The sequence below is a fragment of the Puma concolor genome, chromosome D1 (assembly GCF_028749965.1).
Source record: "Puma concolor isolate L17-30 chromosome D1, mPumCon1.1.hap2, whole genome shotgun sequence".
NCBI classification, from domain to species: Eukaryota; Metazoa; Chordata; class Mammalia; order Carnivora; family Felidae; genus Puma; species Puma concolor.
Window position 1 is genome coordinate 80,951,267 of NC_141676.1, and position 72,089 is coordinate 81,023,355.

The window sequence follows — 72,089 nt, forward strand, 5'->3', positions numbered from 1 at the left end:
GAGTATCCAATCAGCCAGTAGCAAAATCTAATGTTCAGTGTCCAATATGGCATTAGTTACTGGTGTCAGACAAATAAATAATTTATTTTCCCTAAAATATTTATTCTGAATATGATTTTTCCCTGCCTGCCAGGCTTCTGCTAGTAACACCATCCAAAGACTTATTGAGTACCCTATTTATTGTTTCTGAATCCTGTAAACTATTGCTTTTTATGAAATAACTCACTTTAAAACTAAAAAATAGCAAGACATCAGGGTGACATCCTTGATATTCACTGGTCATTCTTTATATCCTATCATCCAGAAAATGTTGACCTAAAAATGTGGAATGGCTCTTGAAGAATCAAATATTATAGTCAGCTGGGAGACAGCACAAGGTTACAGCGCCATCCCAAAGGATTTGGTATAAACTTTGAAGCTGTGACTTAAATATAGTGCTTTTTTCCTCCCACTACTGTATTTGGATCAAGGAACAGAGGTTACGAAGGGAAGATGCACTCTTCTCTATTATACACTGGCAAAAATTTTGCTTCCAGTTTCAGACGACTTAAAACCTCCAAGGAAATTCTTCCACCAGACAATATAACAGTTGTGTTTTCAATTTTTTGTTTTTAATTTTTAGAGAGAGAATGAGCATGCAAGCAGGGGAGAAAGAATCTTAAGCAGGCTCCATGCTCAGTGCAGAGCCTGATGTGGGGCTCAATTCCATGACCCTGGGATTGTGACCCTAGCTGAAATCAAAAGCCAGATGCTCAAATGACACAGGCACTCCAACATTTTTTTTTAAATTTAATGTTAACACTGCCACCATTTCAATATGCACTCCTCATGCCACTGAAATAGAAGAAGAAAAGGGTATAGAAGAAGAATGTGGATAAATAAGGATAAAGAAGAAGAAAATGAAATAAAAGAAGAAAAGAAAATGATCAATAGGAAATTGGATTTGATACTACACAATGAGGAATACATTGTATCTAGAGCAAACTGTCCAGCACTGTGATGCACCCTAATAAAAGTATTTGAAGTTTAAAGCAATAAATACAGGAATGACTCTCAAGGGCTCAGACTTTCTAAAGAATAAAATTTTGATCACTCAGTCTTATAAAGAACAATGGCAAGCTGGAAATTCTGGTTGAGATCACAGGTAATAGAAATGGGTAATAAAATGAAAAAGTGATAAACAAAAATTGCATTTTCATGGCCAGCTACAGAAACTAAGGCTATAGTAAAAGCCTATATTTTCCACATTTTTCTCTTTTCCCACTCCATTTCCTCTTTCATACTGTATTACGTACTGACTGTGGTTATTTTTAGAACTTATTTTATGGGGTACAGGTTATTCAGTTGGATTTTGATTGAACCAGAGAGGAATGCACATGATCCACATGGATTCCATGTCTAAAGATTTTAGTATCTCCCTTTGGAGTGACAATGAGCATATTTATGTTTGTGCCAGGGATATTTGTATTATGTAATATAGGAGCTTGTAGATGTTGGTAGTTTTAGAAAGTAAAGAATGAGAAGCTATGTGTATATATACTGATAAGGAATATCACAGAAGTGGACCATGGTGGATATGATGAATTGACAAACATAAAATTTGGAAGTCAGAAGTAAGGCACAGATTAGTATTTCTGGTGACAAAATAACAAAGAGGTTTGTATTTTTTGTTGTTGTTGTTATTGTTCTCTCTGTGACAGTATTCACAAATGTTCTAGAAACCAGTCTTTGGTTTTGTAGTATGAAGAGCCTAGAGGCTTCTGGTTGTGGCTATGGGAATATGGCTCCAGAGCCAACAGTTGTATTGATAGCTTTCCAAATGAGAAGGTAGAGTTCTCAGATTGCAAAAATAGCTCCCTTGATTACCTGGTTTGTGACTTGGTGTAATAGCTCATTTTATATGTCAACCTGACTCAGCAATGGAGTGCCCTGACATTTCGTTAAACAGAATTCTGGGTGTACCTGTGAAAGTATTTGTGGATGAGATTAATATTTGAAATGATACACTCGGTAAACCATATTGTCCTTTCTAATGTCAGTGGGCCTCATCCAATCAGTTGAAGGCCTGAATAGTACAAAAGACCAACCATCCCCTGAGGGAGAGAGGATTCCTCCTGCTTAAGAGCCTTTAAGCAGTGATAATTGGCTTTTTCCTGCCATCAGACTTGAACTGAAACATTGGCTCTTCCTGGGTCTTAAACCTGCCAGCTTTCAAACTGAAACTGTGCCATTGACTTTCTTGGGTCTCCAGCTTGCTGGCTCACCCTAAAGATCTTGTGACTTGCCAGCCTCCATAATTGTGTGAGCTAATTGTTTATTATAAACTTCTTTCTGTGTGTGTGCATACACACATACACATATCTACATCCTATTGATTCTGTTTTTTTTTTTTTTCCAAAAAACTCTGAGTAATACATTTGGAGTTAGAAATTATTAAAGGCGAAGTTTAATTTTTATCAGCACTTTCAATACTCTTTAGGCAGTTTATAACCTATCATTAATCCCCTTATGCATAACCTAGATAAAATAGATTCTCTTCTGTGAAACTAAACTCTGAATGATATAAATGCATGTCTAAAATTGTCTTCTTTCCACCTTTATGCTTGATTAAATGTTTAGTTAATTGATTTTATACTTTTTAGATTGGAAATAATTTTCTCTGAGAATTTTGAGGATCTGTCCCATTGTTCTCCCTTTCTTCTAGATTCCTATTATATATGTGTCTCCACTAAGATACTGATGTATTGATTTTTTTTTCAGACTTTTCTCTTTTTCTTGTTTTGGATGGTGTCTATTCCTGTGTTTCTAAATCAATTGTTTTCTCTCTGTAGAACATAATCTGTTATAAAACAATCCAATGGAATTTCATTTCTATATTTATTTATCTGAAAGTTCCATTGTTTCTTTAGCTAAATATATTAATTCTCTCATCCTTAAATTCAAAATTTTCTTTAAATTATCTTTATATTCATAATTTTCGTAAATCTTTGAACATATTTGTTAGTACTATTTGAAATTCTTTGTCTTCTAGTTCTATTGTTTTATTCATGTTAACATTATGTTGTAGAGTATCTGAATAATGTTATTTTCCCTTAAGAGTACTAAATATGTTAGGGATCATTTAATGTTATTGAAAATCAGCTTGGTATTGGCTCAGTTATGGAGTGAACTTTACTCTAGAAGGTGCAAAATGCTACGATCTCTGGCTATCCACTGAATGTCCCAAGTGTTCAGTGTGGGTATTCTAACTTGATGGGCTAGAACTTGAACATCTCCTGGTCTTGAGTGTATTCTGGTAATTGTTGTTGTTGTTCTCTGCCCAGTCTTGCTGAATTTCACAATTTACAGGCACTAATTTTTACTGAGTGAAAGAATCAAGAGAAAATGTGTGCCAATTTCTATTATGTTCTGTCTGTGTTATTCTCCCTACTAAATCACTACATACAATAAATTTAGTAGACTACTCCCCAAGTTCCAACCACTCCCACCTTATATTGGCTGTTTCCTGTAATAATAGCTTTAATTATTTTTTCCAACCTATGTTATTTGCCTTTTAAGATTGTATAATATTTTCCCCATAAAGATGTTTCTATTTTTAATTTTTGCTGAATTTATTAACCTTTTTATGACCCCTAGATTTTGAATTTTAGAAAATCTTCCTCCTTTCCAAAATAAAAAAAAATTGTCACAATTTTTAAATTATGTTTTGATTTATTTTTATGTTTGTATCTTTGCTTCTTTTAAAAATTTTTCCTAATGTTCTCTGTGAGACATGAACCCAATTTTCTTTCCCAAGATTACTAATAGCCTGCTCTAATACCATTTTATTAAATACTTTGTCATTTGTCCCTAAATGTGAAAAACATTTTTCTAACACTTAAATGCCATTTAACACCTGTGGTTGTGTGTTCTGCCTTTTTCATTCTAGATTTTAAGTTCCTAGTTAAATGGTAATTTATTCTATATAATTTACTTTATATATTTATCTAAATATATTGTATATAGAAATATCTCAATAATTATTAACTAAACAAATTTTTTAATTTATTTATATAAACAAAAAAGTAATTGATTCTTGCTCTAAGTATAATTCATTAATTCTAAGACATGACAGTAACATAATGTTATAAACTCTCAGAAAAGAAAATGTTAATTAAACAACTACCCAATGATACTTAATTACTTAGACTTCATTATGTGCTTACATTTTTATACATGGATTTTTGTCATTTCTGTGTAAATATAAAAGGAAAATATAAGCAAAATAAATTGTTTAATTGAGGCCAGCAAACGTTTTCTGTAAAAAGACAAAAAGCAGATAGTTTAGAGTTTGCCATAGGATCTAAGTACAACTGCTCAAATCTGGCCTTGTAGCAACAAGCAGTCATAGACAAATTGCAAACTAATAGAGATGCTGTGTTCTAGTAAACTTTTATTTTAAAAAAAACAAATGACACCTTGAATTAAATTACGGACTATATTTACACAACTCCTGGGTTAAATATAACTCCAAAAAATTTTAAAATTCAGATTCCAAATCTTCAGAATTATTTTGACTTGGGGTCATCAATATGTTTACTATACAGTATCATCCTCAAAATGGTCCATCAAAATGCTTTTAATGAGGCATTGTTTAAAAAAATGTGCTATATGATCTAAAGAAACACCATGCAATAGAAATATAATATGAGCCATATATGCAATTTTAAGTTTTTTTAATAATCCCATTTAAAAATGTAAAGCAAATTGAATTAATAGTATTGAATTTTGTTTAATTCAGTATATCTAAAATTGTATCATTCCATTATGTAATAAATGTAAACATTATTATATTTTATATTTTTACAGACAAATTTTTGAAATTTGGTGAATATTTTATACTTATATCGTGTCTTCATGTATACCTGCTGCATTATAAATGTTTGTCATCCACATACTGATGGTATTTACTCTCTCCTACAGTATAAGTGTAGAGGATATTCCTCCAAGTTTGTCATTCAAATTCTGCAAATTTTAAATGTTTTATTTTCCCCAAAAGTGTCCAATGGGAGATGTTTCACAAACAATCAGGACTTCTATTTATTACTCAAATGGCTTTTAAATGCTTTGATGACTGAATTCTTGAGGAGTACAATTGTCTGATAATAACATGAGGAATAAAATTTATGATATAACAGTCACCTAGCTGACAGCTATTTTAAGATGTTGTTTATTACAGAGATCTAAACTGTAAAACTGAAAAAAAAATTTTATTTTTTTTTCAATATATGAAATTTATTGTCAAATCGGTTTCCATACAACACCCAGTGCTCATCCCAAAAGGTGCCCTCCTCAATACCCATCACCCACCCACCCCTCCCTCCCACCCCCCATCAACCCTCAGTTTGTTCTCAGTTTTTAAGTGTCTCTTATGCTTTGGCTCTCTCCCACTAAACCTTTTTTTTTTTTTTTTTTCTTCCCCTCCCCCAAGGTCTTCTGTTAAGTTTCTCAGGATCCACATAAGAGTGAAAACATATGGGATCTGTCTTTCTCTGTATGGCTTATTTCACTTAGCATCACACTCTCCAGTTCCATCCATGTTGCTACAAAGGGCCATATTTCATTCTTTCTCATTGCCATGTAGTACTCCAATGTATATATAAACCACAATTTCTTTATCCATTCATCAGTTGATGGACATTTAGGTTCTTTCCATAATTTGGCTATTGTTGAGAGTGCTGCTATAAACATTGGGGTACAAGTGCCCCTATGCATCAGTACTCCTGTATCCCTTGGGTAAATTCCCAGCAGTGCTATTGCTGGGTCATAGGGTAAGTCTATTATTAATTTTTTGAGTAACCTCCACACTTTTTTCCAGAGTGGCTGACCAATTTGCATTCCCACCAACGGTGCAAGAGGTTTCCCATTTCTCCACATCCTCGCCAGCATCTATAGTCTCCTGATTTGTTCATTTTAGCCACTCTGACTGGCATGAGGTGATATCTGAGTGTGGTTTTGGTTTGTATTTCCCTGATGAGGAGCGACGTTGAGCATCTTTTCATGTGCCTGTTGGCCATCCGGATGTCTTCTTTAGAGAAGTGTCTATTCATGTTTTCTGCCCATTTCTTCACTGGGTATTTGCTTTCTGGGTGTGGAGTTTGGTGAGCTCTTTATACATTTTGGATACTAGGTCTTTGTCCGATATGTCATTTGCAAATATCTTTTCCCATTCCATTGGTTACCTTATAGTTTTGTTGGTTGTTTCCTTTGCTGTGCAGAAGCTTTTTATCTTCATAAGGTCCCAGTAATTCATTTTTGTTTTTAATTCCCTTGCCTTTGGGAATGTGTCAAGTAAGAGATTGCTACGGCTGAGGTCAGAGAGGTCTTTTCCTGCTTTCTCCTCTAGGGTTTTGATGGTTTCCTTTCTCACATTCAGGTCCTTTATCCATTTTGAGTTTATTTTTGTGAATGGTGTGAGAAAGTGGTCTAGTTTCAACCTTCTGCATGTTGCTGTCCAGTTCTCCCAGCACCATTTGTTAAAGAGACTGTCTTTTTTCATTGGATGTTCTTTCCTGCTTTGTCAAAGATGAGTTGGCCATACGTTTGTGGGTCTAGTTCTGGGGTTCTATTCTATTCCATTGGTCTACGTGTCTGTTTTTGTGTCAATACCATGCTGTCTTGATGATGACAGCTTTGTAGTAGAGGCTAACATCTGGGATTGTGATGCCTCCTGCTTTGGTCTTCTTCTTCAAAATTACTTTGGCTATTCGGGGCCTTTTGTTGTTCCATAGGAATTTTAGGATTGCTTGTTCTAGTTTCGAGAAGAATGCTGGTGCAATTTTGATTGGGATTGCATTGAATGTGTAGATAGCTTTCAGTAGTATTGACATTTTAACAATATTTAGTCTTCCAATACATGAGCACGGAATGTCTTTCCATTTCTTTCTATCTTCTTCAATTTCCTTCATAAGCTTTCTATAGTTTTCAGCATACAGATCTTTTAGATCTTTGGTTAGATTTATTCCTAGGTATTTTATGCTTCTTGGTGCAATTGTGAATGGGATCAGTTTCTTTATTTGTCTTTCTGTTGCTTCATTGTTAGTGTATAAGAATGCAACTGATTTCTGTACATTGATTTTGTATCCTGCAACTTTGCTGAATTCATGTATCAGTTCTAGCAGACTTTTGGTAGAGTCTATCAGATTTTCCATGTATAGTATCATGTCATCTGCAAAAAGCGAAAGCTTGACTTCATCTTTGCCAATTTGGATGCCTTTTATTTCCTTTTGTTGTCTGATTGCTGATGCTAGCACTTCCAACACTATGTTAAACAACAGCGATGAGAGTGGGCAATCCTGTCGTGTTCCTGATCTTAGGGAAAAAGCTCTCAGGTTTTCCCCACTGAGGATGATGTTAGCTGTGGGCTTTTCATAAATGGCTTTGATGATGTTTAAGTATGTTTCTTCTATCCCGACTTTCTCAAGGGTTTTTATTAAGAAAGGGTGCTGAAATTTGTCAAAGTCCTTTTCTGCATCGATTGACAGGATCATATGGTTCTTCTCTTTTCTTTTATTAATGTGATGTATCACGTTGATTGATTTGCGAATGTTGAACCAGCCCTGCAGCCCAGGAATGAATCCCACTTGATCATGGGGGATAATTATTTTTATATGCTGTTAAATTCGATTTGCTAGTATCTTCTTGAGAATTTTTGAATCCATATTCATCAGGGATATTGGGCTGTAGTTCTCTTTTTTTACTGAGTCTCTGTCTGGTTTAGGAATCAAAGTAATACTGGCTTCACAAATTGAGTCTGGAGGTTTTCCTTCCCTTTCTATTTCTTGGAATAGCTTGAGAAGGATAGGTATTATCTCTGCTTTAAACGTCTGGTAGAACTCCCCTGGGAAGCCATCTGTTCCTGGACTCTCATTTGTTGGGAGATTTTTGATAACCAATTCAATTTCTTTGCTGGTTATGGGTCTGTTCAAGCTTTCTATTTCCTCCTGATTGAGCTTTGGAAGAGTGTGGGTGTTTAGGAATTTGTCCATTTCTTCCAGGTTGTCCAATTTCATTGCATATAATTTTTCATAGGATTCCCTGATAATTGTTTGTATCTCTGAGGGATTGGTTGTCATAATTCCATTTTCATTCATGATTTTATCTATTTGGGTCATCTCCCTTTTCTTTTTGAGAAGCCTGGCTAGAGGTTTGTCAATTTTGTTTATTTTTTCAAAAAACCAACTCTTGGTTTCGTTGATCTGCTCTACAGTTTTTTTTAGACTCTATATTGTTTATTTCTGCTCTGATCTTTATTATTTCTCTTCTTCTGCTGGGTTTAGGCTGCCTTTGCTGTTCTGCTTCTATTTCCTTTAGGTGTGCTGTTAGATTTTGTATTTGGGATTTTTCTTGTTTCTGGAGATAGGCCTGGATTGCAATGTATTTTCCTCTCAGGACTGCCTTGCTGCATCCCAAAGCGTTTGGATTGTTGTATTTTCATTTTCATTTCTTTCCATGTATTTTTTAATTTCTTCTCTAATTGCCTGGTTGACTTATTCATTCTTTAGTAGGATGTTCTTTTACCTCATGCTTTTGGAGGTTTTCCAGACTCTTTCCCCTGGTTGATTTCAAGCTTCATAGCATTGTGGTCTGAAAGAATGCATGGTATAATTTCAATTCTTGCATAATTATGAAGGGCTGTTTTGTGACCCAGTAAGTGATCTATCTTGGAGAATGTTCCATGTGCACTCGAGAAGAAAGTATATTCTGTTGCTTTGGGATGCAGAGTTCTAAATATATCTGTCAAGTCCATCTGATCCAATGTCTCATTCAGGGCCCTTGTTTCTTTATTGACCGTGTGTCTAGATGATCTATCCATTTCTGTAAGTGGGGTGTTAAAGTCCCCTGCAATTACCACATTCTTATCAATAAGGTTGCTTATGTTTATGAGTAATTGTTTTATATATTTGTGGGCTCCGGTATTCGGTGCATAGACATTTATAATTGTTAGCTCTTCCTGATGGATAAACCCTGTAATTATTATATAATGCCCTTCTTCATCTCTTGTTACAGCCTTTAATTTAAAGTCTAGTTTGTCTGATATAAGTATGGCTACTCCAGCTTTCTTTTGGCTTCCAGTAGCATGATAAATAGTTCTCCATCCCCTCACTCTCAATCTAAAGGTCCCCTCAGGTCTAAAATGAGTCTCTTGTAGACAGCAAATAGATGGGTCTTGTTTTTTTATCCATTCTGATACCCTATGTCTTTTGGTTGGCACATTTAGTCCATGTACATTCAGTGTTATTATAGAAAGATACGGGTTTAGAGTCATTGTGATGTCTGTATGTTTTTTGCTTGTAGCGATGTCTCTGGTACTTTGTCTCACAGGATCTCCCTTAGGATCTCTTGAAGGGCTGGTTTAGTGGTGATGAATTCCTTCAGTTTTTGTTTGTTTGGGAAGACCTTTATCTCTCCTTCTATTCTAAATGACAGACTTGCTGGATAAAGGATTTTCGGCTGCATATTTTTTCTGTTCATCACATTGAAGATCTCCTGCCAATCCATTCTGGCCTGCCAAGTTTCAAAAGAGAGATCAGTCACGAGTCTTATAGGTCTACGTTTATATGATAGGGCACGTTTATCCCTTGCTGCTTTCAGAATGTTCTCTTTATCCTTGTATTTTGCCAGTTTCACTATGATATGTCATGCAGAAGATCGATTCAAGTTACGTCTGAAGGGAGTTCTCTGTGCCTCTTCTATTTCAATGCCATTTTCCTTCCCCAGTCAGGGAAGTTCTCACCTATTATTTCTTCAAGTACCCCTTCAGCACCTTTCCCTCTCTCTTCCTCCTCTGGGATACCAATTATGTGTATATTATTTCTTTTTAGTGTATCACTTAGTTCTCTAATTTTCCCCTCATACTCCCGGATTTTTTTATCTCTCTTTTCTCAGCTTCCTCTTTTTCCATAATTTTATCTTCTAGTTCACCTATTCTCTCCTCTGCCTCTTCAATCCGAGCCATGGTCATTTCCATTTTATTTTGCATGTTGTTCAAAGTGTTTTTCAGCTCCTCCTGACTGTTCCTTAGTCCCTTGATCTCTGTAGCAAGAGATTCTCTGCTGTCCTCTATTCTGTTTTCAAGCCCAGTGATTAATTTTATGACTATTATTCTAAATTCACTTTCTGTTATATTATTTAAATGCTTTTTCATTAGTTCATTAGCTTTTGTTATTTCCTGGAGATTCTTTTGAGGGGAATTCTTCCGTTTGGTCATTTTGGATAGTCCCTGGAGTGGTGAGGACCTGCAGGGCACTTTCCCTGTGCTGTGGTGTATAACTGGAGTTGGTGGACAGGGCCACTGTCAGACCTGATGTCTGCCCCCAGCCCACCACTGGGCCCACAGTCAGACTGGTGTGTGCCTTCTCTTCCCCACTCCTAGGGGTGGGATTCACTGTGGGGTGGTGTGGCCCGTCTGGGCTACTTGCGCACTGCCAGGCTTGTGGTGCTGGGGATCTGGCATATTAGCTGGGGTGGGTAGGCAAGGTGCACGGGGGCAGGAGGGGCAGGCTTAGCTCCCTTCTCCTTAGGTGATCCATTTCAGGAGGGGCCCTGTGGCAGCGGGAGAGAGTCAGACCCCCTGCTGGAGGGGTGGCTCCGCAGAAGCACAGCGTTGGGTGTTTGAGTGGAACAAGCAAGTTCCCTGGCAGGAACTGGTTCCCTTTGGGATTTTGGCTGGGGGATGGGCGAGGGAGATGGCGCCGGCTAGCGCCTTTGTTCCCCGCCAAACTGAGCTCTGTGTTCCGGGGCTCAGCAACTATCCCTCCCTTTGTCCTCCAGCCTTCCCGCTTTCCAAGCAGAGCTGTTAACTTATAACCTCCCAGATGCTAAGTCACGCTTGCTGTTGGAACACACTCCGTCTGGCCCCTCTGCTTTTGCAAGCCAGACCTGGGGGCTCTGCTTGGCCGGCAGGCTGCCCCTCCACCCCAGCTCCTTCCCGCCAGTCAGTGGAGTGCACACAGCCTCTCTGCCCTTCCTACCCTCTTCTCTGGGCCTCTTGTCTGTGCTTGGCTCTGGAGACTCCGTTCTGCTAGTCTTCTGGTGGTTTTCTGGGTTATTTAGGCAGGTGTATGTGGAATCTAAGTGATCAGCAGGACGCGCAGTGAGCCCAGTGTCCTCCTATGCCACCATCTTTCGCTTCCTCACCCTAGCAGCGGGCGGGTCACTTCTGGCGCAGCCAGCAGATCTCCAAAAATTCTACTTTTTAAATTGACAAAATACTGTAGCTAATTCCCAAAGAAACCAAAGATTGTTATTAAGGAATTATAGAGATTGGTTTTTAATCTCTCTTTTCTCTCAGTATGTGAAATGTATTCATATGTAGCATGTGTGCATGTATAAATGTGTGTGTGATATTTGTGTGCATACAACCAGACATGGGTAAGAGAAAGAGAGAGAAAGTAAAAAATATATAATTATTTTTGTATAGTTTAACTAGGAGGAAAGATTTGGGAAAAAACCCTAGCTTGCTCACAAGAGACAGTAGTAATATAACTGTGTCTTCTTAATCACCACATTATCATTGGTCATCTTTCTCTCTTGGATCTCACTTTTCCAACCTCAAGGAATTGTAAACTGTATTTTTCACTGTAATGATCATTTATTAACACATTAAGACTCTTTGATAAGTTAGCTGCGTGAAACACAACTGCAATAATAGAAGGCCCTCACACAAAATTAAAACTAAATGCTTTAATTCAGTATTAATGGGAATTCCTGGAATGACAGAATGTGGTATCAGCCAGAGGTAAATAGAACTCTTGCCAAACAGGAACTGTGAGCATTTTTTAATCAAACCAAGAATTTATGCTTCAACTGAGATTCACTGTTTAAAAGCTGGTATATACTAGAAATGTCTTCAAAAGAGCAGGCTTGAATGAGCATTGAGTTTTGAGCTGGTGAGTTTTTGTTTGTTATTGTATTTATTTTAAGGGAGCAAGGGATATGTTAATGAAATATTTTTCTTGATTCTTTTAGTTCAAACAGAACAATGGGCTTTTCAAATAATTTTTTCTGCCTTACATTTGAATTCTTTTCCTTGAAATCTGAGGCTTTTATTTTTGCTGGAGATTCAACAAAATCTATGTAGCATGCACTTAAGAGTCAAGAACAAATTGCTTGAAAAAATATGTATAATATATATTCATTTCCATCCAGATGTTAGGACTTGTATTCCAGTATATTTTTGTTGCTTATATATGAATGCGATTAATCAATATTCCACTTACCTCTGGGTGAACCATTCCTTTGTCTTTTGTTAGAAGCTTTTATAAAGGGGAAAGAGGAAAATGTCTCCTATGATAATTATTATAAAAAAATGAGTAAAATTATTTGAAAAGAAATCTTGGGTATTTTCTGCTTACTGAAGGGGTTGTATAAAGCTCAGATTTCCAGGCGAGTTATGGTTTCCATCATGCCAGTAGGAGAGAATGAATCTGACCTTTGGGCTCAATGTCTCTAAATATTTGGAAGTCGACATTTTTAGACAACTCTTATTAGTAGCTGTCATCCATATTTAAACTTCTTGGTACCAGAGTGTGAATTTTTCTCCTACTGAAAGTTTGTTTCTATGTTTACCTTATGACACAGAAAACCAGTGGGAGAATAGGAACACATAAAACAAAACCATTTGCTTTATCTAGCAATGGCTCAGGCCCTGACATGTCCATAGAATAATATAAGAATAAAAGATTTGTTTATATCTCTTCATATCTTATCATATCTCTTCTCTCGTGAATCTATTAATTGTAATATTATCTTTCCACATTAAAATGGCTCTCTAACTTAAGTTGTGTAACATTGTGAAATAATTTCTGAGTTCCAGTGGAGCACAATTGGTGTTTGCAGCATGAGTGATTTCACTAACGGTATGCATATATCTTTCCACAGCAAAACATATATGAAATAAATAAGAGCATTAAATATCTGAAATGTGAGAGTTTAAAGGATACTGATATACTGATATCTTTGTTTAGCATTTCTGATTCTTCAGGTGCCTTAAAAAAATAGAAAACAGTGGAACATATGTTGTATGGGCCCATTGATCAATTAAATTGTTTGCTGTTTTAATTTGAGCTTAATGTTATTCTGTTTATATAAATTGGAAATTATAGATTGTAAAAATTATGTTAGCCATCTGGAATATTTTGTACTTAATCCTTATGACATCTGTATGTTTCCTACACTTATATAGAAGAATATGAAAGAAGGAAGATGTTTATTAAAGCCCTTTAGGCTATGTTCAATTTATTTATGTCAGGAATCATTAGGCTATACATAGAGCATATATAAGTGTATACATACATAACACCTGGTGCTTCTTGAGTTAACTAAATGTGGTAAGAATATACTGGATTTTTCTTAGAAGTATACTATAATTTTTGAACTAGCCTTTACTTTCATCTTGTAAAGAAATAACATATGCAATAATATTTAAATCTTTAGAAAATTAATAATAACAAAATCAAATCCTGTGTTTTTTTCCCAAATATTTTATAATCAGGCACCACCACCTCTGCCAACAATATCAACAACAAATAGTAATGAATTCTTGCATTTCCAATCAACATTGCATAACTGATTTAAACTGCAATTGCATTAGAGAATATTCCTGGCACACATCCAGGAGATAACAGAAAGGTCTCATATAGTTGGAAAAGACCTTTTTTGCCAATAGGTGAGAGAAAGATTTGTAAGTTTAATTACCCTCATCTTTACATTTCTTGATCAAACATGGATTCCAAATCAAGGCTTTGCCATTAATTTCAAAGGCCTTAATGAAAAAATGCTAGTAAGTTTGACAATCTATATCTCATATTCTTTGCATGACCTCAGAAGAATCAATACTTGCAGCCATAGGAAGATTTTTAGGATATTCTGAAATGGAAACAAAGAAATAATGAAAGCCAAAATAAGACCTGGACTACACTAGAGGCATTTATTTAGTGATGATTTTCCTCTTGCAATAGTAATTATTATTGCATTTGCTCATCAAAATATTTAGGCTGGGGTTCAATTCCTTCTTTGAATACAATATCAGGGATGAAAAGAAATTTTATTGAATCAGGATTTGTGTCACTGGAATATCATTAAAAGAAAAAAAAAAAAACTGAGGGTCTACCAAATGCTCAAGTAAAGCTACATCCAGTGCTTTTGGATCAGTTAAACTGAATATGTTAACTCCCTTATAATATGGCTTTCTGAGATTACAAAATTAAGTCATTGAAGCAAGATAATTATCACTCAAGAATCACCCTATTTCTTCACTTGCTTTAAGTATCTAATCATTTTCACAAGTGTTTGGCCCCTGACTCCACAGCCTTATCCAGATCCATAACTCTGGTACTTTCAGGAATTTTTATTATTCTTAACTAACTGATGTTTAGTCTTCAAACTTCTGCACAGCTTCTCGTTTAGTCAATAACTTGGTCACTTATTTTCAATTTCTGGAGACAAGAACTCTTCACTTGAGGCCATATCTAAATCTTATCCTGCTAGAACCCTCATGCTGCTTTGCTTCTGCTTAATCAAAAAAGGTCTAGTTCCACCTGAAGCCCACATTAGGTGTAGGGAGATGAATTTCGTGTTTTATTTTTAGGTCTTCAAAGATGCATTGGAAAGAATGTAAAACACAATATGAAAAATAAATATTCCTTACCACCCACGAGTAAATAAGATTCAACATTAGTGTGAGGAAATGTTTATTATTTTTTGCGCAAATGTTGCTACAAGTTTTTTGTGATCAGCCATCTATGATTACAATGTAAAATACGTTTTCATGTAATTCTTCTTATTGGAAAACATTATTTTTTATCCAAAATTACCATACCAGCAATCTATGAAACAAGGTAAACTTCTGCCATGTAAGGGAGTTCTCTTTCTCTGGATTCTTTTTGTCCCTCTTTCATGACTTTCAATCATGATAACCAATGTGAAAGGTTGACTTTATCTTATTTTATGACACAAATTAGTTTGTATTTTTATAAGAGTTTTCAATACCTCTAGTTTTGAAAGTAGGATGATAGGATATTATTATACTATAATAAACTATATGAAAAGCTCTATTTCTCAAACTCATTATTTAGACCATTATATCATTCTCTTAGGCAGGCCATAAATGTGGGCACAAGGCTCTTTTATTGTGAATAAATTATTCTTAAATTTAGCTTGTCTAATTTATTAATTAGCATGTGATTTTAATTTTTTCTTTACCTTTATCTTTGGCATGCTTGCCTTGATAATTTCTAGATATAAAAGTATTTGTGTGTTATCATCATTTCCTGATTGTACTCTTTCACATTGGCTACTGAATTATATACAGGAAAAAAATACACAAAATGACCTAAAAGGATCAACAACAAATTTATTTTAAGCAACTTTGACTAAGCCTTGGGAAGCACTCTGGATTTTGAATTACTCTTTTGTTAGTTCCCTAAAACAATTATTATGAAAACTGGACAAACCTGCCACATTTCCTCAACTCCACTACTTTAAACCTCTACAGATTCCCTTCTTGCAGTTTATGGAGAAGATAGAAAACATCTACCAGAAGCTTCTAGAAGTTCAAACCTCCTCATATTATTTTATTCATGTTCTCTTCTTTTTCTCCTTCTGGCCTTCATTACAAAACTTTTTAAAAACTATTCTGCACTTACTATCTATCCATCTATCTGAGCCACAATGTATCATATCTAAGTTTTTGCTATCATTATATTTTTTAAATTTTTCCTGTTGAAATCCCTGAATCTAATTTTTGTTTGTTGTTTGTTTTTCCATGTCATCTTCTGCAGTGTTACAAGGTTGAATTTTAGAAAACATCACCTTAAAATTTTCAATGTCAAGGACTGCTGTTATGGTAATATTACAAATCAGATATTCTAAAATGTACCTGTTACAAAACATATAAAAATGTCAGAACAAATATTTTGACAATTCCCTTAAATGTGTGAATAAGCTGACAAGAAAATAACTCTTCTAAAGCCAGAAGACTAGAAAAGTCAGTGGGCACCAGAGTTAGTAATACTTAACCAAGAACATAGCTTCAGTTTTAATGATCTCCTGAACCTAAGGCTTACTAAAGAAAAGTCCTGGGTTTACACAAGACAAAACATCTGATCTTAGACTAAGGAGGTGGTCAAAGATCGGATGTTTACTCACCTAAACAAAAGAGAAACAAGCAAAAATGATAATAATAAATCACTAACCAGAAGAGAGATTAAAAAAAAATTGTGTCATATGTGACTCTGAATGGTTAGGAGAAGAATTATAAAAGTTTCTTTTAAGAATTTTAATAATAGGGGTTCCTGGGTGGCTACGTCGATTAAATATCAGACTCTGAATTTCAGCTCAGGTCATGATCTCATGGTCATGAGATCAAACCCTGAATGGCACTCTGCACTGACATTGTGGTGCCTGCTTGCGATTCTCTCTCTCCCTTTCTCTCTCATGCTCCTCTCTCCCTCTTATAATAAATAAGTAAACATTAAAAAAATGTACTTACATTAAAAATCTTTTAAAAAAGAATTTGAAAATAGTTTGAATCACTCATTAGTTTGAAGCTGTAATTCACTCTATTTTAAGATTCTGAGGGAAAAAAAACAAAACTCTTTAACTTAATGTAAATTAGATCTGTATTGATGGTGTTTCCAAAATGTAATCAGAAATTCACTGGTAAATTGAAATGGTAACCCAACAAACATACTGTCAAATATAAGGGGAAAACGATACAATTTTAGACACACTAGGGCAGAAAAAGAACTTAAAACACAGAAACTCATTTATATCACTTCTGAAACATATTCTTCAATAAGCATAAAAGTCAAAAACGTTTTCCCAAAAGGAAAGACTGAGAAGACAAAGAGCTGCACAGAATGATAAACGTGGATAAATCTACACAAATACTGACCATATAATATAATACTTAAACTTATCAATTATAATACTATATTATTTGTATTATATTACTATATTACTTATCTGTTGCTACCTTACTAACCACTGCAAAATTTAACAAGCTAAAACAACAGTAATGATTTATTACTTTTTACCATGTTCTGTGTCGTGGATTCAGGGGTGGTTCAGTTGGGCATATCTGACTCAGGTTCTCTCATGAGGTTGCAGTCAGATGTTTGCTGGGGCTACATCTTAAGAAAAATTTATTTCCAAGATGCTTTATTCACATTGATGACATGTTTACTCCCTTCCAGTGGGTGACTCTGCTGTGTTGCTTGAGCATCCTCATGCATGGCAGCTGGCTACTCCAACAGTAAACAATCCAGAGACCAAGGCAGGGGCTGCAATGACTTTTATAGCCTACCTCACCTTGGAAGTAAGGCACAGTCACATCCAGGGTTTCCTATGGGTCACAAGACTACAAACAAATGGAATTCCTAAAATTGGTGAAAAATTACACTGTTTTATGAACACTCAAGATTATGAAGATGCGTCTTTTTCAATTCACTCAAAACTTCACTCGGGTTTTGTATATATTTTGAATAGTTGATTTGAATGCAGCTGAGAGTAAATAATATCTGAGACATTCTTGGAGAAATCGAATATGTGTGGAAAATTATTCTAACTCATATCAACTACATTAAAAGAAACACTGTGGAATTGGTAAATCATCCAATGAAACTGATAGGAAACTGATAGACACTCATATACGAAAACATGAGCCACAACAGAATTGACATTGAAGACTAGTGGGGAGATGAGGGACGTTTCAGCAAACTGTGATTATCCATATGAAAGAATAAGAAATCAAATCCTTGCATCACACAAAAAATCAATCCAGCATAAATAAAGATTTACATGTGAAAGACAAGACACTAAATGTTTTTAAATGATAATACAGGAAAATATCTTTATTAATTTTGTATAGAGGAGTTCTTCAACTACAATGAATGAAAAATCTTAAAAAGAAATAGGTAAGTTGTAAGAGGTTAGCAACATTGAAAGTTATAATGGTTCCCCAGAGGCTACCATAAAGAAAGGAAAAGTACAAAACACAAAATGGAAGCTTCCCACTTACATAAGTGACAAGTTATTAGTACCCAGAATATATTTTAAAACCCTATAGCTAATTTTAAAAAATGATAAATCAATAGTAAAATATAAAATGTTTTTATGGCATAACAGAATAAGAATAGAAAATTGTCAGTAAACTTATGATGAAAAATTCTCAGCCTTGCTAATGAAATGAGAATGCTAAAGAGAACTAAAGTAAAACATGTTGAACATATATAATTGACTCATAAAAGAGTATATTGATACAACTTAGAAAGTTAATTAATTTTATCTGGTCAACTCCACCTGAAAACCCCATTTAAGAAAGAAACTTTTAGAAAAGAGAGTTTAGGGGTGCCTGGGTGGTTCAGATGATTAAGCGTCCCACTCTTGATCTCAGTTCAGGTGTTGATCTCAGGGTGATAAGTTCAAGCCTCGCATTGGGCTCCGCACTGGGTGTGCAGGTTACTTACGAAAAAAAAAAAAAAAGAGAGAGAGAGAGAGAGTTTGTCTATGTAAGACAAGATGTTCATAGAAGCATTTAGGTAATAAAAAATCCTGACATAACAAAAGTGAACATCTCAATATATTGAATATATAAAATATAATACATTCATGCAGTGTATATTATACTTCAATCTATGAATATAGCTATGTGCATCAACCCAGCTATCTCTGACAAAGATAATGCTTAATTACAAAATAAATAAATGTCAGAGAAACATAAGAGGAATAAGTGGATACATGCATTTATGGTAAAATTGCTAACAAAAAAGCAAGAAAAGTATAAACATAAAATTACACAAAGTAGCTACTTCAAGGAAAGTAGTCATAGGTATGAGACTAAGTCAGGGAAAATGAGAAATATTGGAACTATAATTTTCTACATTTTAAATTTCCAGTTTAGTGCATTGATTTTGTTTTATTATTTTGCTTCATTGCATACCTACACACACAGAGACACATGCAAACTGGCATACAGTAAACTTGATAAAAAATACATTTTAATGAAACAAAACATAAAAGAACAATGCTGTTACTCATTCTCTTATTTGAATACTTTGTCCTACAATCTCATTTATGGTGTTGTGATGGCAGAATCTGTATTGAGATAGTTGCGGATTAGATTCTACACTATGCCATTTATATGAACATAAACAAGTAGCTTGATCTCTCTGAGTTTCAAAATCTCTATCAAATGGTGCTAAATTAACCTACTTTGCACTTGATCCATATCTGAATTATGGCACTGAGTCTTTTTCTATCATGTATTGGAGATTTTCCCAGCTTAAATGTTAAACTCCTTAAAAGTAGTCCAAATTTAATAATCATCGTAGTTTCATACCAAATCGCAGTGTATTACACATAAATGATAGTTTGCTATTGTTGAGTGAATGAATGTGTACATTAATGAATGGATACATAAGTAAAGGGATACATGGAATTTAGGCTGTATACAGACAAGTAATAAGGTCCTCCAGAGGTTAGTGAGCAAGAAAAGATCAAGTTAACTTCATATATCAGATATATGATCAATAAAATTCAACAATTAAATTTCTTCATGTAGCTAACCTATCACAGAATAATGTTTTCAAAAGGACAGTCACACACACACACACACACACACACACACACACACACAAGATCCTGTAAAGACAACACAGTCTAGCTTGTTTAGAAGTTGTTTCTTGTTATTAAGCAGTAATTATTATATTTATCAGTTTGTTTGTTTTAAATCCGTTTCATAAGAGTAAGTCTCCTGTGCCCCTTTTTCTTTGGGCAACTTAAAAGTTCAACTACTGAATGTGATAAATTAGAAAATATCCCGAAGCTAGTGTTGCTCTAACATCTACATCAGAATCAAATGTGGTACTAGTTCAAATGCAAGTTCCTAAGCCATATGTGATAGACAATGAATTTGAATTTGCTGCTAGATTTCTAGCAACTATGTTTTCAACAAGTCCCACATTCTAAATATTTTTTTTTTTGGTGACCTCATTAAGAAGCAGTTACTTAAAAAAAGCAAAACAAAACAAAATTTTGAGGTTTTTTTTTTTTTACCTATTTCTCACCTTTTAACTGTAAAAATCTGTGGGGAAACTCACTAAAAACCACTAAAGAAATGATGTTCACATCTCCTTGGCCCAAGACTATCTGAGACTTTGGGGGCTTATACTTACCCTTGTATTTCCCATTGTTTTATTTATTTTTCACAAATTGGAGGAGTCAAAAGTTTAACTTACACTCATAGTTATGTGCACAATGAATGGACACATATATTAGACCTAAATAAATTATAGTATTATTTTATATTTAACAAATTACAAGAATAATTATTCTTTATTTCATTCATTCTTATCTGAATAGACTCATGGAGATGGGATGTTTCCTATTTCATTTTTATTATCAACTATTTTATTTATTTAATAAACAGGCTTCTTAATAGAGCAATTAATGTATCATGTGCTATTAGAATGTCACACAAAAAGCAGATTGGTAAGACTTTAGATTTCAGAAAAAAACAGATTTATTTTATGTCAGTCACACAAAGAGGAAAGATGACATTGGAGCAATGGTCAAAAATGATTATATAAGGAAATATTTATTAGTGATATTAATATTTTCTAGTACTGAAAATTAGTTACTAAAACAGATTAGTGAAAAATACAAATATATTAATATGCAACTTTGCAAAGAATTTTTGTGTAATGTTCTATTATTAGTTTGTGAAAATTATAATATTTGAAAAATTTCTAGTAGCATAGGCACATAAATGATACAAATAATAAAATTAATAATGTTAGGTTATTGGCTGGTCATATTAAACTATGTCACTATTAAAAACAAAACAAGAAAAATAGGCCAAAAAACAACAACAATAAAACTTTCCTGACCTACAGTTTACTTAAATGACTGAATCTGTATCCTAGAAAATGAAAATAAGAGTAAGAATCAATGAGAGGTTAGAGAAGCCAAAATCAATGAAGAAATAATTTGTTGTTTCAGAGCCCAAGATACCAATTATCATTATGGTAAGAACATTTCCCATTACTGAAAATTATTGGAACTAGGTTCTCTATTTAATGCCATTGACATGCATATTAGTAGACTTGAAAATCATAGTCAATTGAAGAAAAGTTTAATGACAAAGCTTCCATCACTGTGATGCATCCTAATCTCATAATCAGAACGGTACTAAAATCCCCCTTTGCTTAACCTCAGTTTGTCTACGTTCAAGGTGAAAGCCTCACTTGTCTTATGTTGAATTCAGAATAAATTGTCTTAGAAATATTGTCACCACTGTTACTGCTTCCTCGTGAAGAAATGAAAGGCATATAAAGCCATGTAGGGGCGCCTGGGTGTCTCAGTCTGTTAAGCGTCTGACTTTGGTTCAGGTAGTGATCTCACAGTTCGTGGGTTCGAGCCCCGAATCCGGCTCTGTGCTGACAGCCTGGAGCATACTTCGGATTCTGTGTCTTTCTCTCTGTCCCTCTCCTGCTCGAACTCTCTCTCTCTCTCTCTCTCTCTCAAAAATAAATAAATGTTAAACAATTTTCTTAAGACCCATGCAAAAATATACTCAGAGTAAAAAGTTGATATTTTCTCTATGCAGTTAAACCAATTTGGATTCTTCATGCTTAAAAACTCACTTTGGGCCTGAACCACCTAAATGGTTTCTGAACAGACACTATTTTGTCCATTCAATCTGAAGAATAATCCGTGTTAATTTCAATAGGTAATATTCAATTATTCACTGTATTTTAGTTTTAAATACCTCATTTGTTTGGTTACCATATCTGCTTCTTGATCTCATCAAAACCACAATTCTTCCTTAAATCATTCAAAAGGAAGTTCCAGTTTAAAAGTTTTGCATTAAATGAAATTCTACTGAAAACAAATCTACTTTGTTTTCAGTGTCTGTGTTCCATAATGAAACCAGAGTTTTGCCATGGGCTAAATATAGAAACAGAAGTAAGATATTAGATACCATGAAAGGCCATACTTATGCTAAAGTTTAGAGCAATGATCTACACACCTTATTTTGTAAATAGACTCAATATCAGTATTCTTAAATGTCTATGTTAAATTTAACACATTTAAAATTAACAAATTTGTAACTTTTTTAAATAAAATATTAGTTTATTGAGACTTTTGATTCAATGTCTTTCCAAATAAATGGTAGATAAGAGATGTAGCACTAATTTTAAACTATAGTAACCATAGTCAGAATAATCAAGAAAAAATCGACTCTAAAATAACAACTTAAAAAAATATGAGCCAGGGCATCTGGGTGGCTCAGTCAGTTAAGTGTCTGACTCATGATTTCAGCTCAAGAGTTCCAGCCCACATCAGGCTCTTCACTAATAATGTAGAGCTTGCTTGGGATTTTCTCTCTCCCTCGCTTTCTGCCCCTCCCATGCTCTGTCTCTTTCTTTTTCTTAAAATAAATAAAATAAACTTAAAAAAAAAAGTATGGCCCAAAGTGTGGTGTGAAATAGAATAAATATGGAGCAGGGAGTTTGTAGTATGACTGCCATAAAAATGTGATTTTTTTCATGTAAAACAAATATTAAAAGCCAAGTTATTTAAGGAATTTATTTTTAGGGATTTTTAAGCAATGCCTTTAAAAGGATAAATTATGTATAATTTGGCTAATAAAAATGAAAAACATATACATGATATACAATGAGAAGTAAACCTTCTTTGCATTCCATAATTTTGGTTACATCATCAAAAGCAAACAGGGCAAGCAGTGTTCTGTGCAGTGTGCAGATGTATGCGTATCACCCCCAAATTGTCCATGCACGTATAAATATATACCCATATCCACATATCTCCCTTACAGAAGTGGGAGCTTATTTTAAATATTCTTCTATATCTTGCTATTTTACTTATTATATGGATGATTTCATATCAGCACATAAAGACCTATCTCCTCTTATTTCATCATTGCAAAACTGAGTATGGCCCTTTATCCAGATGCTTCACAGTTAATTTATTCTCTTCTACCTGATGAACATTGATGATTGTCTTCTACTTCCATAGCTGCATCTGTCAGAAAAATATTAAATAATATTTTAATAGTCTCATCCTGACTTAATGGAAGTCCTAAAATTTCACCATTAAGGATGCTGATTGCTTTTTATTCATACATACACACACAGTGATCATAATAAGGCAGTTTATATCTATTCATCTGATTCTACTTTACTAATATTTTTCAGAGTGGCTTTTGTCTTTTGTTTGTTTTGCTTTGTTTGTAAGTGTGGGTTTTTAGCAATAATGGCTATCAAATTTTATTAAATGCCTTACTTGCAATTATGGAGATGATCTTTTTTTTACTTATTAATATTATGATTTATATTTATAGACTTCCTAATATTCACCTCTTCTTACAAATATAGAATGAACCACATAAATCATGATTTTGATATGCTGCAAGATTTTATTTTCTTATTTCTTTAGAACTCTGGCAAAATATATATAGGTGCTTTGGCTTGTAGTTGCTTTTTTTAATACTAGTTTTTGTGATTTTTTAAAAACACATACCTGCTCTTGTTAAAAAAAAGGAACTTTGAAGTATTTTCCTGTTCTCTTTACTGGAGAGTGGTATTGCACTTGTACTGATGGGGAAAAAAAACAAACCCTGACCTTGATAGGGAAAAATTATGTTATAAGATGGCCAACAGGACTGATAGGGAATTCCAGTCCCCTCCTGAAGACTGTCTTTCCAGGTTCTTCTTCCTGCCTTGCTTGCCAGGTGCACCAAATTGCCACTGATGTGGAAGTAGCAGACTATAAATTGTTCCCCATGTATACGCTCAGGACTCAGACTCTGGAGAGACTGTCTCCCTTGAGCCCATGGATGTAAATAAACCCCCGATCCTCCCAGATCTCTGAGTGCCTCTTGGTTCTTCCCTCAGTGATCCAACCTGGTTCTGTAGCATATTTGATTCCCTGACCTGGAAACCCAATCGTGCTGGCCCCTTGTTGCCACTAGTCTGGGACAATGATGGGGTGGTGATGGATTGGGAAATTGCAGAGGAAAAGGGTGCCTCTGCCTTCCAAACCCAGCAGCTTCTAAACCCGATTGATTCTGTCAGATCCCGCTCTGTCATTTCCACTGGACTCTAAGAGACTTGGCATGTGAGGGCCAGGATCCGATGTCAGATCTGGTAAGGTATGGGGCCCCAATTCAGTCAGGCCCATCCATAGGGGTGAAAGGGGGACCTCAGAGGTCTCACAGGTAGGAATTCTGTGGAAGGGAATGTAATAACCTTTGGTGTGTACGTGAGTGCAAGTGTGTGACTCCATCTGGCTTGCCTGTGGAGTTCGATTTTGTGGCTCCATGGGCGGGCACCCTTAAGGTCCCTAAAGTCTATGGAGTCTGGGCTCTCCTGTGTCATGGTGAAAGGTGAGGTGGCCCAGGGAGGTGTCAGATCATAAGTCACAAAACTGAGTCCACTATGGCTAAGCCTTCAAGAGGTGGCAAGTTGAGCATCTGAGTGGTCTCCTCATTTGAGGAGACAACCTCCTTTGTCTGTCTTTGCACCACCGGACAAAGAGAGACTCAGAAGTGGTATCAAAACAGAGTAAGCCCACAGTATCAAGACTATGCTCAAAAATTTCAAAAAGAGGTTCTCAGGTGATGACGGAATGAAGATGACACCAGGGAAGTTAAGGACCCTATGTGGATTAGAATGGCCCGTTTTAATGTAGCGGTGCCCTCAGAAGGGACGTTGGATGTCCAAATAACCCGAGGAGTCTGGCTGGTAGTCACGGGGTCCAGGGAACCCCAACCAATTCCCGTACATCAATTCGCGGCTGGAAATTGTCCCAACCCCCCACCCCTGACCTTGGGTGCGAATCATCCATAGCAAACAGGGCCAGACCAGGATCCTAGCCATCTCATCCAAAAATCAAAGAAAAAATGGAAGCCCAGCTTTCCTCCAATGTTTGCGGGTGACCCAGAAGATGACCCTGTCTTTCCCCCACCCTATAGCCTACCAAGGTCTACAACTCCTGCCACCCAGGGACTTGATACCCCTCTGCCTTCCATCTCTCCTCTGCCCCAGAGCCTTGGGGATTAACTCTTACCTGGGCCAGCAGCCAGACTATATCCCACCCCGGTCCTAGCACCCTCCAGATGCTGGTATGGGAGAGGTGGAACCCAAGAGGCAAAATGAAGATGGAACAGTCCAGCCAGGCTGTTCCATGATGTGTTATCAGCCTTTCTCCACCACTGACCTGCTCAACTAGAAACGCAACACCCTGTCCTACTCTGAGAAGCCACAGGCAATGGTGGATCTGATGGAGTCCCTCTTCCAGACTCACCAGCCAACTTGGGAAGACTGCCAACAGCTACTCTGTACCCTGTTTAATACAGAGGAGAGAAGGAGGGTAATGAAGAAGGTCTGGAAATACCTAGAGAAGCATGCCCCAGCAGGAATCGTTGACCCTGCTGCTTGGGCTAGAGCTGCCTTGCCTAAAGAATGCCCAGCATGGAAGGTCACCACACACAAAGGACAGGCCCACATCCACTGATACCAGGAATCCCTGCTCCGGAGAATTCGAGCAGGGGCTAATAAACCCATGAACATGACCCAGATATCATTGGCCACCCAGCAACCAGGGGAGTCCCCTGGGGACTACTATGAAAGACTTTGTGAAGCCTACCAGCTATACACTCTATTTGATCCTGAGGCACAGAAAAGCCAACAAATGGTAAATATCCCTTTTGTGGCTCAGGCCACCCCAGACCTCCAGAGAAAGCTTCAGAAAGGAGAGGGCTTTGCTGGAATGAATATCACTCAGCTAATAGAGGTTGCCAATAAGGTCTACATGAACAGGGAGGTCATAGCCGAGAGGGCAGCTGAAAAGAAATTAAAAGAAAAAGATCACCTTCCTCACCAGTGCCCTAAAAGAAAAGGATAATACAAAGATGGGAAAGCTTTGGCCACCAAAAGCAGGGGAAGCCCAGGGCCTCCTTGGCAAAAGATCAATGTGCCTATTATAAGGAAAAGGGACACTGGAAAAATGAATGCCTTAACTGAAAGGGGACCCAGAAGCCCAGCCAACATAAGGAAGAAATACTAAAACTCTTCGAAGCTGTCTTGCTTCCAAAGGAAATAGAAATCCTGCATTGTAAGGGACACCAAAGGGAGACGACCCTGCAGTGTGGGGAAACTGCCTCACAGTTGAAGCAGCTAAGGCTGAAGCCTGCAAGGACACAGATAGGGCTCCCTCCTACACCGTGACCCTGACACCGCCAATAAAAACACTTTTACCCAGTTATGCTGGAGAAGAAAGAGAAGGGGACATGGCAGAACAGGCCACCCTGACTGAGAAGGGATGGTGGGTTATGCCAGATGGACACATCTTCATTCCATCAGTAACAGGGGAGCACCTAGTCAAGGAGTATCACCAACTCACTCATCTAGGAAAGACTGCATTAGAGGCCCTCCTCAAAAAACACTACTACATTAGTCAGCTGCCAGCTTTATGCCTAGCTACCAGTGAACAATGCATAGTATGTGCTAAAAACAATGCTCAGTCTGTACCACGGCCCCCGCCAGGCATCCAAAGAATAAGATCTATCCCCTTTGAAGATCTGGAGATAGACTTCACAGATATGCAGTCAAACAACTGGTTCCAATACCTCCTGGTGATAGTGTGCACATAGTCTGGATGGGTCGAAGCCTTCCCGAACAGGACAGAACGAAGCTGAGAAGTGGCTAAATTCCTCCTTCAGGAAATTGTGCCCCCATTTGGCCAGCCTTTAACAACTCACAATGACAATGGGCCCTCATTTGTAGTGGACATAAGTAGATCTTTACTAAGTCTCTCAACATTACCTAGAGACTCCACACCGCTTACTGGCCCCAGAGCTCAGGAAAAGTAGAGCAGATGAATCACACCCTCAAAGAAACCTTAGCAAAGTTCTATGAAGAGACTAGCCTCCCATGGCCAGATACTACCCTTAGCTCTCCTGCTTGCTCGTTGCATGCCCAGGACATTAGTTTTCTCCCCTTCAAGTTAATATATGGACAGCTTCCCCCATGCCTGGGAAATCTTCCAGGAAACTTACATCAGGTTGGGGATAAAGGAATAAGAGAACAGCTTCATCTCTTGGGGACCACCCTAAATGAGTTACAAAGATACACCATAGAGAGGGCCCCAATTTCCCTAGGGTCCCCAGTATACCACTTCTTGCCAGAATACTCAGTCCGGGTCAAGAACTGACAAAAGGAACCTCTTAAACCACAGTCAGTGGACCTTGCCACACATTGTTATCTTAGACACCCCTACTGCCCTTAAGGTTTCAGACATTACCCCATGGGTTCACCATTTTTGAGTCAAGAGAGCCAGTCCTGAGGAGTCTCTGACCCAGAGACCCAGATCCATTAGACCCGCTCAAACTGACCCTCCAGAAGGCTCCAACTCCTTAGACCAGCTCTGCTCCAACCATGTCTTGGAAGCTGGCTGGTCTATGCATAGCTGAAACTTGAGGATTCAACAGATTAATTGGACCATCCTTAATACCCCTGTTCATGCAACTCTGTCAACCCCTGTCCCTTGCCAGTGTCATAATCCCTGTCTTGTTTCTTGCCATCAGACTAGTAGAGGTTGCCCCAACAGATTGGACATGAGACAAAATCTTATGTTGGGTCTCACCTACCTCCTCCGGATGGGAGGGCTATTAAGTATTGCTTTTATTTTATGCTAACCTGTCTCACCCTTACGATTATCACATACCCACAATGCCCTAAGGATTGTTATAAGATGGTAATGAGAGGAAAGTCAGAGAAAATGAGAGCATTCAACTCTCTCACCACCCTCAACAGATAATGTTACAAAGAGGCAAGGGCCTCTGTTAGCCAATCACAGGATGCTGGTCACATAAGTTTTGGGCTGTAGAGATTATCAAAATAGATGGCCTCTGCAAAAACTTTCCCTTACAAAAGGGAATAAAGCCTGCTTTACTTACCTTCCCCAGGTGGGAATGTCAGATGGGGGAGAGGTACAGGATGAGGCCCTTCAGAAGATTATAAAAGATACACAGGCCAAGCTGGTACAGGCCATAAAGGCAACCACTCCAACACCCTACAGGGTCTTAGACCTCCTTGCTCTTAAATGATTCCTGATTTCCCATTCAGGTGCTGGGCCAACATCACCTACCAGATCCTCCATGGCATAAAAAACTCCACCCAGATTTGCTGGAAGTGTTTGCCTCTCTGCTGGAGGGCTTACTTAGCCACTTCTGTCCCCTTTAACTGGGAAGCTCCTGAAAGTCTCACAACCAATGGCACTGTCTTAATTGGGCCCCTGGCTACTAGGATCCATCTCACAAATGCTGATAAACTAACTTGAATACCCTCTGAGGATACAGACAGGACCTCCCTATGCAGGAAAAACATAACCATAGATGAGAACCATAACCATAACAATAACCATTCATAAGAATGAAACCCTATGCTCCCCTCCCAGGATTTTCTACCTATACTCCAACTTAACCTATTGATGCTTAGAGGCCAACTGGATTCAGATGTGCTACTTAGTCTTCCTAACCCCCAAAATATTTGTATACACTGAAGACCAATTCCTAGCAGCATTTACCCTAAGCCCTGGGCTAATCAAGCAGTCCTGTTACCTGTCCTAATAGGAACAGGAATTGCTAGAGATAGGAACCTGGATAGGAGGTACAGGCTTTTCTGTAGGAATATGCCACAAGCTATCCCAGGAACTAAATGAGGATATGGAGTGGGTAGCCAACTCCCTGGTGACCTTACAAAATCAAATAAACCCCCTGGCAGGAGTATCCCTCCAAAATAGGCGAGCCCTCGATCTCCTTACTGCAAAAAAGGAAGGCACTTGCATTTTTCTAGCAGAAGAATGCCATTATTTTGTAAGCCAATCAGAAATAGTCACAACTAAAGTCAGGGAACTGAGAGAAAGAATTCAACACAAGCAACAAGAAGGTAACAGTCTCTGGAAGGGATGGGATTTTGTAAGTTGGACAGCTTGGCTCCCTGCTTTGGCGGGACCCCTCCTTTCCATAATCTTTCTTGTAACCGTAGGTCCATGCATCCTAAACCACCTGGTGCACTTCATTAAAAACACTGTTACATGTCAAACCACAGTGCTTGTCTTAGCCCTTCAGGGATATCAATCAATAAGACAAAAAGATGATGCCTACTAAAAGGAAGATTTTTAGAAACATCAAAGCGGGGAGTGATGGGGAAAAACAAATCTTGGCCTTGATAGGGAAAAATTATGTTAGAAGATGGCCAGCAGGACTGACAGAGAATTCCAGTCCCCTCCCAAAGATTCCTTCCAAGTTCTTCCTCCTGCCCTGCTTGCTGGGTACGCCAAATTGCCACGAATATGAAAGTAGCAGACTATAAATTGTCCCCCATGCTTATGCTCTGGACTCAGATCTTTGGAGAGACTGTCTCCCCTGAGCCCATCAGTGTCAATAAACCCCCGATCCTCCAAGATCTCTGAGTGCCTCTTGGTTCTTCCGTCAGTGATCCAGCCTGGTTCAGTAACAGTACAAATAGTATTGCAGTTGTACAATTTTGAAAGTTTGTTAGTATTCACTTACAAAATCATCTAGGTGGATGAATTTATCAAGATAGGAGATGGGGGCTCTTCAATAACTTTCTCAATTTCTTCTATGATAACTGGTCTGTTTAGAATTTATATAAATTCATGGTTTTGAACCCTCTTCTAAAATATATCCTTACATAAAAAGCTTCTGCACAGCAAAGGAAACAACCAACAAAACTAAAAGGCAACCAACGGAATGGGAAAAGATATTTGCAAATGACATATCAGACAAAGGGCTAGTATCCAAAATCTATAAAGAGCTCACCAAACTCCACACCCGAAAAACAAATAACCCAGTGAAGAAATGGGCAGAAAACATGAATAGACACTTCTCTAAAGAAGACATCCAGATGGCCAACAGGCACATGAAAAGATGCTCAACGTCGCTCCTCATCAGGGAAATACTAATCAAAACCACACTCAGATATCACGTCACGCCAGTCAGAGTGGCCAAAATGAACAAATCAGGAGACTATAGATGCTGGAGAGGATGTGGAGAAATGGGAACCCTCTTGCACTGTTGGTGGGAGTGCAAACTGATGCAGCCACTCTGGAAAACAGTGTGGAGGTTCCTCAAAAAAATCTGTATTCTTACTTAAATTTTGTTTGCTGTGGATGAACCGATGGCACAACAAAAATGAAACTGTGATTGTAAAACTAATGAATACAGGTCATTCCTTTCTTCCTAATACACCAACACAATTGTTGTTCATCACATAAAAAGCAGTTTTATGTGCACATTATAGAAAATGCTTAGCATATTGTTCATTTGTCATTATAAACATACTACAAAGCCTTGGATGACAGGCAATTCACAAATACAATATTCTATACTAATTGAACTAGGATGAAATAGAACAGTAATCAGAAGTGATTTCACATTCTGCTAACTTTCTGAATTGAAAATAGTATCTGCTCCCAGAGGGGATATATTGTGATAATCTTAAACCAACAAGACCTATATTACTCCATGTCTCATGAGAAAAGAAGGTCTACCTACCTCAACAGCATTCTATTGTCAAGTAAAAATACCTGAGAAGAAAGGAATAGTTGAAATGAAACAGGCCACAGTGGCAAAAATGGGACTTTGTGTCCTCTTTTGATTATAATTTCTGCCTTCCCCTTTAAAAGGATATATATATTTCTTTTGATAGTTGTCCTCTTCTCCGCTCACCTCAATTTTTTCCTCTGGATAACTTTTTCTTGATAAATGTCTCACATAAATTCAAAAGGTATTCCATGGTTTCAGTGGGTTATCATGTTGACATTGAATCCTTTTTACTTCATGTTGTGCACCATAATACAGGCCTTGTGAGTGCTAAAATGTATTAAAAAAATCTATATGTGATTTTTTTTTTCTAAAAACTTTACAAAATTAAAAGCAATCTTTTTTTTTTTTTAAGTCAGGAAATACTGATGAATAGAATTGCTAATTATATTCCCTCATCCTCAATCAAGACTTCTTTCTGATGAGATGACAAGTAACTTCTTTATCCTTTCATGTTTCTGAAAAATATTATAGACCTATTTTAATTTTCCAAATAACATTTTAAAGCAGTGAAATGTGGAAGTTTTGTCTCATTTAATAAAATGATATTATAAATTGCATTTTGTAAATATTTTAGTCTCTAAGCAACTTGTTCTTTTCCCCCATTGCCATGTAATACAATTAGCTATTTTTGATAATGAGCCTAGATTCAATAAAAGTGAAAAGTTGTGCCTGCTATTTCTAGTGTTTAATTATAATACTAAAATATCCCATTTTTTAGAGATACTGTGAATTTTAAACTTCCAATTGATTATTCCATGTTAACTTATTTCTGGGCATCTGTCATACCTGGATTTATTACCTCCTCAATTGCATACGGATGCAAAAGGATCAGTGTAACAAATCGAATCTTCTCATGACAAATGTAGGAAACAAAAGGGAGTATTTTCCCATAGTATAAGGGATCTATACATCAAGTATTCAAATATTACTTTCCATTAAAATATAATGTGTAATACTTCAAGTAAAGTTGATGCTTCTCAGGAGCTAAATAGGATCTTGTGGCTGGAACTAAATGAATAAGGTGGAATGTGGTAGAAAGTGAGGATGGAAAGAAGAACAGCAACCACATCCGAGAAGCTTTGTAGATCACTAAGGAAGAGTGTTGAGTTTGGTTTCCATGGGAATTTACCATTGTCTTCAAGATTAAGAAATTGTGTTCTTTTTTTTAGTTTCTTTATCTGTTAAACACAGCCACCTTGAGATCAATTAATCTAGTTTTGTATTAAAATCTTTGAAGTTTTAACTAGTTAATATGTAGAATAATAGACTTGTGTTATTTGTCTGATCTATTGATAAGAGAAAGACACAGAGTTATTCCTATCCTGATGTATTACTGACAGTATTAAGATTGTTTAAAGTGTTTAAGAAGAGGGGCACCTTGGTCACTCAGCCGGTTGAGCATCAAACACTTGGGTTTTGCTCAGATCATGATCCCAGGATCCTGGGATTGAGCCCCTTGATCGGTTCCACACTGAGGGTGGAGCCTGTTTGGGATTGTCTCTCCCTCTTCCTTTGCCCTTCTCCCATGCTCTATCCATCTATCTCTCTCAAAATGGAAAAAAACAAAAAACAAAAGTGCTTAAGAAGACGATTGTTTAAGAAGACTTCCTAGGACAAACTTCAAATTACCACAGTGACAGAGAGATTTCTCTGCAAACAAATAACACTCTTACTTGTTAAGTTATGGGAGAGAGCTACACATAGAAATGTGTAATGTTTACAATGGAACAAATGGTATGTGGAATGTACACTGTTAAAAATTCAACCTAGTTAAATTTAACCTAATTAAATGCAACATAGCATTTAACCTAGTTACATGCCACATAAGCTTCATGATTTCTAAGTCTGTACTACAGATCTTCTCAGATTTTATTTGCTTATCCCTAAAGCCAAAAAGATGCACCATATGTAAAATGGTAATACCAGGAAAGGAATTAAATAGTACTTTTGAAGGGGTGCAATATGAAGACGTTTGGAGAAAATTTTCAATCTAACAGATTAGTTTTAAGGCAGACACATAGAAAGATAGCATAAGTTGGGACACCTGGATGGCTCAGTCAGTTAAATGTCCAACTTCAGCTCAGGTCATGATCTCAAGGCTCATGGGTTTGAACCCTGCATCAGGCTCTTGCTGATAGCTAGGAGCCTGGAGCCTGCTCAGATTCTGTGTCTCCCTCTCTCTCTGCCCCTCCTCTGCTTGGACTATGTCTCTGTCTCTCTGTCTCTGTCTTTCTCTCTCTTGAAATAAAATAACATTAAAACAAAAAAGAAAGAAAGATAGCATAACCAAAAGGTAACTTAAAGTATGGCAAAGATCTTGGATTCTTACCTCATTTCAGCTAAACAACCAGCTTTGTAACCTGGGCAAATTATATGATTTCTCCTGGTTTGCTTACAGTATTAGAAAATTTAACTGTTAGATAAATCCAAAGATATTCTTATACCTACTTATACAATTTATTAAGATAGTTGTTATAAATATCAGAACCCCATTGTAATAGAAAGTATTGGCCCATTAAATCATTGAGAATATGAATTTAAATTCAAACTCATTTAATAATTTAATTGAATGCAGTGCTAATCAAATGTAGTGGATTTGAGTTTAATTATTATTTCAAATAAAACTGAACAGCCATACAGATTAAATTTTATCCACCAGGAACACACATTATCATAAAAATAAGCATGCTATTAAGTGAATAGAGTTTTAAAGAAAATTTTACAATATGGAACATAAAAAAATAATGTATATTTTATTCACTGATTGTTTCTACATTAGGAAATTATGTTACCTTATGTTTACAGTTTTTAAGACTCTGTAGGATTTATAAAACTTATTTTATCATCACATACAGTGATATTTCAAAGAGATCTAGACATATTTTTGATATTATTCATTAAGCATATTGAGTATAAATTGCCAAAAACAATTATTTTCTTTGCCAAACTTCATAAAATAAATAGAACCTGTATAAAAATCTCATCATGTATAACATCAAAATGTATCCTTTTGGGTAAAAATGAGCAATCAGTTTTAATTAAGAATATTGGACATTGAAAATAATCAATTTAATAACTTATTATATATTTTGTGTGCTTATTGGTAACAAATCATATTCTGAATTTACAAATAATATTTGAGTTGTATAAGGAATCCAATTAATTAATGCTTATAAAAATTTCAATTTGCAATGTGTGACTTAAACAATGACAGTATTGTATAACATCAAATGAAATCATAAAAGTAATTACTACTTTGCTTTTACATATTTGGAGAGTATAAAAGACCATTTGTTCATATTGTTTTATTATTTATTTATGTAATTTATTTTTAAAGTTTATTTATTTATTTTGAGAGAGAGAAAGAGAGAGCCAGAGCAAAGGAGGGACAGAAAGAGGGAGAGAGAGAAAATCATAAGCAGGCTCAGTGCTGTCAGTGCAGACAGAGCTCAGTGTGGAGCTTGAACTCATGAACCATGAGATCATGACCTGAGCTGAAAGCAAGAGCCAGATTCTTAGCCAACTAAACCACCGAGATACCTCCATATTATTTTTTTTTTTAATTCAACTTTATTGAGGTGTTCAGAACATCAATAACTTACAATAAATTGCTTTGGACACAAAAATATAAATCAGCATATATTTTACGATACTTCTATACATTCAACACACATTTTATCAGTTATGAAGACAGATATAATAGATGCAATTTGCTAATTTCTAGTGGATAATAACCATAATATATGTGGATGTTAAAATATATTAAAATATTTTATTTTTAAACCTAAATATGGGTAAATTTATTTTGTTTTTATTTTTGGTTGTCTTTATTAAGTTTTTAATTTTAATTCCAGTATAGTTAACATGAAGTGTTATATTAGTTTTAGATGTGCAATATAGTGATTCAACAATTCTATACATCATTACTTAGTGTTTATCATGATAAGTGCACTCTTAGAAAAGTGAACCCTTCACCTATTTCACCCATCCTCCCATCCTTCTCCCCTCTTATATGCTTTATTTTAAACAAGTACCCTCAGTAAAAGTTATTGTTATTATTTTTTTCAACAAGAACATGTTTTACTTAAAGCATACCTCAGAATACATGGTTCTAAAAGATATTATATCTATATCTATATCTATATCTATATCTATATCTATATAACATTCCATCCAAGAAAAATAGAATATACATTTTCACAAATACACACAGAAGAATTTCCTAGTTAAATCATATGAGACTTAACATATATTACGAATTCAAGAAGACTGAAATCATACCTAGCATATTTTCCAACCACAATGGTAAAAACTAAAGAATAACAATAAAACAAATCTGGAAACCCTACAATGTTAATATTAAACATTTAAAATATAATTATGAAATATATAATATGTAAATATTAAAAAACACACTACTGCACATGTAATGAGCCAAATAATAAATGAAATGGCAAATCAAAATATGTCTCAAAACAAAAGAAAAAGAAAACACAATATTCCAAAACCTATGGGATCCAGCAAAAGCAGATGTTAGAGTGAAATTTATGCTATAAATGCTTGCAATAAGAAAAAAATTTCAAATAAACAACATCATACCACAAATACTAGAAAAGGAAGAAACTTAGCTGAAATTTAGTCAAGGAAGGATATAGCAAAGAAAACTCAGAAATATATAAAATAGAGCCCAGAATAAACAATAATATAACATTGAAAGTAATGACGAGTTTTTCAAAAAAAATAAACAAAACTGGCAATACTTCACCTACATTAAATACGAAAAAAAAGAAAGAAACCTCAAAAACCAAAATAAGAAATGGAGGAGAAGACAATAACAACATATAACCACAGAAATAGATGGAGTGATATTAGATTACTATAAACAATTGTATACTAAAAGTCAGATAACTGGGGAAAAAAACACAGATAATTCCTAAAAATGCACAAATTACTATGATTGAATGATGAATCTTGAATCTAACAAACAGGAAATATTCTTTTTTAAATTTTTTTTTTTCTTCAACGTTTTTATTTATTTTTGGGACAGAGAGAGACAGAGCATGAACGGGGGAGGGGCAGAGAGAGAGGGAGACACAGAATCGGAAACAGGCTCCAGGCTCCGAGCCATCAGCCCAGAGCCTGACGCGGGGCTCGAACTCACGGACCGCGAGATCGTGACCTGGCTGAAGTCGGATGCTTAACCGACTGCGCCACCCAGGCGCCCCAAACAGGAAATATTCTTAAACCAATAACAAGAAGGAAAATTGAATTAGAAATCAAAAATCTCCTGCGCAGAAAAGCACAAGACCACATGACTTCATTAGTGAATTCTAACAAACATTAAAAAATTAATGACAATGTTTATCAAAATCTTACAGGAGTGCCTGGGTGGCTTGGTTTCGGCTTGGGCCGTGATCTCACCCCACCTTGGCTCTGCACTGACAGTGTGAAGCCTACTTGGTATTCTCTCTCTCTCCCTCTCTCTGCCCCTTCTGTGCTCTCTAAATAAATAAATAGATAAATAAATAAATACATAAATAAATAAATAAATAAACTTAAAGAAATTCTTACAAATAACAGAATAGAAGGAACACATTCAAAGTCATTCCATGAGGTCAGTACTATCCTGATACCTAAGCAGGATAAAAACAATAAAAAAAAAAAAAAAAAGTCTAGTTTGTCTGAAAAAAGTTTTGCTAATTCAACTTTCTTTGACATCCACTTGCATGATAAATGTTATTCCACCCATTTCCTTTCGATGTGCAGGTTTCTTTTGGTCTAAAATGAATCTCTTGTAGGCAGCATATAGATATGTCTTGTTTTCTTCATCTGTTCTGACACCCTGTGTCTTTTTATTGGAGCATTTAGTCCATTTACATTCAAATAATTTACATTATTGATAGATATGTATTTTTTTTCTATCTATTACTTGCTTTGTCATTGTGTCTGGAGATTTTCTATGATTCTTGATTCTTTCTTGTCTTTGCCACTTTTGGTGTCTCCTTTGCACTCAAAGAGTTCCCTTGAATATATTTTGCAGGGCTGGTTTAATGGTCATGAACTCTAATTTTTGTTTGTCTGGGAAATTCTATCTCTCCTTCTATTCTGAATGATACCCTTACTGGATAGACTATCCTTGGCTGCATATATTCCCCATTCATCACTTTGAATGCATTATGCAACTCCCTTCTGGATTGCCAACTTTCAGTTAAGAAATCTTTGTTTAGCTTTATGGGTTTTCCCTTGTAAGTTAAGGACTTGTTTTGTCTTGCAGCTTTTCATATTTTTCCTTTATCACTATATTTTGTAAATTTATTTACAATATGTCTTGGTCTTGGCTTGCTTTTGTTATTTATGGTGGGAGTTCTCTGTGATTCTTCGTTCTGGATGTCTGTTTTCTCCCCCTAATTAGGAAAGTTTTCTGCTATTATTTCTTCAAATAAATTTTCTTCCCCCTTTCCCTCTCTTCCTCCTCTGGCATACCTATAGTATGAATGTTAATACATTTGGTGGAGTCACTGAGTTTCCTAAGTCTATTCTCATGTTGCATAATTTGTCTTTCTCTGTTTTGTTCAGCTTCATTATTGTCCATTATTTTAACTTCTAGGTCACTAATTCATCCCTCTGCTTTTTCCCACCTGCTATGCATCGCATCAAACTTGTTTCCAATATCCTTTATTGCATTTTTCATCTCCAAATCATCCTTTTTTTTCTTAAAGTTTATGTATTTATTTCTTTTGAGAGTGAGCAGCGAGTTGGGGAGGGGCAAAGAGAGACAGGGAGATAGAATCCCAAGCAGGCTCTGCACTGAGAGCAGAGACTGTATGAGGCTCCATCTCACCAAACCTGAGATCATGACCTGACTCAAAATCAAGGGTTGACACTTAACTGACTGAGCCTCCCAGGCACCCCTGAATGATTTTTTTTACCTCTTTTATCTCTGCTGTTAGGGTCTCACTGATGTCTTCTATTCTTTTCTCAAGCCCAGTGAGTATCCTTATGATTGTTGCTTTAAATTCTCCATCAGGCATGTTACTTATATCTGTTTCACTTGGATCTCTGGCCATGGCCTTATCTTATTATTTCATCTGGGATAAATTATTCTGCTTTGACATTTTGTCTAAGTCTCTGCCTTCTTCTCTTAGAAAAGCCAGTTATATCTCCTGATTCTGAAAATAATGGCCTTATGAAGAAAAGGTCATTTAGTGCCCAGGACCTGGTGTTTCAGGGAGTGTCCCTGTTGTGTGCTGCATGTGCTCTGCTGTTGTGTTTTGGCCTCTCTATCCTTCAGGCCACTTGCCTGCTGTGGGCACTGGTTTGTCCCTGGCCTGATGTGGCAACTTTTAACTAGGTGTGCTCTGTTCTGCTTGTGAAGTGAGACCTGACAGCAACTCCACCAAACTGAGAACCTGCAGAACTCTCTGGATGGGAAGATATATGTGGGCAGGTGTTTGTGCTGGTGTTCTGAGGAAAGGGCCTGCCATACTAGGGCTAAAGCAAGCTTGACTGGGAAGGGAAGTCCCATCAGGATACAGAGGGGTGGGGCTTAGACTAAGCCAGTTAGGAAGCCAGTGTCTGAGCTGAGAGGCTTCTCACAGGTGACTCTGTGTTTGTGCCTAGGGCCACGGGAGGGAAATGGCACCAGTGAGCTTCTTTGTTCCAGAGAGGCGTTTTCCGTGAACACTGTCTCTTAGGGAAGGGCTCCTCGAAAAGGTAATAACCTCCCCTTTGTGTCTCCCAAATATTTTTCAGATCACTGTTTCCATGCTGTCCATCTCAGTTTGTCTGCCTTCTCTCCAGGAGCAGGACGGTGCCCTCCTGGCTCTATCCCAGCCAAGCCTGCTGACCTTTAAAACTCCTGACTTTAGGAACACGGTGTGGACAGAGGCCTGTGCCTGTCTTCTGGGGGAGGGGTCCACCTCTCTGGAACTGAAGGAATTTTGTCACAAAATCCAGCCTTTCTTGTTTTCTAAGCCAATGGCTTTGGGGGAAGTTTCTCCTTATGGGCTCCCCTGTGTGTTCCTCTCTAGCCCTTCTCTATGTCCACAGCACCCATGATCTGTTTCTCTCTTAAACCACATCTCCACACTTTCTAACTTCTTCAATGTGACCTCTTCTCTCCCTTTAGTTGTGAAGTTTGCTCTGTCAGTCTTCTGGTCAATTTATGGGGTAGTTTATGATGATTTGATAACTATCTAGTTGTGTTCCTGGGATAAGAAGAGTGCAGGGTCCTCCTAATCTGCCACTATCTTTGATTCCTCTTGTTTTGTTTTCAATATCTTTTCTCAGCATACACAGTCTGACATACTGTCAAAAATTGACTGAGTTTATTAATCTCAGGATCAAAAACCTCAGCAGAATTTATCTACCAGTCTAGCCTCAGATTATGAACATTTAAGAAAATGTTATTATAAATCTTCATGAAAGAAGATGGGTTCTGGCAAAGTCTTCTGCAAGACAAGTCAAAGTTAACAATTTAGGTACTATAAGAAACTGGCCATAGATGTGTCCTGAAGGTTTTGAAAGAAGGGAAACAAATGCACCCTCTAGTTGTGAAGTGAGAATCTAGGATTGAGCCTTTCCCCTTAAATATTAAGAGAGGTATATAAGGAGGTGAGAACTGAGGAGTAGATACAGTTAGGAACTAAAAGTGTAGTATTATGGAACTCCAGAGTAAAAATGTTTTAATAAGTAGGCATGTAGTATCAAAGTTGTTGAATATTGACATGAAGTCAAACAAGATAAAAAGTGAAGAGGAATGTTGAATTTAACAATATAGATTGTAGATGATGACATAGAAAAGGAAAGCTGCAGTGGAAGAGTGGGGGAAATGGCTAATTAGCATAAATTAGGGGGTGTATGTAGAGAAAGAAAGTCAATAAAACCAGAGTTTACTGTTTCAAGTTATTTTTCGTCCATTTGCAAAGAGTTGCAAACATTTTTTCTGTACCACACATAACATTACATTCCAATATCTTCTTTCTTCCATTGTTTTTAATTTCCAAAAATATGTTAATATTAAGGAAGTCCAATTTATCTAACTTTTTTTGGGTGGTGGGGGCTCTTGTGCTTTTGTTATCATATCTAAGATCATTGCATTGATCCAGGATCACAGAGATTTACTTTTATGTTTTCTTCTAATATTTTTATCGTTTTTGCTCTTGCACATAGGTTTATGATGCATTTTGAGTTCATTTTTGTTTATGATGGGAAGCAGGGGTCTTAATCCACTCTTTTTCATGTGGATATCCATTTTACCCAAAACCATTAGTAGAAGAGACTATCATCCTCTCTCCCCCCCCACCAACCAGTGAATTGCCTTGGCATCCTTGTCAAAATTCAATTAACCTTAAATAATTTGGCCATAAATTATTTAAATGACCATTACCATTTATTTAGTTCTTTAACTTCTATCAATGATGTTTGCTTCTTTCTGGGTAGTAGTCTTGAAGGTCTTTGGCAAAAACTATTATTAAATAGCTTATTAATGTTCATAACATTATAAATATTACTAATTTTATTTTTGTTTTGCTGCTTATTGATGTATAGAAGCAGAATTCTTTACTGTATATTGATCTTGAATTCTGCAACTTTGCTGATTTTATTTATTAGTTCTAATACTATGTGTGCGCATGTATTTTCTTCAGAATTTTCTGTTTACAAGATTACATCATCTTTAAATAGAGATAGTTCTTATCCTATAATTCTGTATACTTTTTTTTTCTTGCTAATTACTCAGTTTATATCCTTCAATGCAATGTTGAATACAAGTAGTGGGAGTAGGATTCCTTGTCCTGTTTCTGATAATAGGTGGAAAGCTTATGGTCTTTTACTTTAACACATGATTCTGTTAGTAAAATTTTGTAGATACCCTTTATCAGCTTGATGAAGTGTAATTTTATTCCTAGTTTCTTTAGTTGTGGTTTTTAATCATGAGTGTTTAATTTTATCTAATGTTTTCTTCTGTACCAATTGAGATGACCAGTGGTTTTGTCCTTTTACATTTTTCAAGTTTTTTAAAAGTCTAATTTACAAATAAAACTAGTATGTATTTGAGATATAAAATGTGATTTGATATACATATACATTATGAAGTTATTACAATTAAGTGAACTAGGATATCTATCATCTCACATAATTCTCTTTTTCTATATGTGCATATTGAAGGAACATTAAAGATGTACTCTCTTAACAGATTCCAAGTATACAATACAATATTATTAACTGGAGTTGCCATGTTGTACAGTAAAGTTCCAGAATTATTTCATCTTATAACTGAATGTTTGTGCCCTTTGACCAACATTTCCCCTCTTCCCTTACCTCTCAGCCCTCTGTTTCTCTAAGTTCAACTTTTTTTTAGATTCCACATGTCAATGAGATCATGCAGTATTTCTCTTTCTGTGTCTGGTTTATTCCACTTAGCATAATATCCTCAAGGTTGATCCATGTTTTTGCAAATGGCTAAATTGTCTCCTTTTTTAAAGACTACATAATACTCTTATATATACTTTCATTATCCATTTATCTACTGTTAGACACTTAGGTTGTTTCCATATCTTTGTTATTATTAATAATGCTTCAATGAACATAAGTGTGCAGATAACTCTTTGAGGTAGTGATTTTATTTCCTTTGCATATATACCCATAAGTGGAATTCTTGGATCATATGGTAGCTCTATGATTAGTTTTTTAAGGAATCTCCATACTTTTTTTTCCTACTGGCTGTACCAGTTTCTATTTCCACCAAGGGTGTGTAAGAGTTCTCTTTTCTTTTTTGCTAATACTTGTTATCTTTTAACATTTTGGTAATAGCCATACTAACAAGTATGAGGTGATATATCATTGTGGTTTTGACTTGTACTTGCCTGATGATTAGTGATATTAAGCACCTTTTCTTATAACTTTTGGCCTTCTGTATGTTTTATTTGGAAAATGTCTATTGAGATTCTTTGCCATTTTCAAATCAGATGTTGTTATTGTTGTTTTGCTATTGGGTTATATCATTTAGTAATATAATTTGAAATTAGGAAGTGCTATGTCTCTAGCTTTGTTCTTCTTTCTCCATATTTCTTTAGCTACTTGGGACTTTTTATGGTTTCATACAGATTTTGGGAGTGTTTTGTTTTGTTTTGCTTTGTTTCATTTTTTGTATTTTGGTGAAAAGCACCATTGGAATTTTGATAGGGATTGCACTGCATTAAAAGGTCAGTTGGATATTTTGACAATATTAAGTTTTCTAATTCATGAACACAGAATATCTTTCCATTTATTATATCATCTTCAGTTTCTTTCATGAATGTTTTGAAGTTTTCAGTATACAACTCCTTGGTTAAATTTATCCCTTGAGATGCCTAGGTGGCTCAATTGCTTAAGCCATCCAATTCTTGGTTTCAGCTCAGGTCGTGATCTCACAGTTTCTGGGTTCAAGCTCCACATTGGGTTCTGCACTGACAGTGCAGAGCCTGCTTGGGATTCTCTGTCTGTAATTTATCATCACTTGTATTCTAGAATCTATCGTACCATGAGGTCCAGTGAAGTTGTGCATTGATATTTGTTGAACAGCTTTTCATACCAAATTAATTAAGTATTGAAATAATGTTACAGAGGAACAAAATGGCAGGTGATCTGTACAAAATAATGACCTGCCTTTACTCCCGCTGATTCTCACATGTTTACCTTCATCTCTTCCTTTGCAGCCTACTATCTCAGAATTTCCTTCTCAAGTTGACAGGAGGCAGAGGGAGAGATAAGAGGCTCCTCACTTCCTGAGCAGTAGAAGACAACTTAAGTATACGTCAAAAGGGAAAACTAAATATAGTTTTATGGTTCCTTATTGTAAAAATGATGAGTTTTAGCAGAGGCTTTAGTAAACCACATTATTTCAGGGGATATTCATGGGTTGCCCTGAGACTAACTTATCTCTTTGATAAGTTTCATTTGTCTCTTTAATAAATGTGAAATCCCCTTTCAGAACAGAATACAATTAAATTTTGGTAATTACTTTTGTTTTACAACAGTGTAACCTTGGCTCTGGTACATTTTAGACTAGAAATAGAAATGATAGTTAGCATTTTCTAAGTTACGGCTATCCTCAAATGGCATGCCTGTCAGTACGATGTGGTATGTGGTAATATGCAATGTGCAAAAGGTGAATAGAATCTAGTCAAAAGAATCAGATAACCCAAAGCTGACAGTTTAACATCATATTGAAGAAGAGAGGTATCAGGTGAGTTGTACTGTGCATTTTATATAATATAATATAATAAAATATAATATAATATAATATATAATTATATAAAGTATAATTATATAAAGTATAATATATTATTATATAATATATAATTATACTTTATACAATTATATATTATATAATAATAATATATTATTATATAAAATATTATATATATATAAAATTATAAAAGAAGTATCAAGAGAGAGGTCTGTGGTTTGGTAGTAGGTGAACTGTAGGGATAAATCAGCAGATTTTTCTTTTAAAATATGAAACAACTTTTGTGTTTTTCCCTTTAAATGTAGATTTCAATCTGGTTTAAAAAAGATTTTAAGTGTGGGATAAAAAGTCACTAACTTCCTACTCATTATTTCTAAATGGATTAATATTTTCAGTTATTTCATAAGTGAAATTTTTCCTATAGGGTTTCAGTAAAATTGGTCCAAATTATGTGCGGTACATAAAAAGAATGATGGCTGTTTCACTTCCATTAATCCTGTGCACTCAGTTCAATTTGTCACACTGAAGTTGATCACAGGGAGATATATAAGAATTCAAGACATAATTACCTAGAGTAGATACTTTTAAATCTCAGGTGCTTCATGATAAAAAAAAAAAAAAGCTCATATTAAACATCTGCTGGGAGAAACCAAACCAATTTAGGAACAGGATTAACCTAGCCCATCTTTACCATTTCTCTCTTCAAATAAACATTTTGTCTCTTTAACTGTGAACTTGACATACAGTTGATACATTTCACTTACTGTCAAGATCCTCTGTCCCTAAGAATTGTGAATTACTTTGTGGAAGTGAACTTTGAAATAACTAAATCATTCCTTTTTTCAGTTGGTTTATCAGATATGGGGGCTGACATTTGGTGGTAATAAATAAAATTATATGCTCAGTTAAAATACTGTTAAACCTCTGATTTTAAAATTAGATTTTAAAGGTGCATTTTTCCTTTTCTGCTTCTATTTTTGGAATAATGATCTACTTGTAAGAACCATTGTATATCTATGAATGTGTGTGTGCACATGTGTGCATGTGTGTGTGTGTGTGTGTGTGTGTGTGCCTGTGTGTGTGTGTGATTAGAGCACAGAGTAGAATTTATTCACCTGAATTCATTCCTTGGAATTATCTGGGCAGAACCCTCTTAAATATGTGTGAAAAGTTAATAGAGGTAAACCTTGATATTAGAAAGCATGAGTATTAAGCAACAATGTATTCTTTCTTTCCTACAATCTAAACTTTCAAGGACTGATATGTTTTCTGCCCCTGCGTAGTATCACGTACAGCTCAAAACTTGTTTGTTTAATTGAAAATGTATATTCTAGAAATAGAAATATTACAATTTTGGAAGTTTCTAAGTACGTTTCATTTCGTTATCTTCTTTTTTTTTTTCCGACAAGTTTTTTGACAGGTTAAATAACTAGTTGCTTTCTGAAAACCAGCAGCTTAAAAGTGAGAAATCAGAGTATTTATTTTGGTTGGTAACTAATAGATTTCTGAAAACTACTCTAAGCCTGTTTCTGTGAGCCCTCCTTCAAAGTCTTCATCAAAGCTTTGATAGAAGGCAGCTGGCCTTTGAAAATGCACTATCTGCAGCAGGCTGAAAACTCACGGGCACCTGTAGGCACAGACAATCTGTTTGCAGTGTGAATTATAGGGGACAGGCTTCTAGCATTTTTTTTTCTTTTTTAGTACTAAGATTTACAAAGAAGCAAGTTCCCTTTGAGCAGGAGCACACAAGGTCAGTACTCCCTTCAAGTCTCATATTTCAGGGACTATGCCACTGACATAAAAGAATTTAGGAGTGGAAAGTGTTTCTAAGGGGAGGGAGAGATTGTGATAGCCTAACTACTTTAGATTTTGCACTATGCATGTTTCAGTGTGATAGGCTCTCATTGAAAAAAAGTTACTGTATTACTTAAAATTGCTGTATTTTACTCAAAGTTCAAATATCTCTGTTTTTCAGTCTAACATAACTCAGGTCTGGATGCTTGGGGATATGTTTGAGCAAATTCATAAGAATAAGAAAAACTGCATTTTGACAGATTTACTGACAGAATACAAAAAGGGCCCTGAAGGAGGCAACAATTCTGACAGATTTTGATGTGGGGGTAGAGGGGGTCAGATTTTGAAAGTTTCATGAAGAGCCAAATTCTTACCTAGTCATCTTTACCATGGCTTCTGGTCTAATATTAAATAAATATACTGAATACAATCCGTGAGACTGTTGTATTTCAGGCAAATTGTGGATTCTATGTAAAGTATAAGGTTCCCAGTCTGAGAGTGTGCAAGAATGATGGAGATGGGAAGTTTTAACCACATATAATATAAAGTTTCTATGAATATTTGATTCATTTCTAAAGTAAATAATGTGGGCACTTGGGGTGAGTGCTGTGTGTTGTATGTAAGAGATGAATCACAGGAATCTACTTCCGAAGCCAAGAGCACACTGTATACACTGTATGTTAGCTGACTTGACAATAAATTATATTAAAAAAATAACGTAAATAATGTTGGTTGCTGAAAACCTATTAAAGCAACAGAATTTCAAGACCTACACTTCCTCTCAGTCAGCTAAAGAAATAAATGTTCATTTGCACATATAATATTTCAGAAATTGTTTCTTGACCATATTTTCATTTCAAGAAACATGCTTGATAGGATTTTACATTGCATTCTCACTGGATAAAATTCCATTTGTTATAATAATTTGCATTTTTTCCCTACATTTCAGCTCTTTCCCACCCAAACCGCAGCATTTTTATGTTAACGGTTATTAAGGGTCCAATATAACAACACCTGTCACAACTTGTATCATTAACATACAATTCTAAGCACACGTATATACAACTATGTGGGAATTCAAATGGCTATGTCCTGGTTAAGGAGATTATAAGGAACGCCTTACACTGCTTTCTGTCCATGCTGAAAACAGCTAACAAGTATTTAGTTAATGCGTATTTAGAGGATGGGTCCTGCCTGTGCTCATAAATTCCCTAGACCATGCTATCTGTGGAATATCTTGTTCTCTACTCTTCTTTTGGCATCTGCTATTTTGTATTCTGGGGAATGCCTTGTTTTTTCCAGGCTTTCTATACATTCTTACTGGCACTTAGTCAAGGACATATTGTGCAAGGTTTTCTCTGTAACGTATGCCTTATAAATACAGGAGTCTGAGAGCAGCTTTGGGAGACTTCCCTTAGCGTCCTTTCACCTCTCTTAACTTGTGGAGTTCTGAGTAATCCTTTCTGCACTCCTGGGCTTTGCTGGACAAAGCCAAAAGCTGAACTCACAACTGGTGACCCTGACGCAATAAGCCAAACCTACACAACTATATTTGAACTGACCTGTTTATAAAAAGACTTTTCTCTATTTACACGTTTCCCCATAATTTCCTTTTCCTGTCTAATAATACTACAGTTTATATGTAGTAAAATTTATGTAGATGGTTGTTAAAGTCAATTATTATTATTATTTATGGCCAAATATATATTGCTTTACATACTAGTGCTTTTAATTCTATAGGATAGGTCCTCATAGTCAGAATTGATGGTATAATTAAATGATAATTGTCACATCATATTCCAGAAACTGTATATTATTATATTTTTCCAGAAGAATATGATGCTAAATCACTCACATTCTTGCTAGAACTTGTTGTGTTACTGTGTATTTTCTCTTTTAAAAGTAAAAATATATATTTGGATTCATTCTTTATGGTGTCAAAAATGTGTCACATTAAGAGAGAACACTAGTTTGCCTAAATAATATTTTTAGTGTTTGATATTGATTACATTAAATCATATCAAATTTGACTAAAGAATTAATTTGCTTTTTGCAGAAATTTTCTTACAGTTTCTTTTGAAAAAATATATAAAGGTTAGGATGAAGATTGAGAACAGGCATATAATTTGACTCTGAACTACTGAGACTGATTTTTTTTTAATAACATTTTATGCCCATGTAACTTGTCCATTGCTTTCTTGAAAATTCCTATAAGAAATGATCAATCTCAGAAAGATTTTCAGTTTAGTACTTCTGAAAAGTTGTCCATTCCAAGCATTCCACTAATGCTCATGTAAACATCTTGATGCTACTTTAATTTTTCTCAAAGTTACTTATAAATGTTTGTATTAAATCACCCTTGTGGAAGTAACTCTTATACAGAGCAATTATAGAGAACACTTTATTTGGAAGAACACACACAAAAATAAAACTTCTGTTGCGTTTCAGTTGCATTTTTTTGTTTTTCAGTCTCATTTAAAAACTCACATCACGGGGCGCCTGGGTGGCGCAGTCGGTTAAGCGTCCGACTTCAGCCAGGTCACGATCTCGTGGTCCGTGAGTTCGAGCCCCGCGTCAGGCTCTGGGCTGATGGCTCGGAGCCTGGAGCCTGTTTCCGATTCTGTGTCTCCCTCTCTCTCTGATCCTCCCCCGTTCATGCTCTGTCTCTCTCTGTCCCAAAAATAAAAAAAAAATAAAAATAAAAAAAAAAACATTAAAAAAAAAAATAAAAACTCACATCACTTATCAATTTTATTTCTAGCAACATTATACTTTTACATTGTTTGGCAGAGACAATGCTAGGTATCTATCACACTACATCTTCCTCTTGGGCATAGACGCTACATTCTCACACCTCCCTTGCAATTAGATTTGGAGCATGTGAAGCAATATTGTATTGGAATGTGGGCAGAAGCAAGGCAAGGAAGTCCAGCCTCTTCTAAGCCTTGTTCCTTATGCACTTTGCACTGCTTAGCGCTCTGTCTTCTGTGACTACCTGAAGCCCAATGTTCCAGATGACATAGGTATAAGACGGAAGACTATCTCACCTTATATGGAGTTAAAATGTATGTATGAAAGAAACTTTTACTATGTTAATCTACTGAAATTTGAGATTTTATAAGTTGGCTTACGGCAGCCTATCTTTTCTGAATAACACATGATTTGGAATGTCTTCTGTGGTTCCTAACTTATGTTTATCTCCAGACTCAAATCTTTACTTCTCCTCACGTCACAACATTAGACTTTGGTGGACAGAAAATCTTCAGTGAGTGCCTCCTATGAGGGAATCACTACCTCATACTTTGCCTCTCATGATAATCTGATGTCAAATAGAAGCACTTATAGTTTTTTAAATACCAATTTTTGTTCTCACATATTTGTTTCTACTCTGGTCTCTGCTAAAACATGAATGCTCTCTTGCACCAGTTCCATGCCTCCTATGTTAGTGCCTCTATCAATTCTATAATTCTACAGTGGGGGACAGGAGAGAGGGCACAAAATAAAAAACCAAAGTTAATCAAACAAAATAAAATGTTTTGTTTTTGTTTTTGTTTTTGTTTTTTTGTTTTGTTTTGTTTTGTTTTGTTGCCCTGGGAAGTTTTACTGTAACACTATGGGCTATGCCTAGTGCTCTGTTTTTTGAGCATCATGATGTATTTTGAAAAGTCCCATTATAATCCACATATATAACACCCATAATATTCATTATATTTTATCTAATTATCCTAAATTCTGTGAGGGCAATGACCATGACAATCTTGTGTACCCCTATGGTAAATGCCTGGCAAAAAATAGGTTCTCAGTAAAAGTGAATTGATTCATTAATTGATCTGCATTTGCAAAGATGTTCAAGCCCAACAGCAGTTGTTTTTGTCTAGTTTGCTTGCTTTATAGAGATTCCATTTATGTATCACTTCAGAAAGCACAATAGTAAGAAATAAACTGATGGAATGGCAACTGTTTCTTCCTTTTTATAAACTGGCAGAGCTATGCTTCTATATTTCCTGTTAACAACTCTAATTTTGTCTCCAATAATATACCATGATATTCACTCACTATTATTATTTTTCAAGGAGTACAGAAAAAATGAAAAAAAAGGGAAAACATGCATGCACACCATGATAAGTTACAGTAGCATTCAGTGGGCTGAAGGGGTTATGGGATGGGTTCAGAACATTTAGGTTATTCAAACACTTAACTAGATTTCTCAAACCATTTGTAATACATGTCCTTGTATTCTGTCTATGACAAACTAGTTAGAGACTATAATAACCCTTTAAATCTAAAAAGGCTAACTTTATAAAGTGGTCACAAGAAGTCCTTTATGAGACTTTCTCCTGGATGCTAAGACCACTGATTTACTTTTACCTTAACACTTTGCACCTGTAACTCCCCTGCCTTGAAGATGTATTGGACTGCTTGACCAAGAGTGATACCCTAAAAGCTGTGTCCTGCTATTTGGATTCAGAGTAACTGACACTTGTTCCTTAAGTTTGTAATTGACTAACTAGTTTTAGTCCACACAATTTAATATCTGTCTGGGTCACTCACAACCAATTGTACTATTAATGACTCACAAGAAAGAGAAACATATCTGCAGTTACAAAGTTTGCTTAAAAACAAAGTAGTTTTTGTTAGATTTATTGCACTTGGGTTGTTATCAGTAGGCTATAATATTTGTGATATAAACCACAGACACTTAGATAATATTTCCCTAGAAAAACAGTTTTATGTCACTGAGAACACATTTGGGAAACTTTGGTATCACAGTAGAGCATTCAGACCCTTCCAAGTTAGGATCCTTAGGTTGAAGTGTTTCTAGTTTTACTTGGTGTGACAAAAAACAAAGGTGATATACTGTTCTAAATAAGTGTGGAATCAAGAAAAATTGGAACTGGAGATAGAATTTAGTATATCATACAAAATAATCAAAACCTAGAAATACAAAAAAATAGAATAAGAGGATCCAAAGGGAGATTCATCAAATACATTACCTCTTCTTTGGTGTAATATTACAAATGTACTAGGTAATAACAGATATAAAAACATATTACTAGTTCTTTTTCAGGGGAATAGGATTTAACCAAAGTGCAGGAAATAAAAAAAAATCAGCTGATAAAAGTCACAAAGGATATATTGCATAGAAAAAGTAAACACAATAGTCTTGAATGTTGCAAAATAAAAAGAACTTTATCAATATTCTATCATCATACCAAGTCCAGGCTGCTTGCAAGTCTCAGCTCCAGGAGAGCAGCTGATCAGAAATGTGAGAGAAAGCTTGTCCATAGATATATCTGTTGAAATATTGAACCAGAAAGTGACACCAAGTGTAAAACATTAGGAACACGTTGTTGAAATATGAGACTTCAAAATAACCAAGTAGAAGAGACGAAAGCAAATGCATTTTAGTACCTAGAGAGAAGAAAATGGAATGAAATAAGGAAAGAGTTGTTTGGAGATGTGTTACGAGGCACCAACTTTGAAGAAAAAATTTCAAATCAAATCAATCACTAAGATATTTTTCTCATCTGAAAATAGAGTTGGCTTTAACACATACCTGAGTTTTGTGGAAATTAGAATTATTCTTTAGCTGGTCAATATTTATAGCTATTGTTAAGTGTGTGACTTCATCAAAAATATCCATAAAAATGTTTATTTTTCCAATGTGGCAGGTAAGAAGCTTGGAAGTGGCCACTTTATCTTAAAAGTAAGTAAAAAGCTTGACAAACTGAAAAAATGACAAATCTTAGATCTTTAAGAGAAGTGAGATCACAGGGCAGATTGCTGCAAGCAGAATTGGAGAGATCAAAGGTGAATACAGAGAAGCACAATTTGCTGAAGCAGAAAGCCTTGGACACAAAACCTCATGGGAACAAGTGTTGGGTAGGAAGACATAAACTGTTACATTTGAATTGCTAGAGGTTCAATGTGGACAACCCTAGGAGTTGAAAACTGGAAGGATTCTCAGTCACAGAAGTGGGTCTACATTTTCCAAAATGGGAAGCAAGAAAACAAATAAAAAGACTAGGAAAAAAGTACAGAATATCCAAGAATTATGCAACAACGACAAAAGGTGTAACATATGTGCAATGGAATACCAGAATGAGGAAAAGAAAGAAAGGAGCATATGTACTTTTGAAATAATAATGAGTGAAAATTTACCCAAGTTAATGTTAGACACCAAAACATAGATCCAGGGAGCTCAGTGAACACTAACCAGAATAAATGCCAGAAAGATGACAACTAGACATACCATTTTAAACTACAGAAAATCAAAAATAAAGAATTCTGAAAGAAGCTAGAGGAAAGAATGCCTTAACTATAGAGGAATAAAGATAAAAATTACATTTAATTTCAGCTCAGAAACCATGCAAGCAAGAAGAGAGTGGACTGGAATATTTAAAAGCTTTGAAAGAAAAAAAACAAAAAAACAAAAAACAAAAACGAAACAAACCAAAAAACCAAAACACCAACCTAGAATTCTACACTTGGAAAAATGATTCTTCAGAAGTGAAGGAAAAAACACTAACCTAGAATTGTATACCTGGAAAAATGATCCTTCAGACGTGAAGAACTTGGTGGTTCGGTCGTTTAAGTGTCTGGCTCTTGATTTAAGCTCAGGTCATAATCTCACAGTTCCTGGGTTCAAGCCCCACATAGAGCTCCACACTGACAGCATGAAGACTGCTTGGGATCCTCTCTCTCCCTCTCTCTCTGCTCTTCCCCTGCTCATGCTCTCTCTCTTTCTCTCTCTCTCTCTCAAAATAAATAAATAATATCTGTATTTTTTAAAGTGAAGGCAAAGTAAAGACTTTCTTAGATAAAAATTGCGGGTATTTGTTGCTAGTAATCCTGCCTCATAGAAATGTTAAAAGTTCTTTAGAGACAAGAAAAATGATATAGGTCACAACTCAGATCTATATAAAGAGAGAAGGAGCATCAGAGATGAAATAAGTGAAGGTAAAATAAAAGAAAATTACTTTTCTTAACCCTAATTGATCTAAAAGATAACTGTTCAAGAAAATAACAATATATTTTATTATATATGCTTATATATAAGCAAAATATTTATGTATATAACTATTCAGACATCAGAGGATATGGGGAAAATATAAATATGTATTACTAAGTGAAACTAGCTAACCTAGAAAGGCTATCTATGGTATGATTCCAACAATATGACATTCTCGAAAAGGCAAAATATGGAAGACAGTAAAAAGATAAGGAGAGAGGGAGGGATGAAAAGTCCAAGCACTGAAGAATTTTAGGGCAGTGAAAACACTCTATATGAAGCATAATGATAGGCACATGTCATGATAAATTTGTCCAAACCCACCGAATGTACAACACCAAGTGTGAACCCTAATATAAACTATGGAAATGTATATGGTTATGTATAAGCAACATGAAAGGAATGATTCAAAGGATGGGAAAGAGGAATTATAATTATTTAGTTATACTCTGAAGCAGTGTAGACTTGGATTAATCGTAATGGACTTGGATTAATCATAAATGTATATTGCAAAATTTAAGGCAAACACTAAATATGTTTTTAAGTTTAACTAATATACTAAGAAAGAAGAGAAAATTAAACCATAAAATTCTCAATGGAACTACAAGCAGTAAGAGAGTAGCAGGAAAAAATAGGAACGCAGAAGAAGGACAACAAATAGAAAATAGTAATGAATGTGATAGATATTATTAAAACTATATCAATAATCACTTTGAACATTAATGGTCTAAATGCACCAATTTAAGACAAAGATGGTCAGAGTGAATCAATAAATAAGACCTAACGCTGTATTGTCTACAAGAAACCCAAGTTTAAATATAAAGATACATATAGATTAGGGGTGCCTGAGTGGCTCAGTCAGTTAAGCGCCCGACTTTGGCTCAGGTCATGATCTCCCAGTTCATGAGTTTGAGCCTGTGTGGGGCTCTGTGCTGATAGCTCGGAGGCTGGAACCTGCTTCAGATTCTGTATCTCCCTCCTATCTGCCCCTCCTCCTCTCGCTCTCTCTCTTTCTCTCTCTCTCAAAAATAAACATTAAGAAATGATACATATAGGGGCGCCTGGGTGGCGCAGTCGGTTAAGCGTCCGACTTCAGCCAGGTCACGATCTCGCGGTCCGTGAGTTCGAGCCCCGCGTCAGGCTCTGGGCTGATGGCTCAGAGCCTGGAGCCTGTTTCCGATTCTGTGTCTCCCTCTCTCTCTGCCCCTCCCCCGTTCATGCTCTGTCTCTCTCTGTCCCAAAAATAAATAAACGTTGGAAAAAAAAAATTTAAAAAAAAGAAATGATACATATAGATTAAAAGTAATTGATGGAGCAAGATATGCAAGGCTAACACTAATCAAAATAAAACAGAAGTAGCTATATTAATTTCAGACATAGGCAATTTGAGAGCAAGGGAAATTATCAGAGGTAAAGGGAAACATTACATTATAATAAATGGGTCAATTTCCCAAAAAGTTGTAACAATCCTTGGCATAGGTGTACATAAAAACAGACTCCTCAATACATAAACTAAAAATTGATAGATCTGCAAGGAAAAATAAATAAATATACTATTATAGTATTAGAATTCAGCACTTCTTAATCAGAAATTGGCAGATACAGCAGGCAAAATATCAGTAAAGGACATAGTTGAACTCAACAACACCATTAATCAACTGGATATAATAAACATCAATAAACTACTTCATCCAATAGCAATAGAATGCATATTCTTCTGAAGTTCACATGGAGCATTCACAGGATAGGCCACACTCTGGTCCATAAAACACACCCTAGCAAATTTAAAATAGTAGGAAAGTACAAGGTCTGCTTCTAGACTATAACGGAGTTGAACTAGAAATGAATAACAAAAGATAGCTGGGCAATTCCCCAAACATTTAGACATTAACCTACAAACTCCTAAATAACACATGGATTGAAGAAAAAATTTCAAGAAAAAATTTAAAATACTTTGAACTAAATGAAAATGAAAATAAAACATATCAAAATTTGTGGGATGCAGTAAAAGCTATGCTTAGAGCAAAATTAATTGCAAATATTAGAAAAGAATATCTAAATCAATCATCTAAGATTTTACCTTTAAAAGGTAGAAAAGGAAAAGAAAATTAAATCCAAAATAAGCAGAATAAAAGCAACAATTAAAACTAGAATAGAAATCAATGCAGTTGGGAACAGGAAATCAATAGAGAAAATCAATGAAACCAAAACCTAATTCTTTTTTAAAAAATCAATAAAATCATTAAGCCTCTAACCAGGCTAACCATTATATACCTAATACAATGGCAAAAATCAAGAACACTGATAACACCAAATGCTGGTGAAGATGTGGAGTAACAAGAACTCTTATTCATTGTTAATGGGAATGAAAAATGGTATAGCCTTTTGGAAGACAATTTAGTGTTTTCCTACAGAACTAAAAATACTCTCACCATATGATCCAACAATCTTATTCCTTGGTATTTACCTAAAGGAAGAGAAAATTTAGGTCCACACACAAAAACCACACATGACTGTTTATATAAGCTTTATGAATAATTGCCAAAACTTGAAAGCAACCACAATGTCCTTAGGTAGATAAATGGATAAATTGTGTTTCATCCATATAATGGAATATTATTCAAATGTAAAAAGAGGTGAGCTATCCAGCCACCAAAAGACATGGGGGAAATATAAATGTTTATTATTAAGTAAAATTAGCTAATTTGGAAAGACTGTATATTATATGATTCCAATTACATAATATTCTGGAACAGGCAAGACTATTGGAGCCAATAAAAAGATATGTGGTTGCCAGGGTTGGGGGTAAGGGAGAGATAACTAGATAGACAACAAAGGATTCCAATGCAGGGAAAATATTCTTTATGTACCACAGTGATAGGTATGTGTCGTTATAAATTTGTCCAAACCCACATTATATACAATGTCAGAAAGGAACTCTAATGTAAACCATGGTCTTTAAGTGATAATTATGTATCCATGTAGGTTCATTAATTGCAGCAAATGTACAACTTTAGTGGGGGATATTGATCATGGGGGAGATTGTGCATGTTTCGAGGCAGGAGATATATGAGATATTGCTGTGCCTTTGCTTCAATTTTGCTGTGAACCTAAAACTGCTCTTAAAAATATCTAATATTTTATATATATATATATATATATATGTTTATATATAACATATATATTTAATATATAATAATTTTAATATAATATATATATATATATAAAATATATCTCCATCTATCTGACACTCTGCTAAAGTGTTAAAGTTTTGTGGCAAATGAAACAAAACACTATCTTTGATAGGTTCCCAGCTTAACAGAGAAAGAGAGACAACTGAAGAGAAAGAATTAAAGAAATCAATAAATGCAGTGAGGTATTATTATACAGCATTGAGCATAGGGGTTAGGTATTAACCTCAGTGCAGTCTTATAAAATGAATTGTAATAGGCAAGGGCCCTTCCAGAAGACAACACAAAGGAAACTTAAGCATAGAGATGGCCCATGTCCTTTTAAGTCTGAGAACCACAGACAGTGTGATGAGGTTGGAGAATGAGGTGTGACTAAATAAAGTAAGAGATAAGAGGAAAATCTATAACATGTGACTGTATTATTTGTTTTTTGTGTGACAGATTAGTTAGAACTCTACCTTGAACTATAGCTTGCATATTATTTTCAGAATTGAGACATTTCTCCCATAAAATTTTTCAGACATTCAATAGATAAATTGGTGAAGATGGAATGGCCCATTTGAAGCAGGGGACAAGCCTATGATTCCACCTGCTCCTCCTCCATTTTCTTCTCTGGCCAAACGGCACTTCTTTTTTACCATCCCACCACAATTGGAGTACCATTTCAGAAACCTCTGCTATTTATAATGAGGACCCAGTGAAAGCTTTAAAAGCAGGGGGGTAAAACTCATCAAGGTGAGGAGTCTGAACAAGTGTGGATGGAGAAGTGGGCAGGAATATACGGCAACTCTACAAGGACTGCAAAAGTTTGTTTCCCTCATTGGAGCACTTGTCTCCAAATGACACAAAGAATTTATTGTGGCAGAAGTGACCTTATGTGACATTTCTTGTCATTCTGGATAGGTTTAACTAAATCCATATATCCCCTCTGACTTTGTATCAAATGCACCATGAGTGCCACCTCAAAAGATTCAATAAACTATAGACCCCTGTTCCCTGGGGTAAAGATAGCATCTAAGGAGATATGTCAATGTAATTAAATCATTATCAACCGGCATTAAACATTTAGGTAGTAAATATATAATACTTGATTACAGTCAAGCATTGGCCTCCTTTGGACTTTTTCCTATAGTTAAAGATACAGGCAAAAATTCAAAAAGCCACTTGAAAAGAAAATGAAGTCTAAAATTGCAAGTGAAAATTTGGGGAACATTGTGACATATGTAACCTATGGAAATAATTTGGACAGAAATTTAAAAAAAATATTAGAGCTATTCTGCAAGTAGGATTCTTTTAAATCTTAGATTTTTAATTATGCTTTTCCTCAATACCTGTTTATTATGCACCTACTAAGTGCCAGATATTGAATGATGCTGACTGACAATAAGATGAATATGCTCCTGCCCTAGATCCTGTGCTTGAAATTCAATTCTTTCAGCCAGTCATATTTATAGATCTCTTCTGATCTGTGTTCTTTTAGGTCCCCTTTTCAGAGACACATTCTCTGACTCCTTTTATGCAGGAACAATGACCATCCTACCCTGTCAGTCCACATCACTCCTCATTGCCCTTTACCCTACTTTATTTTCCTCCATTGTAATTGTCAACATCTGACATTTTATATATTCACTTCTTTGTTTGTATTATGTCTATCCTCCCTAGAATTGAAGGCAAGGCCTTTGTTTTTTTCATTGTCCCTCCTACCTATTCTTACAGCTAAGAGGAAGACCAAAGCTTCCTCCTTTCCGGGATTATTCATTCCTGCTGGATTCTGGATTCCACTCTCTTTCAGACTGAGGCCTCACCCATGGATGGGTAGTTAAATGGTACAAGAGAAGACATATAATGAAAGTAATAAAAATTTAATGTATTGAATATGGAAAAAGATTAGGATCCACACAATTATTAGGAAAGGAAAGTCATACATAAATAATTGAAGTAGAAATATTTTAGTGAATTCCCAGTCTTCCTTGGTTACTAGATAAACGGACACACTTTGGTATATTCTCATAGTCATTTTCTTATTTTGTATAAAAGATAAAAGATTTTTATTTTTATTTTGAATATTTTTTCCTTTGCATTGTGGTCATCACAAAAACATGAGAATTAAATCACTAATTAATTCCCTTATTGTTGCTAGTGATTTCAAGAAAAACCCTATGTGGGACACAAAAAGCATAAGACATTTTAGTGGTAACACTTGGATAATTCTGGTATTAGTAAAGGTAAAACAACTGATCTTGCAAGGTGAACAAGCTGCCGTAAAATAAATTTCTTCATAAGTGTCCCCAGTCATCCTCACCCAACTAAAGATATATTTGTTATGGAGTGTGTTGTAAAATCATTCTAAATGCTTCATGTATAATTTATTAATGCTTTAAACTACTAGGACAGTGAGAAAACCTGTCAGTTGGTTTTGTAAAAACAGGTTGTCAGACATAGTGTTTTAAGAGTTTTGTCCTCAACAAGCATATTTTCTCTGCCCTGTATTTCCATATCATCATTGTCGGTATAGTTCTAACTTAAATAATTTACTTTGATAGATATTGATGTTAAGCCATTAATATGTATATTTAGATAACACACAAAAATAAGCTAGTAAATGAGAAGATAAAACTCAGTTGGTTTTAAAATATGCCTTTATAGGTCATAGTATTGTAAATACAAATGTCCCTAAGAACTCAATGCCACTAAGTGGGAGAGTGAGATTAACTGAATGAGTGGAATGAATTAGTCATTTAATAAAAAATAATTTTTAAATGTTTTGAGCAAAGATAATATATTGATAATGGATTTTAGCCTATTGGTCACCAATTATGACTCTTTCCCTGGCCTTCAAATTTTATTTTTTTAAAGAAATGACATACATATGCATATATTTCTTTGAGAACTAATGTATTTTCATGTTTCCATCTACACATACCTTAAACTATCCTTGAATAATTATTGAATTATCATGTGAAAATTCCTGGCACTTACTTCTAATATCACAAATTAAATCTACTTCACTAATTTTTTAATTAAAAATTAGTTTTATAAATAATACATGTATACATTTTCAAAAATCAATAGCATTACTATATTTAAAATGAAAAACAAATCAACCACAGATGCAATTCTCCATATCCTTTATTCTTATTTACTATTATAATTCTTCTTTTGTTTTGAAAATTACATATATTTCTAAATAATGTCTATGTTATTGATCTTTCAAGGTTAGTAATTATAAATTGTTTCCTAATAAGGAAGATGTAGCAAACAACAAGTGTGGTATTAAGTTTTCCCACATACATTTTTCCTGCTCTATACCTGTAATATAAATTCATCATTCATCCCATATTTTCTAAATAAATATTTAACATTTACATCAAGATTAGAAATACTTTCTTTGACCTGTTTTGCTTGGCATTATACTCTCTATATCCATCCATATCCTTGAAAATGGCAAGATTTCCTTATTTTGTATGGCTGAATAATATTCGACTACACACACACACACACACACACACACACACACACACACACAGAGCACATACCACTTCTTCTTTATCAATCAATGGACACTTGGGCTGATTTCATATCTTGCTATTGTAAATAGTGCTGCTATAAACATATGGGTGCATGTCCCTTTTCATTAGTATTTTTGTATACCCAGTAGTGCAATTCCTGGATTGTAGGATGGTTCTGTTTTTAAGTTTTTGAGGAATCTTCACACTGTTTACCACAGTGGCTGCACCCCACCAACAGAGCACAAGTGTTCCTTTTTTCTCTACACCCTCGTCAACACCTGTTGTATCTTGTGCTGTTGGTTTTTGCCATTCTGACAGATGTGAGGTAATATTTCATTGTAGTTTTGATTTTCATTTCCCTGATGATAAGTGATGATGAGCATCTTTTCATGTGTCTTTTGGCTGTTTGTCTTCTTTGGAGAAATGTCTGTTCATATCTTCTCCCCATTTTTAACTGGATTATTTGTTTTTTGGGTGTTGAGTTGTATAAGTTCTTTATATAGATACTAACCCTCTATTGGATATATCATTTGCAAATATCTTCTGTCATTCTTTAGGCAGACTTTTAGTTTTGTTGATTGTTTTTATGAAACAAAACAAATGAGCAAATGGAAAAAAGACAGAGACAAACCAAGACATAGACTCTTAACTGTAGAGAAAAAACTGAGAGTTACCCGAGGGGAGGTAGATGGGGGAATGGGTTAAATAGGTGATGAGGTTTAAGAAATGCACTTGTCTTGATGAGCACTGGGTAATGTATAGAATTGTTATTCAATACATTGTACACCTAAAACTAATATAACATTGTTAACTAACTGGAATTAAAATAAAAAACTTAAAACAAGATTAGAATATACTATTTATAACTTGCATAACATTTTCTTTCTTCTATAATGAATAATTACATTTTTGGTTACTTTTATGTATACCATAACTTTACTTACAGCATATTCAGGCAGTGAGATAAACATATTTCTCCCCAACCCATTTCTCTCATTCTTTCTCATCTTCTCTCTTCTTTTCCCTCTCTCTTTTTATAAATATTATTTCACCTTATTCATTTTGAGATAGAGTGTATGTGCATGTATGAGCGTAGGAGGTGCAGTGAGAGAGGGAGAGAGAGAATCCCAAGCAGGGTCCATGCTCAGCAGAGAGTCTGACACAGGACTTGATCCCACAAACCATAAAATCATGACCTGAGCCAAAATTAAGAGTTGGTTGTTCAACCAACTGAGCCACCCAGGTGCCCTTCTTTTCCCTCTGTTTAAAACATACTATCTGGGAATCTCAGTCATTCTGCTCCTATTTCAACTAATTGTGTTTTATGCTTCATGTACTGCTATTTTCACAGCCCTATTATCAAAATCTTTCTATTCCTTTGAAGTCCATGTTTTGGATGTCCTGCAGTCTCCTGTTATTTGTTTCACTCCCTGGTTTTGAAAGGTATAATTTTTGTTACCTTCCTAATAAGGCATCATGGGAGGTAATTTTTTTCTTTTCCCTAGGAATATACTCATCTATTTTTTTTATTCTTACTTTTAATGTATGTAAAATCATATATAATTTAAGTTGAAAGTAATTTCCCTTTAGCATTTGCTTTTTTGGGGGAATTTTGTTGATTGATTTTTATTTATTGATTGTTTTGACAGTTGTTTCTTTAGTTTGCTGCTTGTTGATTTTCTTGTCATTTGTTGTTTGCTATGTTGATGAATGGCTGTTGTTTGTTTTGAAAAATGTTTTTAACGATATCTTATGTCTCAATATAATGTGTTATTTGATCATATTACTGATATTATTTTTGTCTTCTACTGTCTCTATCATCGTTACCTCTATTTAATTGTATTTTATGAAGGGTTTTTTTTCCGTTTTTTAGTTTTGTTGTTGAAAGCTCTCTAAGCATGTTTGGGACTTATTAATTCACATATCCCTCTATGGAAGGAACAGACTGAGAGTGCATTTCAGTCTGGAATCTTTTGTTCATTTCTCTTTAATTTTGGAAAGAAATCCTCCAACTTCTGACCTCGAACCACAATCCCTGGCTTCCAGCATTCTTGTAGTTAGAGAGGGGAAATGAGAGGGTGAAAAGATTCTGAATAGACAAGATATAAACATTTGCTTAGCCTCCTGGCTTTGGGACAGTTGCTCACATCTGCTTTCAGCTGTATATGGTATTAGAAATCTCTGTTTCAATCTCACAAGAATCCATTGTTCTGCTTTTCTTGGGATAGGGAAGAAGCATTCAATTTATAACAAACTTTGGAAAAGGGAATCTGATGGCCAATTGCATTTTAAAATGGGTTAAAAGATTTTCTGTTAATGGTAAAACCTCAAATCCCATCTTCTCAATTCTTTATCCTTGCAAAATCACTGTTTTTGAAGTGCCTCATCAGTTATCAGTACACCATTTGATTTACACCATCCATTGAAAGAAATCTCTCATTGTAAGTTGTTTATGTTACTTACTTCTTTGTTCTCTGAAGGTGAAGAATCATAACATTAATTCTTCATTTACCACACATCAGGTTTGGCAAATATTAATAATAACTGACGATCATTTATTAATTTTTCCCCCAAAAGTTTATTTAACATAGCTGGTATTTTTGGAATGAACTAAATCTATTTCCCTTACCACCCTAATTAAGCAAGAAAACAATGACCAACTCAATCTTCTCATTTCCCAACCATGAGAACAATTATGAAAGACAATGATAGAAAGTAACAGAATAGTAATAGTAAGTAATCCAGTGATTATTATGAAGAAAAAATATTTTTGAGAAACAACAAGGTAGGAATAAGTATGTATAAAAATCAGCTTGTACACAATGAACTATTTCTAAACAAGAAGTAAGATGAGAACAACTGGTGTTTAAATGACTTTGAATCCTATTTTTGTCTTTGCTTACTTAAAGGACCTCACTTTTCATTAAAGCATTTTCATTAATAATATAACCCTCTCTAAGGTCTTTCTGGTCAAAATGGGCAAACAGTAAAAGCAAGAACTGGGGCGCCTGGGTGGCGCAGTCGGTTAAGCGTCCGACTTCAGCCAGGTCACGATCTCGCGGTCCGTGAGTTCGAGCCCCGCGTCGGGCTCTGGGCTGATGGCTCAGAGCCTGGAGCCTGTTTCCGATTCTGTGTCTCCCTCTCTCTCTGCCCCTCCCCCGTTCATGCTCTGTCTCTCTCTGTCCCAAAAATAAATAAACGTTGAAAAAAAAATTTTTTTAAAAGCAAGAACTGATGTAGCTACTCCCAACTTTCTATTAAGTTACACATAAATATATAGAAAATTGAAAAGAACATTAACACTATCTCAATAAGAAAGAAATAGACAACAAAAAATTATCATATTATAAATTCATATAATTGAACACTACCAATTTTTAAGGCTCTTGGACAAGCCCTAGAAAGATAATGGTAAATGAGGTGAAATATATACCTGCTCTCATTTCTAGTCTTCCATGGAAGAAAGACCCTGTGTACATAAATGCATGTGTGATGAGAATAACCAGAAGCTAATTATATGATGTAATGAGGGAGCAAAGAAAACTACCCAGTTTTTGAGGGAATCTCCTTGAGGAAAAGGTGTTCAAGCTCAGATTTTTTTTTAATGTTTTATTTACTTTTAAGACAGAGAGAGACAGAACATGAGTGGGGATGGGGCAGACAGAGAGGGAGAAACAGAATCTGAAGCAGGCTCCAGGCTCTGAGCTGTGGACACAGAGCCCAACACAGTGCTTGAAATCAGGAGCTGTGAGATCATGACCTGAGCTGAAGTTGGACTCTTAACCAACTGAGCCACCCAGGCACCTCTCAAGCTAAGATTTTATACATGAAACATGTTAAACTTTTCACCATTTGAATTTAAAAATTTTCATATGGCCATACTATAAATTGAATCTAGAATAATGAATGAAAATAAGATTTATCTAGGTAAAATATTATAAGCAGTGAGAAGAAAACTGAATATCTATGCAAGATTGAGGACAAGGGATTTTGCTGCTTCAAACTTGGAATATAGAAATACACTGAACATAAAATTAAATTGTCATATCCCAGGGATGATTTAACCAGCTTCTGACTCTCCATCATCAATCAGGGCATTGCTTTCCCATGCATTTCTAGATTATAACTCCTAGGACTCCACCACTAGAAAGTAGTATAGGGAAAAAGCTTATGTCCTATGATACTGGATGCTGGATACAAGGAAAAACCAGGAGGCTTTTGTGCTAAAAGGTATGGTCTCCTATACGTACTACATTTGAAATTGTTTTCTTTAATAATAATAATAATAATAGTAAATTGAAGAAATTTCCTTGATATCTTCCCAGAGAGAGCAAAAGGTATGGTGTCTATGAAATAGAAACGGGGTGCATAAAAAGCTAAAAGGATGAGACGACAACAGAGATACTGAAAGAGCTGTTGGACAATATGAAAACATTGTCAAAATATCCGAATTAAATAAAAAGTTATTATAGAGCATAAAATTAGCTAAGCAGTGGGAAAGTTCAAGAAAATTATTAAGTAAAAAAATATACAAAAACTGAGAAAAAAATTTAAAATGGATAAAAAAACAGAACCTAAAACAACAGTAACACTATATATTGTTATTTCATAAATGAATGTTTTTTTCTTAATTGAGAATATTTCTCAATCTGCAAATACCAAAAGGTCTTCAAGTTTCAAGCAATTTTTTTTTAATCTCAAGGTTACCCAAAATTCCTACAAGAATCCAAGTAGGAGAAACAGGCTAGCTCAGAATTCTTGCACAGTCACTGCTAATATTATGACTAACTTATTAGTGTTAGGTACTTTAGGCAGTTAGCTCAAATATTATCTAGCTAGGTGAAAAACTGTAAAGTTGATACCTTCTAAAATAAAGAGAGGTTAAGTGACTTAGTCATATAGAATGAGCATTTAACCAATCTAAGATTTGACCAAAGGATTCTGTCTCAAAAAGTTCATGCCAACTAGCAAGAATGCCTTAATCAAAGAGGTGAGTTCCAGATGTAAAATGAGCAAAAATATCCTGAACAAGGCAGAGAGAAGGAAGAGATTACTGTAACTCAAATAATTTATATCTGACAAGAGGAAGACATTTAAATTATGAAAGCATTTAGAAAAAAATAATTATTTGTCCTCCTGGGAGGAGGAGGATTAAAGATGCAGTCTTAAATAGAGATAAGTTAAAATTAAGAAATCAATATTGTGAAAATAATAGCAAAATAACATTAGAAAGAAAATTTTAAAAATAGAAATGATTGCTGTAAATATTGTTAAATTCAAGACCAAAGTCAAATTATTAAGAAATATACTCTGGGGGTGCCAGGGTGGCTTAGTTGGTTAATTTTCCAACACTTGATTCCGGTTCATGTCATGATCTCATGGTTTGTGGGACTGAGCCCCAAGTCAGCCTCTATTTGGGATTCTCTGTCCCTCTCTCTCTGCCCCTCTACCTCTCATGCTCCCTCTCTCTGTCAAAATAAATAAATAAACATTAAGAAAATAAAAAAGAAATATAATCTGCATAGTGAACCATTACAATTACTCATAACCTACATTTCTACCTTTTGAAGAAATAAGCATTGTAAAGTGGAGGGGAATATTAAGAGTTATAAAAATGTTCTAAATTCTTCACTGTGGAAGAGGAAATCAATTTCCTCTTATTAATTTTTTAAATTATTTTTACAGAAATAGGTATTTTCATATGTATCTGGTGAAATTATAAGTAACTGCTCTTATAATGAAAAACAAGATTTCAAACTTTCAAACTTTGCAGAGGAAAAATTGCAGATAAGCTGAAAGTAAGAAAGTGTTATGTTAAACTCTCTGTTCAATAAGTAAAATCTATAAGACTAGGTTAATAATACTAGAAAGCTGTTAGTTCACCAGAAACAGGCATAGATCAAATAATGCAAAGTTCCTAAAAAAAAAAAAACTCAAAAAAATCAGCAGATAAATAGAAAATTAAAAATCAGAGGTATTGGTATTCATATTAGCAAGAGGAGATTTCAAAATAAAAAAGTATACCATTATTTGGCATCTAAAGCAGTATCAATTCACATGATTTTACGGATTGAATGAGTAGACAGTAAGCTTAACAACAAATTAGGTCTGAAATTCAGTTATGGCAATAGAAAAGGAAAGGTCATTGTTGGTAGTGTTTAGACAAAAAAAAAAAAAAAAAAAGAAAGGAAAGATAGTCTATGTTTAGCTACATACAAGAATGAAATCAAGTAAATAATTGCTGTAGTTCAACATAGTTCAGTATGATTAATATTATATGTTTATAATGTAAGTATATAATGATGGAAGAAAAATTAGCATGATGATTATATACTGTGTTCTCAGATATAAGTGATTACTATATTGAAAAATACATAATAAAGAAAACAAATGATTGAATTTTTAAAAATGTTGCTGATATAAGAGGGGGAGATGCCAGAGAAAATTAATTGTATAGAGAGGATATAGAACATTTTAATGGATATGCTACCTTATATGTGTAAACTGCGCCAAGGAGTGAATTCACTCCTTGGTGAGTCAGAAACTGTACCAGGTTGACTTCTTGCACAAAGAAAACTTCTATTTGCAGCAAATAAAGAGATTATAGGGAATGTCTAAAGCTGTGTTTTCCAAGAGAGGATAAATGGGTTCCTTTTGTTTAGGGTTAGGAGAATTTTTTTAAATGTTTTATTTATTTATTTAGACAGAGAGAAGCGGGAGAGACAGAGAAGGGGGAAAAGAATCCCAAGCAGGCTTCATGTTCAGCTCAGAGCCCTAGAGGGGGCTCAATCTCAGGACCAGGAGATCATGACCTGAGCAAAAATCAAGAGTTGGACGCATAACCGAGCTGCCTAGGTGCCCCTAGGGTTAGGATGAATATTTAGATAGGGAAGCTTTGTCATCCTATGTAGAGGCAGCCATAAGTTTGTACATATTCCTTAAGGAAATGTATATATGCTGTATGTTATGTCAGGTCAGTTGCCATCACCTGAGGGGTAGAGCGTAGGGGAAAATGTAAGATAAAGGCCAATGAATAAGAGCAGGTGGCCATAAAGGTCAAGTCTTGGAATCTAGCTGGTGACCATATGGCTGGGAATGTTCTGGTAATATACAGACCACCTTTCAATCCCAAGTGTAGTACACAGTCTTAAATACACTTAGATTTAGTAATTCTGGCTCTCACAATGAATGTGTCTTGCTTACACAGTTTTCTCCTTGACCCCTGGATCTTGATCCTTACTTTTAAGGACTATCTGTCTACCTGAATACTGCTCATGAAAATACTGTCATGGTTTCTTTAAAATAGACTTGACAATAATTAAAAATTTGTTTGAACAGAGGTCATCAATGGAATTTTCACTTCTCCCAGAGCAACCTAGAAATGTAGAGAGACATTTTTGATTGACACAATGATTAGAGGATATTAATGTCTGTAGGAGGAAAAAAAAAAGCTTATGTAGGCTCTGATGAGGGAGCATAATGCAAGCTGAGGGCAAAGTATAAGCTAGCACACTCCAGGTTCGCCCCAGGTGGACTGTGTGTGATATTCCTTGGACACTCCTGGCTACCCAAGAACAAAGGAAAGGGATAAGTGCTTGCCATGGTGATGTGGAAAACTAAGGCAAATGAAAAATTAAATTCCCCTATTTCCAACAGCCCATTGACAAGTCCTTAAAACAGGCAGAGTGGCCTCCCTCTGGAAGCTCAGCTGCCTCGATGATGACGCTTTGTTAGAGGCAAAAGGAAGTCTTGGCTTAACATTATCTTGACTCCCCAGGATCCTGTAAGTCTACTTTAACATATAAAAATTCCTTTGGAAACTTTCTTTATCTCAACTTCCCCAAGATATATGCTGGCAATCATACTCCAAGCTTATGGACACCTGATATCCATCTGAAGAGTCTTATGACTGAGGTTTTACTAAGGGTAATAGTTGGTGTTTCCCTAACAACAGTTAGCCCCTGAGGTCCTGGAAACCTTGCTTCCAAATTACCTTAGAGAATTACTCTGTCTCTAACCCTCTCCCAAATTGAATGTATATATTCGGTTACCCGTCACATCCCCAGCGTAGCTATTTCTGCCCATGGGTCCTGTCCCTGTGATTTAATAAAATCACTTTTTTGCACCAAAGACATCTTTAACAATTCTTTCTTGGCCATCGGCTCCAAACCCCAATCACCCCAAAACCCCATCAGGCTCCATATAACTTTCAAATATACTACCAATTATTTATGTAGATAAAAAGTGTGTTCATAATTATTGGAGCCTACAACTTTGCTTTTAATAGAAGTACAACTTATTTTGCATGATTGTAATAAGTATTAGAGTTATTAGGAAAGAAACTACTCTGTAAATTAAGAGAAAACGCTACCTTATTTCATGCAGAATTTTGCTAAATTTGGTCACAATGTCGGAAAATTAAATCAATACAGTCAATAGAGCACATAGGTTAGTTTTTCAGATGCTCATAGAACACGTTTGTGTCATTTTGTATTTCAAGCTATTTCATCCAAGTTATATCTTCCTACAATTACATGCCTCTGATGACTTCATGGCCATCATTTATTCATATTATTTTATTATAATTTTGCAATTCTCCATTATTTTATGGCAGAATGTTTTTGTTTTGTTTTGTTTTTTAGTTCTGCAGTTAGTTTTATTAGCTACTGTTGGGGAGGAAGAACTTCCTTTGCTGAAATGTTGCAGGATTTTTTACCTCAATACCTGGGGTTTGTTGTCTCGCTACTTCAAAGAATGAAGAGGTCAACATAGAATGAGCATCAAGCAAAAGTTTTTTAAAATATAAAATCAGAAAGGAAGAATAGTAGGAAAGCTCTCTTTACAGAGAGGGTACATTCAACGGTGAATGCCCCCAGACAATAGGCAAGGGTTCTTGTTTTACAAGGTTCTGATCAGCACCCCTTTTCCTTCCCTCTTGTTCCTTCTCAGGTCCTACCTTTATTGGCTTGATTCGTCTGGGTGCTGGGTTGTCCATTCCTGATTGGCTCAATTCCATTGTATGGGTGTGCTCTATAGCCATATCATTCCTTGTGGGCCATAGGTTTTATGGTCTATTACTTATTTTTAGTTAGATCTTTTAATAAATTCCTGAGGGAATCGTGAGGGAGAATAGGTGGTGTCTGTTCCATTCTTAAGAGGAACCTTAAGCCTGAGGGGGTTTGCTGTGGTCAGACATTCCCAGCATTGTTCCAAAATATGTGTTTTCCCTACCCAGGGTTCTCAGGTCCTATCCGTTCCTTCTCTGCCTATTTTATCCTATATTTTTCTATTAAATCCCCCACCCCACCCCCACTGACTCCTAACTGCCATTAGGAATTGTGGCGAGACGTCCCCAGCATTGTTCCAAAATATGTATTTTTCCCCACCCAGGAACCTCAGGTCCTATTCTTTCCCTCTCTGACTACTGAGTCCTATCTTTTCCTATCATACTACAGTCCTTCTAGCTGGATTTAGAATCAAATTGACATGAGACAGATTAACAGGAGAAAATCAAATTTAATAGGGGAATTCACACAGACATGAAATTCCAAAGACAATGAGGAAACATGAAACTTATAGGAGCTAAGGAGAGGGATAGGTTTTTGAGCACACATAGAGGAGAAAACTCAGTCGTGAAAAGATGAAAAGGGATGTTTGGGCAAAAACAAGTTTGCCCTTTATGCAGATGAGTTCCTTAGGTAAAGGGGGGTTCTGCTAATAGTTCACCTTTTGTTGCAGGCTCTCCTTTGCCATGTAAATTTAGGCAGTTATGGGGAAGACAGAGAACTTTTCATGCATCTACTGGGTATTTATGACTTTTAAATTGAAGTAATCTTTATGCCAAAGTGGAACATTTTTGGGCATCTCATCTTGTACCACTTCACTATGTAAAGTGAGTTTGCTGGAGACCATTTATTTACTTCCAGTACCCACTCTCATCTTCTCTTAGCAAAAGAATATTATGAATGATAATAGAGTACTGTCTACCTAGACAGAGATTGTATTACCAAGAATCCCTTGCATTGATGTGTCTCTCTGTAAGTTTTTGCCAATGGGATATGAGTGGAATATACATAAGTAATATGTTTTGATTTTAAAAAGTTTGGGGTATGTGCTCTTTTTTTTTCAAGAATTTGAGACTAATGAAGGCAAGTTAGTTCCAGTCCTATGAATGAGGACAACACACTGTGTGATGGTTGGAAAACAAGATAGAATATTTTCGAGCATGATCTTGGAAGAAGTGCCCACCAGCCCCAGACCATCTGCCTACCTCAGAAGTGTTATTTGTGGGAAAATACACCCCCATCTTTTTTAACACATCTTTTCAAACACACCAAAATATATTTTGGGTTCTTTTTATTATAGAAGCCTAATCTGTACCATAAATATACCGACATTACCAAATATTTTTCATTAAAAGTGGGTGTGATAGTGTTGAGAACTGTTTTAAATGACTAAATATGCATACCAAAATTAGAACTCTACATTTTTTAGACATAACTTCATAAAATGAGATAAACCAAGAAGCAATAAATAACTATATTATCAAAAATTACAGTCAAAAAATTATAATTTGTACTTTAGTCTGGATTGATGTGGGGCTGCTGAGCTAATGGTCAAAAGAATTCTTGAGATGTTTTCAATGCAAAAAGGTGTTTTTATTATACACAGGGGGATAAGGATTCCTGAGCAGAAAGAGCTGCACTGTGATTTTGTAGAGCCAATGATTACACATTTCAAGTTAGAGGTGTAGAGATAAAGGAAGTCTCTATGAAGAAATTTTCATATGTTGAAGAAGACTTGCAGGATCCTGGAGGTCTGGCTATTATTGTTAAGTTAAGGTTGCTTATAGTCTGTAGCAAACCATCAACATTAAAGCAGCCCTGAGTTCCTGGAGGAATGTCACACTCTGCATGTCTCGGGGATTTATCAATGGGCTGCAAGTTGTAAGGAATTTTAATTTGATCCATTTCTTTTGCTTTTGATCTTATTATGGATTATATGTTTTCATGTTGTAGATGTCTTTATTTCAATTAAACTGCTTTTGATTTTATTCACAATTACCAAGAAACGACTGCTTCTTTTCTCAGGGCCCTTAGTTTTAAATTGAAATAGTTGTTAGGCTTTGCTCATAGACTCTCTCAAACTATTTTCATTAGACATACAATTTTTATTGATTATGATTCAACAAAGAGTTTCCTATCCTACAATATGCTTTAGAAAAGCCAAATATCTGGGGCGCCTGGGTGGCTCAGTTGGTTAAGCGTCCAACTTCAGGTCACGATCTCACGGTCTGCGAGTTCGAGCCCCACATCGGGCTCTGGGCTGATGGCTCAGAGCCTGGATCCTGCTTCTGATTCTGTGTCTCCCTCTCTCTCTGCCCCTCCCCCATTCATGCTCTGTCTCTCTCTGTCTCAAAAATAAATAAACATTAAAGAAAATTTTAAATAAAAAAAAAAGCCGAATGTCTGATTGACTTCATAATAAACGTGGCTACTTCTGGTTACTGAACTGCATTTTTAATGAGTGATGTATGGTAGTTTCCTTTCTATTGCACAACTTAAATGTACATGTTTCCTATATAATATTGAGTGAAGGGAAGCTGCTCTAAAGTCAGGGAAACAAACAAACATTTATTTCTGCTTGAAGATGCAGGTGATGAATGAATTTCCATTGAGTTGTGTGATGATTCTCCTTGAGAATCACCATTACATATACTCAAGGAGCAGAAGACAAGGGACGTTGATTGTAAATTGTCTTACCCACAATCATCAAGCAGCTAAACAGCACTGAACATTTTAAACCTAAAACAGTTCTCAAATTATTATATAGAATATTGTTCATGCTAAATAAACTGGTGGCAGCATTAAATGTCTGCCAGAAATTTTTAGTTTTTATCTAAACTACCTCTATTTTCAGCATGTGAAATAATTTCAAATTGCTTTTTAACCTTTCAAAAATACATTTTATAGTTATACTTATTTCATTATTATATTTTTATTTAGTAAACTGCCTGAATAAAATAATCCTCAATATTTTATCAACCATAGATAGTAGGATTGGGATTATATTAATCATAGTGAGGCACTCCTAATTTTTATTAAGTTGTAGATTAAAAATGAGCAATAAAGTTCTTGTTATGGTAAAAGGACACTAAAATCTGGGGAAAAGTCTTTTGGTTATAAAATATTGAAGAATTTCTTATGAAGAAACTATCATCCCAAGCAGATTTACTTATGTTTACTCCCCACAGAGGACTTTCTATTCAATTGCTTGCTTTGAAAACAATAGATTTAAACTAAGAAGATTAATACTAGAGACCAACACCAAATAAACATCTGTGTTTTACTGAAGTAGCTCCTATTTTTGGAATTTCTTTGTAGTTGTAGGAAAACACTTTTTAAAAGAGGTATCAGAATTTCTAAATAAATAGAAATAATTTCAGTGAAAGCTATCTCATCAGTAGGTAACTTATCCCATGACTTGTTTATAGCATTTATATTCTGATGACAAATATAAAATGCTTCTGCCTTTGATTGTGTAACATAGAAATAATGCTACCGCTCTAATATGTATTTGGAGTGAGTAACAGGAGCCAAATTAATGCAGTATGTGTTGCTTTGAAACTCTGCCTTTCAAATGTAATTCATAGGCATCAACCTTACCTGCTGCTTTCACAGTGGGGTGGTAAGTTTCCAACCAAATTGTTTAATGTTGTAGCTCTCATTAAATGCACACCATGTGAGATGAAGTCAGTTTAACACTTAAAAAGAAATGCCCCTCTATGAGAGATCAATGCACATTAAATTTATTTTTGTCTCTTAAAAAAATATGGACATGTGAATGTTTTGATAAATTGAATATTCATTTTCGTTCATATACATACAGTAACACAGTGTCTACACCACAGAAAGAAAGAGACTATTACACATTTTATCCTGGAACAACTTATTCTAATTGGCAAAATTTAAAACTTAACAGTATATTCGGTACTTGCTTAAATAATATAGCTAAAGAATTTATTTTGCCAGACTGTTAATTTGAGTAATAAATGTAGGTAAAGTCCAATAGACTCTACATTATTAAATTGAATCACAATAATGGGGAAAATGTTTCTATTTGCTTTTATTTCTTAGTACTTTTATACTTTAGAGTAAAGGGCATTAGTTTTTCAATAAAGGTAAATATATTTTATTTTTATATTTAAATTTTCTTTTGGGGTGCCTGGCTGGCTCAGTTGGTTAAGCCTCTGACTTCAACCCAGGTCATGATCTCACAGTTTCATGAGTTCAAGCTCCACATTGGGCTCTGTGCTGACAGCTCAGAGCCTGGAGCCTGGTTGAGATTCAGTGTCTCCCACTCTCTCTGCCCCTCCCCAGAGAGACTCTGTCTCTCTCTCAAAAATAAAAAACTATATTAAAAATAATAAAAAATAATAAAAAAATAAAATTTCTTTTAAAAACTTACACATTGTATTGCAGAAACAAATGTGACTCTAAATAGACTGTATTATGGATGAACAAAAGGTTAGAGGATAAACATACATGCTATAATTGTTTGTATTTCATTAGCTATCTGCATTGTAAAGAACAGCATCACGTAAGAGAAAAATCTTCAGATATATGAGTATGCTTGTTAATTGGAAAACTTTATTTAT

At 35.3% G+C, this 72,089-nt stretch overlaps 1 long non-coding RNA gene across 1 annotated transcript; it reads right to left on the reverse strand.

The window, feature by feature from the left end:
- Nucleotides 1-18,184: 18,184 nt before the first annotated feature.
- On the reverse strand, nt 18,185-50,015 carry LOC147576838 (uncharacterized). The gene is made up of 3 exons (XR_015241467.1): nt 49,934-50,015; nt 23,047-23,088; nt 18,185-18,504 (listed from the first exon to the last, which is right to left on the reverse strand). It is a non-coding gene; the product is annotated as an uncharacterized LOC147576838 (long non-coding RNA).
- Between the last annotated feature and the right edge of the window lie 22,074 nt (nt 50,016-72,089).